The sequence below is a fragment of a genome, unplaced genomic scaffold (assembly GCF_019419815.1).
Source record: "Pyrus x bretschneideri cultivar Hongxiangsu unplaced genomic scaffold, Pyrus_bretschneideri_v1 Contig34, whole genome shotgun sequence".
NCBI classification, from domain to species: Eukaryota; Viridiplantae; Streptophyta; class Magnoliopsida; order Rosales; family Rosaceae; genus Pyrus; species Pyrus x bretschneideri.
The window spans coordinates 4,779,732-4,851,820 of NW_025999657.1; the positions used below are offsets into that span (position 1 = coordinate 4,779,732).

The following is a 72,089-nucleotide window of genomic DNA, read 5'->3' on the forward strand; positions in this document are numbered from 1 at the left end:
CAACGACAGCCTCACCGTTCAATTCGCCGACGCCCAAGACAGAGACAGGGACCAACTCGAAGTCCTCTTCGACCGCCCGTGGCACATCGCGACGGCGTGGAGGAGCCCGTCGTACGATCTGATGGGCAAGCTCGAGCAGGTCGAGCGCGGGCTGAGGCTGATGGTGCCGGCGCTGGTGGCGCGCGCGAGGGACGCTCAGGCCGGGTTCTTGGAGCACGTGGGGAGGAATTGGGATTATGGTAGCGGTCTGCAGAAGGCCGCGGTGGCGGAAGCTATGGCGGAGCAGAATGAGGAGATGGTGGGGGTTTTTGTGGATGCGAATCGGCTGAGAAGGAGCGTTCTTGTGGAGATCCTTGGCGCCACCAGCGTGTTTCAGGCGGCTCTGTTTCTTGAAGGGTTGGCCCAATTTCTTGTTGGGTTCAGAGACCCTGAGTTACTTGCTCAGTTTGATCTCTGCAAAACGCCTCTCGGGAAGCAGAATCGCTTGGCGATTTGATATGGGTTCATCTTTTTCAAGGTTATGATCATCTTAAATTTGTTAATTTGGAAATGAAGTTCACATCAGATTCATTTCATGCTTACTGTGTGCTGGTATGAACTTAATTTGCAACTTTTCAAGGGGGAGTAGAGAAATTGCAGGTAAATATCATCCAGTGAGTGAGTTTGTAAAGTTTGCTCTTTTGCATTTGTTAAGGTACAATTTTTCATGTAATCTGATTTCGCATCGAAGATGTTAAGATAGAAGCTTGGTGAATCAATGTTGTTGTTGTCTTTTGATATCTTTGCAACACCAGCCAGAGATTATTGATCAGAAAACTTTGTGCTAAAAAATGGATGTTGGTTGTGAACTGATTTGTCCATTTATGCGGAATAGGGTTTAGGGTTTAACGTGGAAAATTTGGAAAAATAGCCAAACTTTGATCCATGAACAGAATTTTAGCCAATCATTATAATGTACCCTAATTGGGTAAATTACACAAAACTACCTTAACTATAGGTCGCACCACAATCTCATACCTCATCTTTTAAACATTACAATGTCATACATCGTCTTATGAATTCATTGGAAAGACTCATGTTAACTTTTATGTTATTTTTTTATCAAATGCTAAGTGGCAGACAAGAAGCCCACTCCTTGCCTAATTGAATTAAATAAAAATAAACTAATAATTTTTTATCTAAACAAAATTTAAATGAAGAGTGGGGAGGGAAGAGAAGAGTGGGGGGATTGTTGTTCGATTCATAGTTGTGGTAGTGCTGTGAATTACCTTAATTTATTTGTAATTCTAACCAAAACTTGACATAAAAATATTTAAAATGTCCTTGTTGACTGAAAATTGCCAACATAAAATTTCAACCCAATTTCTGCAAAACTCTTAAGAACTGATATTCAGACTCAATTGAACTCATTGCAATCAATTTCGAATCAAAATTCGAAGCCGCAAGATTTCATATAATTTTCTGACAAATTTTCTTGGGAAACAAACAAAAGGATGAATGAATGAGAAAGAGTTCCAAAACGCAGCGGTGCTAAGAAGCGGCCAAGAATCTCAAGGGGAGAAGAAGAAGAAGGTGACGCTTTACCTCGTCTTCTTCCACCGTACCATCCTTTTCTGTTCTTCGCTTTCAGTGCTTGCGATTAACTCCTCGCCGTCGCTACAAATTTAGGAAGTGTGAATTCAGGGAAGCTAAGAAGAAATGGCTGCAGTGGCAATCAATTGCAGACAAGGTTGAGAAATCGAATTTGAATTCTTTGATTCTCCTGACAAGATAGTCAGGTATTACGATTTTCAGTTTAGAACGGTTGTGTAGAGAAATTAGGACTCAATCGGGCGATGGAGGATTTAATATTTAGTTGGTCCAATTTGGAGGTGCTTGGACCCAATTTTACACTATCGACTGGTGCAATTAAGGCCGTTGATGAACATAGCTCTCAACCGTTGGATGGCAAACTAGTTAAGATAATTATTATCGAAGGATATATTGGGGTTTTAACCATGATATTATCTTTTAATAATATATCAATTGATCTAGACTAAATATGATTAATATCCTGGCGTTTGTTTGGAAATGGGTTTCTCTGCATGGGATAATATTAAAGAAGAATGGTTATATTATAACCAATGGTCAGGAAAAGAATTGCAATTCATTTGGAATTCTCTAGTCGACACATGCATAGACGTGGAGGGCTGGAATATGTGATCGAGTCGGTTTTTTGAAAATGCATGATTGCACCTGGACAAATTTGGTGGAAAGATTAAGAGTTAAATTTGCATTCAAATTACTAGAGGCAATGCCCCCTTTATTGCCGAGTCCTGCAAGAATGCATGGCTAGGGGATAAACTTGCATGCTGATTATTTGCATGCCTTAGTTCTAGTATTGTGGAGGTCATCAGATAGGCTGTTGCATGCTAATTATTTGCATGAAATAAGGAGATAATGATGGCATCTAAAAGATAGGCTATTGCTTACCTTGAGAAGTCTTTAACTGGGACCCTAGCTGACGAGTTTGAATTGAAATCAAATCCTACACTAGTGTGAAGCCGCACCACATAACATTTGCTTCTATAAATCCAGTGTCGCAGACAACATTCAGGACCCCCTCCCATTCAACACACAAACTGTCCTGCGCAAACTCTCGCTCTACTCGAAACCTCTCAACAACCTTGAAAATTTTTTTCCACCAACACATCTTCAATTTGGATAAATAGCACTGTGAAGGCAATCGGGGAACATCTTCAGTTTGGATAAACAACACAATTATCGTAGAATCAGCCGATCGTGGAGCACCTTCAATTTGGATAAACAGCATTGCATCAAGGCCGACTGGTTATCTATCCAAGTCTCGGTCGAGAAGGATTTTCGAATCCTTATTGGCAGAGGTCATCTCATTAGCCTTCTCGGCAAAGTGAGGTGTTACAGGTTACTATATTTGGCACATTGAAAGTCGAATTTGATTTTGAACTTCGCAAAATTATCAGCCTTGTCTTCAGGCTCTAGACTTGAAGGCCGAGACGTGTTCCTTCCTCGGCCGCAGTTACAAGATCAAGAAATCAGCAGCGTGCCCAACATGACATCAACACATTTTACTCCTCGGCCGACGAGTTGGCACGCCCCGCACACAACCGAATGACATAGTTAACTTATTAATTGCTTGGCCTGCGCACCACGTAGGTTTGGTAGTTTTTAGGGTCAACAGAAGGTTTTGGAGCTTCGAAGCTTCACTAACCTCGATGATCGTTGGAAGATCTGTAGCAAAAGCATTAAAAAGCTAGCCATATGATCGTGGAATCAATCGGACGTTTTGGTTTGATGCCGGTTAGGACGAAAGAATAGACGTTGCAGAACATAGTTTTAGCAATTTCCAAGGCTTATTGTTAAAATGGTCCCTTGTTTTAAACTTGGCCAATTTGATTCTTGTGTTTATCTCCCTTAGCTAATTAAGAACATTTCTATCCAATTTTTGTAAAAGAGTTCTATAAATTATTATAAACTTATTTATAAAATTATAATTTATTTGATTTAAAATGAAATAAAATTAAAAATTAAAAGAAAAATTATTCTCCTCTAGTCCCAACCCTCCAACCTCCTTCCTAGCATTACCCCTCCCTTTTTTATGTCACAACCTTAATCATTTGTAGATTGGAAGTTTTATTTCTTATATGTCTTATTTCTCATTGATCTGCATTCTTCTGTAAAGAGAAAGGGTAATTATTTCTCATATGATTTTTCTTATGAATTTTTTAAAAGAGATTGAATGAAATATCTATAATTGGCCAACAGATCAAACACGATGACTAAATTAGCCAAATCGAAAACATGAGGACTAAATTGACCATATGATTATAACACATGGACCATTTTGACATTTAAGCCAATTTTGAAACAACAAGGGTGTTTTAAGTATTTTCACATCAAATTTTGGTTAGAATTATAAAAAATATAATGGTTGACTAATATTCTATTCAGGACAATTTGACTATTTTTCCAAATTTCTCATTTAACAAGGCTGTGTCTTGAATGATTGTGTCATCCAGATTGAATTGCTACTCTGTCAGTTTTAGGCTCACTTGGAGAAAATACAAGGCCCAAACCCATCTCAATTCCCAACATAATTCCATCTCCTTCCACTCACCCCAATTCAAATACCATTAGTTTTAAGTTTTTTACTTATTATTGGAGATTAGGGGTTTGGCTTCAATGGTACGAGTGTTTTTACAATATATTTGATTTAAAAATATTAATTGAAGCAAAATCCTTTGACATATTCTGTAACATCCCGTCCCGGAATTATTGGAACGTACGTGTGAAATTACCATTTTACCCCTAGTTCGTTTTTATCACATTAGTGTTGTGTTGTGTGGTGTTGTAGGACCACACACACTCATACCCTCTCTTTTTCTCCCGGGATTCCCTCTCCCATTGTCTCTTCTCTGTCTCTCTCTCTCTCTCTCTCTTTCCCCGAGTTCTTCTTCTTCCTTCTTCAACATACGGACACACACACAAACATACTCAAACCTTCACGAATCAAGAAACCAAGACCACCCTCGTGCTCGTGAGGTTGAGAGGAGTTCAGAGGTGCCATTTTCAGGTAAGAACTTCGATGTTTTCACGTCAATATCGCCATGGCCGATTTGAGCACTATTCATGCAAACCTAATCTAGCAGGTTTTTGGACTTTTTAAGTTTATAGTTGTGTTTGTGAGGTTCCCAGGAGCTTGGGAGTAGTTCGTTGGACGAGTTTGGACGTCGGGAAAGCTGGGTTCAAAGTTGGCCGAGTTTTGAGCTTGAAGACAGGTATGATCGTGTGATTTTTAGCCCTTAAAACTAGCCTATCGTGATTCTACTAGTCCTAAGCTTCATTTTGGTATAAAGATCGTGAAAAATGGTTGAAAAACGAAGGAGAAAACTAAGTTTGAAATTTTCCCAGTTTTCCGGCACCGTCGCCGGCGCCGGAGTCTCGCCGGAGAAGAAAGGAGAATATTCCGTTAAGTTTAACAGAATATTCCTAACGGCAATGACGGCATCAGTTAAGTTTAACGGAATATTCCGTCAGTTTAACGGAATATTCCTGACGGCGTCAGTTGACGCCGTCAGTGTGCATGGCACGTGGCCGCGCGTGGGGGCGCGTAGGTCCGTGCCTTGGACGGCGCGTAGGGGCGCGTGCGGGGTCCAAAAATTATTTTAAAAGTATGGGTGTGATCCTGAGGTTGTGTAGAGCACGTTGGTATATTCAATTGTCCAATTTGAGCAATGTATGAGAAGTTATTACGAGAAGTTGGTTATGTGCTTTTAAATTAACGTTTTCATAGCTTTTTCGCATATAGGTGATTCGTATTCCGAGGACGAGCGTACACACTCGAGGCAGGGGGGCTACGACCCTTCCACTTATCAGTGAGTGGGCTTTTGGTTTTCCGTATATACCTATATACATTTATATTCCCAGAAATTAAATAGAAAAGGTTATTTGTTTTATGCCATGCATCATATGAATGTCGTTTACGCATCATCACATGTATTAGTAGTGGCATACATATATATATATATATATGTATGTATTTGGTGCTGTGGACGCACAGGTAAGTGCCAGGTAAGCGGTATTCATGTTGTTATGCAGTAGTAGTTTGAAATGCTTAGAGAGCTCATAATCTGCACCCCCGGTGTTAGTGCTCCCGCCCGTGGCCAGGGTACAGTCCTTCACGTGATGTTCACCCGCACCACACGCTCAGCTTGGATCCAAGTTAGGTGCATAGGCTTGTCGTACAAACCACATTAGGTGGTTCCGACTCGTAGGTGACCCGCGATTATTCGCACAGTCTTCACGTGATCGTAGCACTAGAGCGTATATATGATACACCCAGTCTTGTCGTACAGACCACGTTAGGTGGTTCCGACTCGTGTGCAGATTCAGTTATTGAGTTGAGATTGGAGCTCTATATGCAACCGTACAGGTCACATTAGGTGACTCCCGGCTGCCAGATTACATGTTATTGATGTGAATTACGCTTGAGCATTTACATTTGATTATGAGATTCCGTTGTGGCATATTCTCGAGCATGAATGGCATATTTTGGAGCATGATTGACATATCTATACATACGTATATATGTTCATTTTCTGGGAAGTATACAGGTTTTACGGCGAGGGGTTATAATGTATTTTGCTAAAGAGTTTTCAAAGAGCTTTGTTTTTGCCCACTCACGCTTTTGTTTTTGCGCCCCTCCAGGTTCTAGTGGTTTAGCAAGTTCGGTGGTTTTTCCCAGAGGGCGTCCCGGCATTTCTGACAGACACTCACCATTGTAGGGTCACCTTCGGGTGTATTTATGTCGCATCTTTCCTTTTTGACTGCTGTAGACTTGCTCTGAAATTGTGTCTCACATACGCTAGCACTTGTTTTAGTACTTTGTATGCTAGTTAGTTTTTAATTATTCATACTTTTATATTACTATCTTCATAGCTTCCGCACGCGCACATGGCTACGTCACCTTCGTGTGACGGCCAGCACGCCCTGATCTCGGTCGGGGTGTGTCAGTTTGGTATCAGAGCCTAGGTTTGGCAGTCCTGTGTCTTTGTGAGTATTCTAATAGTTGGTGTCTTCTGTCAGAATCATGCCGCCTCGTTGGGAACCACGTCGTTCTTCTGAGTCTAGCTTCCCCGATGTTGCTCAGTTGGGAGAAGTTATTGCTACCGCCCTTCAGTCAGTGATGCGCCCTCCCCAGAGGACTCCTCTGGAGACTATGTATAATCTAAAGTTGGATAAGTTTAAAGGTAGTGAGGGTCACGAAGGCGCAGAGCGTTGGTTAGAAAACATAGAGAAGACTTTCCGTGTGTTGCATAACCAGGGGAACCTTCCTATGGAGAGGTGGGTCGAGACAACCTCATGGTTTCTGGAGATGGAGTCTGCAGCCTGGTGGGAACAGGAGCTTCGTAGGTTGACTCCAGCTCAGAGGACTGATTGGAATGTTTTCAAGGATGTGTTTCAGAGGAGGTTTATACCCCCTGAGTATATTGATCGTAAGAAACAGGAATTTACCGAGTTGAAACAGCGAAAGATGACGGCTAACGAGTATTATCGTAAGTTCACTGATCTGTCTCGTTACTATCCTGACGTCGCTGGTAATCCGGCGGAGATGCTTCGTCGTTTCCGCTTAGGCACTAGGAAGAGATGGCGCTCTATGGCGACTACTACTCACTGTGAGTCCTACCAGGATTTTTACGAGATACTATTGAGGATAGAGGACTCTGAGAATATGTCGAGTGACAGTGATGAAAAGAAAGATGACAAAGGGAAAGGTCAAATGTCGCTTGGGCCTCGCTAGACTCAGAACTTCAAGAGGGGTGGTATTAGTTCAAGTTCGTCTAGTGGTGGTTTCAGTACCTCTGGACAGGGACGAGGAGGTAGGTTTTATGGAGGCGCTCGAGGCCAGAGACAAGGTGATGGTGGTCGAAACCGAGTTCCATTTTGCCGTAGATGTAATAACCGACATTTCGGCGAGTGCAGGCGTGGCAGCGGTGGTTGTTTCACGTGTGGACAGGTGGGACATAGAGCGGTGAATTGTCCCCAGGCTCAGCAGCAGAAGCCGCAGCAGACCTTTATGCCGCCACCTGCACCGATTCTGCAAATCCAGGGTCCGAGTAATTATGGTCAAGCAGGTAGAGGTGGTGCTTACCACTATCAGGGTGATGCTGTTCCCTATGCTCTGGGACAATATCAGTACCCCCAGGACCCGTATTCACAAGGTGGTTATCCCCCGTATCCCAGCAACTACATGCCATATCCTCCAGCTCCAACGGGTGGTTCTCAATGGTACCAAGGAGGACAGTATCAGCAGGGTGAGATTGCCACTAGTAGTGCAGGGTCTTCGAGACAGTTGGGTCAGTCCAGTCAGGGGTGTAGAGCTCAAGGTCGCGGTGTTCAAGCGAGCAGAGGTCGTGGCGGACGACAGCAGGGCCAGGGGCGTATTCACAATATTTCCCTGCAGGATGCTCAGAACAACCCGGACTTGATTATGGGTACGTTAAACATTCTTGGTTATTTTGCTAGAGTCTTAATTGATTGTGGAGCTACACATTCCGTTATTTCTCATACATTTGCTCAAGTAACGCAACCTCGCCCCACACCTCTAGGGTACGATTTAGAATTCGCTATGCCTAGAGGAGAAAGATGTGTTGTAGATTGTATGTACCCAGGATGTCCAGTGATAGTAGAGGGTGTTGTTATGCCCGCTGATCTTATCCCGTTAGATATTGTCGATTTTGATGTGATTTTGGGCACAGATTGGTTGCACTTCTATCGTGCCAACATTGATTGTTACGGGAAAGTAGTTACGTTTCACCGTCCTGGATTACCTGAGGTTACTTTTGTGGGTGAGCAGAGTGGGGTAAGACACGGCGTTATTTCGGCTTTGCGAGCGAAGAAGTTGTTGTTTAAAGGTTGTCAGGGGTATCTAGCTCATGTGGTGCTAGAGGAGACCGTTCCTAGCAGAATTGAGGATGTGAGAGTGGTCAGACACTTCCCTGATGTTTTTCCTGAGGATTTACCTGGTTTACCCCCAGTTCGAGATGTGGAGTTCACTGTTGAGTTGCTTCCAGGTACTAATCCTATTTCATTAACTCCTTATCGTATGGCTCCCGCTGAGTTAAGGGAATTGAAAGTGCAGTTAAAGGAATTAGTGGATAAGGGATTTATTCAGCCTAGTACTTCGCCTTGGGGCGCTCCAGTGTTGTTTGTGAAAAAGAAAGATGGGACTTTGAGGCTGTGTATCGACTACAGGCAATTGAATCGGGTGACGATTAAAAACCGTTATCCATTGCCTCGTATCGACGATTTGTTTGATCAGCTGAGAGGTGCTTGTGTATTTTCTAAGATAGACTTGAGGTCTGGGTACTATCAGCTGAAGATTAGTAGGGATGATGTTCCTAAGACGGCGTTCAGGACTCGTTATGGTCATTACGAATTTCGGGTTATGCCGTTTGGGTTGACGAATGCACCAGCTGCTTTTATGGATTTAATGAACCGGGTATTCCAGCCTTACTTGGATAGATTTGTTATTGTCTTCATTGACGATATTCTGGTGTATTCTAAGTCCAAAGCGAAGCATGTTCGACATCTTACTTTATTGTTGAAGAGGTTAAGGGAACACCAATTGTATGCTAAGTTTAACAAGTGCCAGTTCTGGTTAGATCAAGTCGCATTTTTGGGGCACATCATTTCTGCTCAAGGTATTCTGGTTGATCCTCAGAAGGTTGCAGCTGTGGAAAGTTGGGAGCAACCGCGAACCGTCACTGAGGTGAGAAGTTTCATTGGTTTGGCGGGATATTATCAGAGATTCGTTAAGGATTTTTCGGTAATTGCCTTACCACTGACGAGGTTAACAAGGAAAGACGTTAAGTTTGAGTGGAATGATAAGTGTGAGCAGAGTTTCCAGCAGTTGAAGCACTGTCTTACTAATGCACCTGTTTTGACACTCCCGGACGATAGTGGTGATTTCGAGGTTTATAGCGATGCTTCCTTGAATGGTCTGGGATGTGTATTGATGCAGCATGGTAGGGTGATTGCTTATGCTTCGCGGCAGTTGAAACCCCATGAGATGAATTACCCTACACATGATTTGGAGTTGGCTGCTATTATCTTTGCGTTAAAGTTGTGGAGACATTATCTTTACGGAGAGAAGTGTAGGATCTTTACAGATCACAAGAGTCTTCAGTATCTCTTCACCCAGAAGGAACTTAATCTTCGTCAACGAAGGTGGTTGGAGTTGCTCAGCGATTACGATTGCACGATTGATTATTACCCTGGTCGTGCGAACGTAGTGGCCGATGCACTTAGCAGGAAGTCACAGGGCCGTATTAATGCGTTGTACGCTAGTTGTATTCCTCTTTTGGTGGACTTGCGTGCTACGGGAGTAAGGTTAGAAGCAGAAGATCAAGAAGTGGCGTTACTTGCTAATTTTCAAGTTAGGCCAATCTTGGTTGATCGGGTGCTTGAAGCTCAAGTAGCTGATGAACAGATTCAAGAACTAATTCGAGCTCGAGATCAAGGAAGGAGGCGAGATCTCAGAGTTCGTGATTCTGATGGCATGTTGATGTTAGAGGGTAGAATGTTCGTGCCTAGTAATGCGGATTTGAAGAAGGAAATTCTCGATGAAGCACATATCTCGGCTTATGCCATGCACCCAGGGGCAACCAAAATGTATCATACCATTCGACCATTTTATTATTGGCCGGGTATAAAAAGGGAGATAGCCGAGTATGTGAGCAGTTGTGCTGTTTGTCAGCAGGTTAAAGCAGAAAGAAAGAAGCCGTTTGGATTGTTGCAGCCGCTTCCCGTTCCAGAGTGGAAATGGGAAAATATCACTATGGATTTTGTGTACAAGTTGCCGCGTACACATAATGGCTTTGATGGCATTTGGGTGATCGTTGATCGGCTCACTAAGTCGGCACATTTCATTCCAGTGAGAGAGAAGTATTCTTTGAGCCGGTTAGCAGAATTGTTTATCTCAAAGGTTGTGAAGTACCATGGTGTCCCTGTAAGTATTGTCTCGGATCGTGACCCACGATTCACATCGAAGTTTTGGGTAGCTTTTCAAGAAGCTTTGGGTATGAGACTACTTTACAGTACGGCGTATCATCCACAGACGGACGGACAGTCCGAGAGAACTATTCAGACCTTGGAAGATATGCTGCGAGCATCAGTGTTACAGTTCAGTGATGCTTGGCACCAGCGGTTAGATTTGATGGAATTTGCTTACAACAACAGTTTCCATTCGAGCATTGGCATGGCGCCATTTGAAGCCTTGTATGGTAGATCTTGTCGCACTCCGTTGTGTTGGTCAGAGGTTGGCGAATGAGTCTTAGTGGGTCCGGAGATTGTCGAGGAGACTACTCAAAATGTTCAGGTAATTAGGTCTAACCTGAAAGCAGCTCAGGACAGGCAGAAAAGTTTAGCAGATCGGCATGCTACGGACAGAGTGTATAAGGTCGGAGATTGGGTGTTTCTGAAGCTGTCACCGTGGAGAGGTGTTGTGCGGTTTGGAAAGAAGGGGAAGTTGAGTCCCAGGTACATCGGACCATACATGGTCACAGAACGAGTTGGTGAGGTAGCTTACAGGTTGGAGTTGCCTCCGGAGTTGGCTAAAGTGCATAACGTTTTTCACGTGTCTATGCTCCGACATTATGTTGCTGATTCGTCGCATGTGATACCTCCTCAACCGTTAGAGATAAATCCAGATTTGACGTATGACGAGGAACCGTTAACGATCTTAGATTGGAAAGAGAAGGTTCTGAGGAACAAAACGGTGAATTTAGTGAAAGTTCTGTGGAGGAATCATTCAGTCGAGGAAGCGACATGGGAGACAGAAAATAGGATGAGGGATTTGTATCCTAGATTGTTCTTCGATCACTAGGGGTTATATGTGATTGTTTTGAATTTCGGGACGAAATTCTATTAAGGTGGGTAGGTTGTAACATCCCGTCCCGGAATTATTGGAACGTACGTGTGAAATTACCATTTTACCCCTAGTTCGTTTTTATCACATTAGTGTTGTGTTGTGTGGTGTTGTAGGACCACACACACTCATACCCTCTCTTTTTCTCCCAGGATTCCCTCTCCCATTGTCTCTTCTCTGTCTCTGTCTCTCTCTCTCTCTCCCCGAGTTCTTCTTCTTCCTTCTTCAACATACGGACACACACACAAACATACTCAAACCTTCACGAATCAAGAAACCAAGACCACCCTCGTGCTCGTGAGGCTGAGAGGAGTTCAGAAGTGCCATTTTCAGGTAAGAACTTCGATGTTTTCACGTCAATATCGCCATGGCCGATTTGAGCACTATTCATGCAAACCTAATCTAGCAGGTTTTTGGACTTTTTAAGTTTATAGTTGTGTTTTTGAGGTTCCCAGGAGCTTGGGAGTAGTTCGTTGGACGAGTTTGGACGTCGGGAAAGCTGGGTTCAAAGTTGGCCGAGTTTTGAGCTTGAAGACATGTATGATCGTGTGATTTTTAGGCCTTAAAACTAGCCTATCGTGATTCTACTAGTCCTAAGCTTCATTTTGGTATAAAGATCGTGAAAAATGGTTGAAAAACGAAGGAGAAAACTAAGTTTGAAATTTTCCCAGTTTTCCGGCGCCGTCGCCGACGCCGGAGTCTCGCCGGAGAAGAAAGGAGAATATTCCGTTAAGTTTAACGGAATATTCCTAACGGCAGTGACGGCGTTAGTTAAGTTTAACGGAATATTCCGTCAGTTTAATGGAATATTCCTGACGGCGTCAGTTGATGTCGTCAGTGTGCATGGCACGTGGCCGCGCGTGGGGGCGCGTAGGTCCGTGCCTTGGACGGCGCGTGGGGGAGCGTGCGGGGTCCAAAAATTATTTTAAAAGTATGGGTGTGATCCTGAGGTTGTGTAGAGCACGTTGGTATATTCAATTGTCCAATTTGAGCAATGTATGAGAAGTTATTACGAGAAGTTGGTTATGTGCTTTTAAATTAACGTTTTCGTAGCTTTTTCGCGTATAGGTGATTCGTATTCCGAGGACGAGCGTACACACTCGAGGCAGGGGGGCTACGACCCTTCCACTTATCAGTGAGTGGGCTTTTGGTTTTCCGTATATACCTATATACATTTATATTCCCAGAAATTAAATAGAAAAGGTTATTTGTTTTATGCCATGCATCATATGAATGTCGTTTACGCATCATCGCATGTATTAGTAGTGGCATACATATATATATATATATATGTGTATTTGGTGCTGTGGACGCACAGGTAAGTGCCAGGTAAGCGGTATTCATGTTGTTATGCAGTAGTAGTTTGAAATGCTTAGAGAGCTCATAATCTGCACCCCCGGTGTTAGTGCTCCCGCCCGTGGCCAGGGTACAGTCCTTCACGTGATGTTCACCCGCACCACACGCTCAGCTTGGATCCAAGTTAGGTGCATAGGCTTGTCGTACAGACCACATTAGGTGGTTCCGACTCGTAGGTGACCCGCGATTATTCGCACAGTCTTCACGTGATCGTAGCACTAGAGCGTATATATGATACACCCAGTCTTGTCGTACAGACCACGTTAGGTGGTTCCGACTTGTGTGCAGATTCAGTTATTGAGTTGAGATTGGAGCTCTATATGCAGCCGTACAGGTCACGTTAGGTGACTCCCGGCTGCCAGATTACATGTTATTGATGTGAATTACGCTTGAGCATTTACATTTGATTATGAGATTCCGTTGTGGCATATTCTCGAGCATGAATGGCATATTTTGGAGCATGATTGACATATCTATACATACGTATATATGTTTATTTTCTGGGAAGTATACAGGTTTTACGGTGAGGGGTTATAATGTATTTTGCTAAAGAGTTTTCAAAGAGCTTTGTTTTTGCCCACTCACGCTTTTGTTTTTGCGCCCCTCCAGGTTCTAGTGGTCTAGCAAGTTCGGTGGTTTTTCCCAGAGGGCGTCCCGGCATTTCTGACAGACACTCACCATTGTAGGGTCACCTTCGGGTGTATTTATGTCGCATCTTTCCTTTTTGACTGCTGTAGACTTGCTCTGAAATTGTGTCTCACATACGCTAGCACTTGTTTTAGTACTTTGTATGCTAGTTAGTTTTTAATTATTCATACTTTTATATTACTATCTTCATAGCTTCCGCACGCGCACATGGCTACGTCACCTTCGTGTGACGGCCAGCACGCCCTGATCTCGGTCGGGGTGTGTCATATTCAGCTAGTTAGTCTTCAAAATTTCTTAGTGTAGAGAAAAATAACATTTATCGGAAATGATTTCTATACGCTCATTTTCTCTCTATGCATGCCCTTATTTATTTATGGTTTTTGGATTAAATAAATTAAAGAGAATCAAAACATAAAATTAAACAAGAATGTGCATAAAGAAAGGAGTTTGTGGAAATATTTACGTCCCCAAATTGGCTCATATGCAACTGCTAGCTGTGTCCTTTCTCAACTCTCCTCCAAAAGGAATTTGTAAAAATAACAAAATCTGGGTTTAGTCTGATTCCATTATTTCAGTGTCTTTCTCCATGCCCCGCTTGATTATACAACTAAGCAATAAGCATGGAAAGAATTATAACTAGACGTTAACCAAAATCTAGAGGTGTTTTTGCACACCACTCTAATGATCACCAAAACATGATTGCCGTTAGATAAGTGTTGTTTAATATATCTACTATATAAATTTCAAAATTTAAACTTCTCTAACTGCAGTGATAACCGCAATCACTGCAGTTAGAGAGTAGAATATATCCATTTGACCAAAGGAAGGGAGGTGTAACGTGCAAAACTGCAATCCAGATGGCATGTTCACTTATTTTACTTACAAAAATATGGAGAAAATTTGACGAAATGTGGATTCTCTTGCAACAGCAACAGAGTCAAGTGCATGATTTTCTTCCTTCAATTATCAGAAAAATATCATTTAAAAATAAATCGCCTGGTTCATAACACAAAACTAAAGAGTAAAAACCATATTTTATTATATAGTTATGTATGAGATTCCTACTAGATTAGCTGGGGAAGGTCTTTCTTTACCAACTCAATATTTTCCGTTCCACTTTAAGAAGGCTCGTCTCCTTAGGGATGGACATAGTTTGGTTCAATGCAGTTTTGGGTGAAACCAAAACTAAAATCAAATTTTTTGTGGTTTAGTTCGATTTTACACGGTTTGGTTTCTGCTTCAAACTATATGCAAACTAAATGCTTTATTACAACCAAATTGAAAAAAAAAAAAAAAATTCATGATCACCATACTCAAATTCAAGATCAAAATGTCTTATGACATTACTTTAGCACAACCCAATTGAAAAAGTTAAGTTTGCCATACTGAAACTAAGGTTCAAACAAGCTTCAACATTAAAATGCCTTATAGCAATAGTAGTACAACCTGAAAAAATAAATTGTTCATGCAATTCAACAAAGGAGTTTTGGTGCTTTCAACTTTCAAGTCACTACTTTGCATTGTTAAACTCTTTTTCTTTCACTTTCCTTTTGGACACTTACTCTTCGAAGGTTGAAAAGGAATTTCAGCTTGTGAACGGGCCTGAAAAGGCAATACTCGGGAATACCTTGGACCTTGTGAAAGTGAAATCGATGGATGAAAGCTACTAAACCTTGTGAACTAGAAACTTGAGATAGCATCGGAGCTTTTTGTTGTGGTTCTGGATTAAGGTTGAAGAGTAAGATAGGCGACACTTGAATTCAAATTGGCCACTCTACATAATACAAATATATAAACAATATAAATTACGTTAGTTGTTATAAACTTTAGAAAGCTTACAAGGCTTACAAAAGTAACAAACTACATTAAAAATATAAAACAAAGAAAGCATACAATATAAACGACATAATATTAATATTGAATTAAATATTATTTATTTTTTGCCGTGTGGTTCGATTTCGATGTGGTTTTAGATGTTCAGGAAAAAAAAAAAAAAAAAACCATTTTTCCATGCTCCAGCTTCAAACCGAAACCATTTTAAAACAGAAAAAACCAAACCGTTTGGTGCAGTTCCATTTAATTCATGTTTTGGTTCCAAGTGCCCACTCTTACATCTGCTTGTCGGGAGGATTTTTAGCCAATTCTATTTGGTTGGAGGTTCCTACTAGATTAGTTTGTCACATAATAATTGAAGCGTTGATTCTTGAACTTTAGTTTAATTGGGGTTTTAGTCTCTAAATTAAAAAGTCATGAGTATTAGTAACTTGTCACAATGTGGTGTAATGATCTTTTTTACTGACATCATTAAAAATTTGATCCATAAGGGATTTATAAGAAAATAAGTTGAAGGACCAATAACCACAAATTTTTATTTCGTAGATCATCGCTTCAATTAATTTTAATTCTTAATTTTAAAAGGGTTCTTTTAGATCATTACTATGGTTTAATAGTATTCATCATCACTGGTTAGTGAGAGGTTAAGTTCGATTCTCACCAAAGACAAATTTGAATCATATTATTGCTAGTCCATTGTAAAGCTTAACTTACACGCCACTTTCTTAATGTAGATAATATCGTTTGTTCATAAAATAAAAAATAAAATAAAACAAATGGTTTTCTGAGGGACATGAAAACGAAGACTCCTTCAGTTCTGCATACAACAGCTGGATCATAAAACTAGAAAAATTTGATTGCACCTTGTCATTGAATTCCAACTCATTAGGACAAAGAAATATATGCAGACATGCAAATTGTCTCAACGTTGATCTGCTGCAGAATCAGTAAGTCATGCTCTACGGAATTTGACAACCAAGCGAAACCTATATATATGCAACTTGGCCATTTTTTTTGCTTTATCTCTTTAATATTGTTTCATTTTTATACCTTATCCTCATCTCAGATTGTTCATATTTATCATCCCCCTCTCTCTCATTGCAATCTGTTTGTTCTTGTTCAAGGAAATTACTTGTCCTTTTCCTTTCTAAATGTTATCCTTAGCCAAATTCTTCATCTTATCTAGTTTACATCCTCATCTTAGATTGTTCATATTTATCATCCCCCTCTCTCTGATTGCAATCTGTTTGTTCTTGTTCAAGGAAATTACTTGTCCTTTTCCTTTCTAAATGTTATCCTTAGCCAAATTCTTCATCTTATCTAGTTTACATCTCTCTCTCTCTCTCTCTCTCTCTCTCTCTCTCTCTCTCTCTCTCTCTCTCTCTCTCTCTCTCTCATTTTATATTTGTTTTGCTCTGCTGCGTTATTTATAAAATCGTACAATAATAAAGTTCTCTATATACCAAATAAGTAAATCACATTCACGTTTTATGAAAATTTCAGCAACTTCACTGGATGAATGGTAGGCGCGGCACACTTGTGTTAAAAGATTGCAACACTTTAAATATGAATGGGGACTAGCTGAAGAAAATGTGTTTGAATTGTTTTAGGACTATAAGAAAACAGTTGGAAAAGTGTTGGGATGTGATTGGGACTCATTCTTGCAAGTGGAGATAAGATAAGATAAGATATGATAAGATAATGTTTCACTCCAACTAGGACTCCTCTTACTTGTGCAATATCTTGTCTTCCAAGCATCAATTTTAATTCCTCCAAATCTTAACACATGTTTAACATATTTTAAACTCCAAAATCGAGTCCCTATGTTATCCAATCCAAGTCCAAAATTGCTTCTAGTTGTTTCATTTGATCTCTAATTGTTAACTTTACCAATTAGATCTACAAGCAAACGAAAATAATTAAAATTATAGTAACAAATGGAAATTAACTAAGTAAATGCAACGAAATAAAATATAAATATGCTCCTATCATTGGGCTTTTGTGCCCAATGAAATGTGGTCGTCCAATATCATCGTGCGGCTGAGAAGTGTCACAGGATGACCTGCTACAGACTACACATTGGGAAATCACAAAGTTGGATGATTTTGATGCAAAGTTGGATGTTTTATGTACAAAAATTGTAAGATATATTCTGAAATCAAAACAACAAGACATTAGGATCACAAATAAATCAAATCAATATGAAATAGAAATCGACTAATTATAGTGAACTTATCTGTAGAATTCGGAAGACATGATTATGAAGATGAAGCCATTGATAAAGTCTAGGTTGTCTTCTCCTTCCAATACTCCAAAATATCCCTCTACTATATGAATATGTTTTAGTATTATGAGGAATTCAACGTATGGAAGCAGGGACTTAACCTAGTATTTAGATACCATTAGGGTTCCTTATTAGCTGGCCTATTAACAACTAAGAAGGTTAACCCTATCACCTTGATTGAGTCCTAGCATGATGTAATATCTTTGTATTTGAACCTCTAGATGATTCTCCTAGATTAGCTGCAATGATTTAAGACTCCACAATTATTACCTAACTAGGACTCTTAATTTACTCGAATTGCACATCATTGAATAATCAAGTGATTTGTTCCTCAAGTAAACCAATTGTCACACATTGCCATTCACAGAACTTTACATTCTCCCACTTGAATGTCAATGTGATGTCTTGATAAGAACTCGTGGTGATCATTGAGTCTTCATGAGTTTGCAACCAATCTTTCCTAGCAACTTGTCACTTTTGAATCAAGTGCAGAACCACAGAAAGCAAGGCACACATTGCACAGTTCCTTGCACTCTATGATTCCTATGTTATCCAATCCAAGTCCAAAATCGCTTCTAGTTGTTTCATTTGATCTCTAATTGTTAAGTTTACCAATTAGATCTACAAGAAAACGAAAATAATTAAAATTATAGTAACAAATGGAAATTAACTAAGTAAATGCAACGAAATAAAATATAAATATGCTCCTATCATTGGGCTTTTGTGCCCAATGAAATGTGGCCGTCAAATATCATCGTGCGGCTGAGAAGTGTCACAGGATGACCTGCTACAGACTATACATTGGGAAATCACAAAGTTGGATGATTTTGATGCAAAGTTGGATGTTTTATGTACAAAAATTGTAAGATATATTCTGAAATCAAAACAACAAGACATTAGGATCACAAATAAATCAAATCAATATGAAATAGAAATCGACTAATTATATTGAACTTATCTGTAGAATTCGGAAGACATGATTATGAAGATGAAGCCATTGATAAAGTCTAGGTTGTCTTCTCCTTCCAATACTCCAAAATATCCCTCTACTATATGAATAGGTTTTAGTATTATGATGAATTCAACGTATGGAAGCAGGGACTTAACCTAGTATTTAGATACCATTAGGGTTCCTTATTAGCTGGCCTATTAACAACTAAGAAGGTTAACCCTATCACCTTGATTGAGTCCTAGCATGATTTAATAATATCTTTGTATTTGAACCTCTAGATGATTCTTCTAGATTAGCTGTAATGATTTACGACTCCATAATTATTACCTAACTAGGACTCTTAATTTACTCGAATTGCACATCATTGAATAATCAAGTGATTTGTTCCTCAAGTAAACCAATTGTCACACATTGCCATTCACAGAACTTTACATTCTCCCACTTGAATGTCAATGTGATGTCTTGATAAGAACTCGTGGTGATCATTGAGTCTTCATGAGTTTGCAACCAATCTTTCCTAGCAACTTGTCACTTTTGAATCAAGTGCAGAACCACAGAAAGCAAGGCACACATTGCACAGTTCCTTGCACTCTATGATTCCTATGTTATCCAATCCATGTCCAAAATCGCTTCTAGTTGTTTCATTTGATCTCTAATTGTTAAGTTTACCAATTAGATCTACAAGAAAACGAAAATAATTAAAATTATAGTAACAAATGGAAATTAACTAAGTAAATGCAACGAAATAAAATATAAATATGCTCCTATCATTGGGCTTTTGTGCCCAATGAAATGTGGCCGTCAAATATCATCGTGCGGCTGAGAAGTGTCACAGGATGACCTGCTACAGACTATACATTGGGAAATCACAAAGTTGGATGATTTTGATGCAAAGTTGGATGTTTTATGTACAAAAATTGTAAGATATATTCTGAAATCAAAACAACAAGACATTAGGATCACAAATAAATCAAATCAATATGAAATAGAAATCGACTAATTATATTGAACTTATCTGTAGAATTCGGAAGACATGATTATGAAGATGAAGCCATTGATAAAGTCTAGGTTGTCTTCTCCTTCCAATACTCCAAAATATCCCTCTACTATATGAATAGGTTTTAGTATTATGAGGAATTCAACGTATGGAAGCAGGGACTTAACCTAGTATTTAGATACCATTAGGGTTCCTTATTAGCTGGCCTATTAACAACTAAGAAGGTTAACCCTATCACCTTGATTGAGTCCTAGCATGATTTAATAATATCTTTGTATTTGAACCTCTAGATGATTCTTCTAGATTGGCTGTAATGATTTACGACTCCATAATTATTACCTAACTAGGACTCTTAATTTACTCGAATTGCACATCATTGAATAATCAAGTGATTTGTTCCTCAAGTAAACCAATTGTCACACATTGCCATTCACAGAACTTTACATTCTCCCACTTGAATGTCAATGTGATGTCTTGATAAGAACTCGTGGTGATCATTGAGTCTTCATGAGTTTGCAACCAATCTTTCCTAGCAACTTGTCACTTTTGAATCAAGTGCAGAACCACAGAAAGCAAGGCACACATTGCACAGCTCCTTCCACTCTATGATTACATGCACACTTAACTCAAAGCACTATGTTACTAACAAAGTCATGATATCAAGAGCTAATAGTCAAAACATTAGCTCACAATAGTCTAACTGAAAATATGAAAATATATTTCAGTACAAAAGTAGTTCACAAAAGAACTCAACAACGTTGGTAACAAAACCCAACTTTTCTGTCAATTTATAATATAATAGAACACGTAAAATACGACATACTATTTACAAAATCAGAACCTCTTATTCAAACTTATGAACAAAATTTACTCCTAAAGTATCAGTCACTAACACTTCAAATTTTTTAACACAAAAGGTAATCTCTTACTCCCACTGATTAATAGAGACAAAATTATATATAGATAAATTATTATTACTCCCACTGATTAAGAGAGTAAAACAAAGCTTTGTAAATGTCTACAAAATGAAATAGATACCTCTCAAATACTCCCATTAGCAAAACATTAGTCATGGAATCTAAAACATAAAATTTGTGAGCTCAACATCTTTATTATAGATATTTGTACATAAGTGACTTTTGTGACTGAAAAACTATACAAAATCATTTGGTCAGTTTTGTTCATCTAACATTTGACAAAAATAGAAAACTTTAACTAAATGTTTTCTAATGCATCAAAAGCATATAATTCTAGAATCATCTTTGGACAGAAACTAATTATATTAGGTTTGCATAGCTAAAACATAAAATACAAGGACAAACGTATATAGCTTCAACACTTTTGAGCAGATGAAGTATATACCATCTTGTCAATTTCATGCTTCACTATACATTGATTTATAGTTGTACTGAATAAGAAAACACTTTTGAGTAGATTAATTATCCATCAATAACATATAAATCACAAGTCCAATTTCTTGAACAACATATAAGAATTAATAAGCAAAACACTTTTGAGCAGAATATACTCATTAACCCTTCTTGAATTTCCTACAAGATTAGTTGCATATATAACAAATAAAATATAAACGAGTATGACAATGTACGTTTTATCTACCAAAACTATGACTATTAAAAGCATGCAAAATTGATGAGTGTGAAGCCATAATACATTATTTCTCCCACTTGGGCAAACACTCAAAATTGCATGATTAAACACTAGAGAAAGTGGTTTTCATATAACAAAATATAGGCTAGTTGAATCAATAAAGATAGTGTAAGCTCTACCAAAATTTCAAAATTAATCATAATTTAATAAAACCAATTTACAATCTTTAATATGCTCAAAACATGAAAATTTCTTAAATAAATTTGTTGAGTCACAAAATAGTTGGTTTGGACATAATAAACCAATCTATATGTATCACAATTAGGCTTATATAAGGAACAATATCTCAACATTACTAATTTTTCTACAATAATTTTAATCCAATTTAAAACTCACATAAAATTAAGGCAAAAGAGTGGCAAATTTACATACTCATTCTCAATTCTGCAAGATTCATCATGGAAGTAGTTGAGTTGTGGAAGATCGAACCAACTCCAAATTGCATGATTGTTACACCTTTGGGTAGAAACTAATCATGCAAAGAAAATATCTGCATAGCTAGCCAAAACATAAAATACACAAAATACATATAGCTTCAACAAATTTGGCCAGATGAATATATGTTAGAAGTACTTTATGATTTGCTATAATACTAATTTATAATTGGTGAGTGATTTCCTGAAATTCCCATTGCGACAAAAGTATTCACCATATAAATTAGAATTATGATTTTTCAAAATAATCCTTTAGAATAGTATTAAATAACTGTTTTGTTGGATATTCAATGATTCTCAAAAGATTCAATCAGACACAAAAATATGTCGTTATTGACATTGAACAATAGAGTTCTCGAAAGAGGAAACATGGTTATTCAGTTATTCAATAGGGACCAAAATGATCAATTAGTAAACTAATGCCACTTTCCAATTTTCTCTCAAAAGACAATTATCATCATAATCTGAATTGATGACCAAACAAAACATTGGTTTAAGCAAAACAAACCAATATATCTTTAAATCAAAATTTAATCAGTTTTGTCTATAAAATTCATTAGTATTGAGAATTTGCATAAAATAAGGACATATTGGAACCATAAACTTTTATAATAATTGGTACCAATAGATGTGCACAAAACAGTGAAACAATATCACATAACAAAACTAGTTTTGAAGTACCAAAATTCAGCAGTACTACTTTAGTTTGCAAATTCACTAAAAGCTCAATTCTCTTTAGATTATCATGAAAATTTTTAGGTATGCACTAGACATATATTGCTACTATTTCGCAAAATTTCATGATTTTTAAAATTTTTAAGCAAGCCAAAAATGAATTCGAAAAGAGAGGTGCTTTAGAAACTGCAGAAAATGTTCAATACAGACCTGAGATTACAAATTCACCAAATATTTCATTGTTCATCCGATATGCATGAAAATTTTCAGACATAAAGTAAACATACAATTCTGTTAATTCGCAAAATTTCATAATTTTTGAGACTTTACAAGTGTACTAAAAGAAAATTAGAAATGGGATGTGCTGCAGAAACGGCAAAAATTCTGTAGTACATACGGGAGACTAAACAATTCATCAAAAGTTCATTCTTCCTCCAATGTGCATGAAAATTTCCAGAAATGAAGTAAACATATAAATTTACTGTCACTCAAAATTCCATAATTTTTTCAATTTTACAAGTGGGCTCAAAATAAAATCTAAATGGAATGTGCTGCAGAAACCGCATAAATTTTGCAGTACAGTCTCGAGATTAAAAATTCATCAATAATTCATTTTCAAACCAATGCTCGTGAAAATTTTCATATTTAAAAAAAAACATCTCAATGTATATCATACTAAAATTTCATGAATTTATGAGTTACATTGATATATCAAAATAATATCACAAACAGACTATTCTGCAGACTTCTGCAGAATTCCAGCAACATGGTATCACACTTAAAAATTTACCATAAATCCATTTCTTGTCCCAAAAACGTGGAAAAATACCAGCATCTACAATCCATTAAATATTACGACATGATCGAATTTCATAATATTTGGAGTTATGGAAGTCTATCAAGCCCAGGTTATTGACATGAATGGATTTCCTTTTAATGAGACTTTAATGGAGTCATACCCCAATAATATCATAGTTTGAAAAGACTATAATTTAGCATGATTAATTTTGACAAAAGTTTAGGCAAGAAATAATTCACACCACAATTGAATCAATTTATTAAAAATTTGAAAACGCCAATACGAACCGACTGAAAGCAATTCATAATAATGTAATTAACCACACATCAAAATTATGACAGCAAGCAATCCTTCATAATACAATAATTTGTTTATATATACGTAAGTTGCCAAATAGTTTCACCATTATCAGTTCGTCATAAAACAAACAAATTGGGAATGCCTTTTAGAACATATTAATTAACAATGCTAAATCCAAATTTTAAATCATGAAAGCATGAAATCCAATACAATATTCATCCAGAAAACTCACATCTGCAAGGATTAATTTAATAATTTGACAGAATCGTAACAGAGAACAGTCCAAAATATAAGCAAACTAAAAAAAATATTTTTTTTTTTTTAAAGGCTAGATTTTGCAACACAATAAGCGGAAGTGTAAATTCTCAACTCAATCAATTTTGAGATGGAGAAATAAAGGTTGATTGCCCAGAATCAACACCATCTTTATCTAATTCTCAATTTAGATGAAACCAAAAGCTTAATTTTAACTCAACCAAATTAGGTAGATTAAATTGACCGATTTCATACCTTTCTGAAGAGAATTCTTACCGAATAACACCGAATAGATCGAAAAAGCCGCCATTGAGGAGTTTTGCAAGAGAGCCAAAGACTTCACATGTGACAGCCCGTCTTGGATTATTCGTCTTGTAGGGGTAAAATGACGGTTTTGCCCCTAGTGGATAATTGTTGTTTGCGTGGTTGTTTTGGGTGCTTGGTTGGTTGTATCTCAGCCACACATCCATCTTCATTTCCACCACCCTCTCCCGTTGACTCTCTCTATCCCGTGTCCCTGTCTCTCTCTCTTCTTCTTCTGCTTGTGTACGGACAAGACCAAGACACTCGAGAACGTTGTAGATCGAGGAAGGAAATCATACCTTTGTGTTCGTGAAGTCCATACGAGTTTAACCATACCCATTTCAGGTAAGGAAACCTTCGTTTTCACGTCGAACCTGAGATGTTCAATTCGGGGTACTGTTCATGCACACGTAAAATCATGCGTTTTTGGGAATTTCAGGGTTGTAGGAAGTTTGGTGAGGTCCTTAGGAAGCTCGGGATGGTTCGTTTGAAGGTTTTGGATGTCGGGATCGTGAGTTGCAGGTTTGGGCGGATTTGGTGAGGATTTTCCAGCAAGATTCCGTTGGTTTTAGTGCTTGAAAGTGGTAAGGTTTTGTTCTTCTAGTTGTAAGCTTCATTTTGGTACCAATTTCATGAAATTTGGGTGAAAAACGAGTGAGAAATGAAGTTTATAAGTTTTTCCAGTTTTCTGGTGACGGCGACGGCGTCGGAGGTTGGGCGGAGAAGATGATGGAATATTCCTAACGGCGTTAGGTTGACTGTAACGGAATTCGTTAGTTTTAACGGAAAATATTCCTGACGTCGTCAGTATGCCAGACATGTGCCTGCGTGTGGGCGGCGCGTGTGGCCGTGCCTTAGGGGCCCGACGTGGATGGGAATATACATTTAAGGATCACTTCCCTGGGTGATGTGGGATGTTACAATCCACCCCCCTTAGGGGCCCGACGTCCTCGTCGGCACACTTTCCACATTTAAGGATCATTTCCCTGGGCGATGTAAGATGTTACAATCCACCCTCCTTAGGGGCCCGACGTCCTCGTCGGCACACACGTGACCAGGGTTAGGCTCTGATACCAATTGTCACATCTCGGCCCGGGGTGGATCACTTCCCGGGCCCGTTCCACCACCGTAGCACAATATTGTCCGTTTTGGGCTTACCATTCCCTCACGATTTTGTTTTTGGGAACTCACGAGCAACTTCCCAATGAGTCACCCATCATGGGATTGCTCTAGCCCCTTTTTCGCTTAACTTCGGAGTTCCGATGGAACTCGAAGCCAGTGAGCTCCCAAAAGGCCTCGTGCTAGGTAGGGATGGGAATATACATTTAAGGATCACTTCCCTGGGCGATGTGGGATGTTACAATCCACCCTCCTTAGGGGCCCGACGTCCTCGTCGACACACATGCGACCAGGGTTAGGCTCTGATACCAATTGTCACATCCCGGCCCGGGGTGGATCACTTCCCGGGCCCGCTCCACCACCGTAGCACGATATTGTCCGCTTTGGGCTTACCATTCCCTCACGGTTTTGTTTTTGGGAACTCACGAGCAACTTCTTAGTGGGTCACCCATCATGGGATTGCTCTAGCCCCCTTCTCACTTAACTTCGGAGATCCGATGGAACTCGAAGCCAGTGAGCTCCCATAAAACCTCGTGCTAGGTAGGGATGAGAATATACATTTAAGGATCACTTCCCTGGGTGATGTGGGATGTTACAATCCACCCCCCTTAGGGGCTCGACGTCCTCGTCGGCACACACGCGACCAGGGTTAGGCTCTGATACCAAATGTCACATCCCGGCCCGGGGTGGACCACTTCCCCGGCCCGCTCCACCACCGTAGCACTATATTGTTCTCTTTAGGCCCCGACTACGCCCTCACAGTTTTGTTTCTGGGAACTCACACGAGAACTTCCCAGTGGGTCACCCATCATGGAATTGTTCTAGCCCCCTTCTCGCTTAACTTATGAGTTCCAATGGAACTCGAAGCCAGTGAGCTCCCAAAAGGCCTCGTGCTAGGTAGGGATGAGAATATACATTTAAGGATCACTTCCCTGGGTGATGTGGGATGTTACACAATATATTACGTATATATTATATGAGGGTACGTTTGAATTTACAAAAATCATTAATTGGTATATTTATTTGCAATTTTGGTACGTTTGATTTGATACATATTGTAAATAGATACATTATTTTTATTTTGTACACATTGTGTATTGGTATGTTTATATTATTCTCAATCATATTTTTACTTAACGTACTAAAAGAAAAACTTATTTCGGTACGTTTGATTTTGGGGGATTTAAAAATATTTTAAACTATTTTGAAAAGAAAATATTTTAATTGTAGATAATTATTGCTAAATTGTAGCATTATTGTGAAAATAAATTGAATCTAACCAACTCTTTTTTTTTTTTTTTTTTTTTTTTTATATATATATTTTTTATATTTTTACAATTATCTCTAAATAGCAGTTCTATCATGGGAACCCTCCCCCAGGCAATACACTATACTATCCACCCAATGAACAATAATCGCCCTTAATGAACAGTAACCGCTTTTTACATCTCCACCGTTGCACTTCAATAGCCCTGACAATAGACAATAAAATAATAATATTTTTTTTTCTGGGAGTAAATTCTCTTTGCGTTGAAACTGTACCAAAGGACACCCAAATTTCGCATACATGTTTTGGAATGAAATCAAGTCATAAAAGTAAAATCCTATGACATTTTCGAGGCCCTACCCTGCTCGGAAAAATGAAGTTTTGCCGAAGCTCTCTCGGCTTGGCAATTTGTGCACCACAGAGATGAGGGTTGTAGAGAGAGTGCATATCAGAGAGTTTCAGAAAGCCATAACCTCCAAATTCTTCCTTTCCATCCATCTATATCTCTAAAAAAACAAAAAACAAAGAGAGAAGACAACAAAGATCCATCTCTCGATTGTTCAAAATTTGAATGAAAAAATGGCACAGAGTGCAGAGAAGGAAGAGATGCATCGGTAGAAGTGCTTCAACGCCGCATCGGCCGCCACCACCGCCACTTCATCGTCGTTGTCAACGGCGATTGTTTGAGATAAAATAGAGGAGGATGGAGAAGCAAATGGAGACAAAGAAAGAGGAGTTGGAGGGATGCCAATGTTGGTGAGAAGATCGAAAATGGTGGCTTCAAGGCCAGTGGGTGCCTTAATAACGTGGCTGACGTTGCCCTGACATCAGCCCATGTCAGACAGCCTTCAGGTGCTTGGGCCGGCACGAATCCACGACCTTGGAGCTCGGGCTTGCTCGCCAGCCAATGCTGGACTTCCTCCCTCGGGCAATCAAGCCCTTTTCCACAGCCTGTCCCTCAAGCAGTTGCTCTAACAAGAGTGTAATTAAAAGGCTAGATTGTAAGAAATTTGTTACAATATAATATACATATAACATTAAAATTATGATAAAAAAAAGTTTAATCAAATCACTAAAAAAACATAAATATTTAATCTAAAAAAATTCAAAAATGAGACACATGTATAAAAGATCTTAAATTAATATTTGGGCAGCGGAGATTACAATACAAGAACACGTCTCTTTCTGCTGCTCAGCGTCTAGCGTCTATTATCCTTCCTCGTTATTCTCACCTACATCAAATTTTCTGTCCATATAAGAGGAAGAACCGTTGATCCTCCGCTCAAATAAATTCCAACTCCAACCGATTTCTGCGAAACCAAAACCAAAAAAAAATGACAATCTCTTTGCAATCTCCGCCTTCCTCAACCGTCTCCTCCTCGTTCCAGGTAAACTCCACCAACTCCACACCTTCTCTCTCTGCTCTCTCTGGATTCTCAGATTTTCTTACTGCTAGCTGACTAACTACTGTACGAACTGTAAAATTAAATCACGGCAGGGGACGAGGCTGAGGTTCTCCAATGGATCCCCACCTTCCAATTTACGCTTCACCTTGCAGCGATCCTTTCCTCTCATTCGCGCTTCCACTCTCGACACCGGTTAGTCTCGCTCACTGCTCTCACTCCTCAGCTTTCCATTTTCTTTTGTTGTTGAATTAATTGGATTTTCAGGTTCAACCACGGAATTGGAAGCCGTTTCTAGCTACAGCGAGATCGTTCCTGACACCGTGATTTTCGATGACTTCGAGAGGTCTGTAATAATTGTTATTTTATTTTAAAAAAACGAGCGATATTATCTATATTAAAGGGGGTGGGAGAGTGTGAATATGGTTCAAATTCGCCTTTGGCGAGAATTGAACCTAATAATCTAGTTTCGTCTTTGGCGAGAATCGAACCTAAGACCTCAAGTGAAGAGGAATTTCACTAGACCGCATACTAAGTGACTTCGAGAGGTCTATAATTAATTTTAGGTTTTCTTATAAGCTTTCCTTAAATGAAAAAGAAGTGGACTTTGAAAATTCGACGATCATGCTGTATAAATTATGAATTGGATATTTTGTTGAATTGATGATAATGTCGTTTCGAATTGATCATACATAACCATTATCTTTCGCAAGATAAATTACATGAATGATTTTCTTCTTTTGATTTTTATGTTTTTGAATATTTTGGCTTTTTATCAATAGGTTTCCTCCAACTGCTGCAACTGTGAGCTCTTCTCTACTCTTGGGTATATGTAGCCTCCCCGATACAATCTTTAGAGTAAGCATTTAATTGGAAAATTAGAAAACTTCAAGTTACTCTTTAATGCTAATATGGGAAGACGTGTCGTATATTCTGATTTATTTTTCTTTGGTGTAGAATGCCGTGGATATGGCGCTGGCAGATTCGGAGTGTAATCTGCATGAAAACTCCAACGTGAGATTGTCATGTTTCGTCAACAAGGTTGGTTTTCTCCATCTTATTCATTAGTATGCATATGCCTTGTTAGATTGATCATAGGGTTTTAAATTTAGTTCTGGGTGTGTAGGCTTTAGTGAATGTTGGTGGTGATTTGGCAAAACTAGTTCCTGGCCGAGTGTCTACTGAGGTGGATGCTCGTCTTGCTTATGACACGCATGGAATTATCAGAAAGGTAATCCTTTCTTCCTGGTGGTTCAATCTATTATTTTCGACTAGCACATTATTGGGAAATTAATCATATTGCTTAATTAATTGCGGATGTTCAATTATAATTTTTTGGTTTCTATCTTAACTGTGTATGCATTCAGCTCATTCTTAGTTGTTTTTAGAGCAGCTATATGACTTGTTAATGATAATGGTTGGTGCAATGTTTTGCATTGAAGTTTCAGAACTTCTATAAAATGTATAGATTTGATAGTTTGTAACGAGATGACTTTTACATTCCAAACCACTGTTTTCCTGAAAACAAACTTTTCTAGTAATTAGAGGATAAAATGTGTGAGAAGAATGCGATACTGAAATTTTCAGTATCGCATTCTTCTTACAGTTGTGCACTTTGTTACTTTAAGTGCCAATGTTTTTTTTGCTTATTATCTGAAGGCATATCCTTTCTACTATGACATCATTATGCTATTTTCTATCTTTTCGTTGCAGTCTGTTACAATTGGTATGTATATATTTCAGGTGCATGACTTGCTGAAGTTGTACAATCAAGTTAATGTTCCTCCTGAGCGTTTGCTGTTCAAAATTCCTTCAACTTGGCAAGTGAGTGTCAGATAAAATTATAAGTGTAGTGAATGTTCTGTGTTGACTTGATACAATAAGGCCATTATTGTTTTGCATCATTTTGTTTCATTGGTTGTTGGGTTTATGTACAGGGAATAGAGGCTTCAAGATTACTGGAATCTGAGGGCATACAGACACATTTGACATTTGTGTACAGGTAAGCTTCTTACAATTAATTGGTGTAAGCTTGATAAACCTATTTGAAACAATTGATTGTATTATGCAAAGGAATACATGATCTTACTATGCTTCATATATGCTTGAAAAACTGGTTTGAAATATGATGTTTGATGTTGCCCCAAGTTCTATAAGGGCCTGAGTTTTACGTTTTAGTGGAGATAATTATTCATGCTACCCCTCCTTCCCTTTCTCCCTCTCCCTCTTCCTCTTTGGTTGGGAGACAAGATAGCCTGCTTATGTGTTGAAAATGGTTCCAGAACCATGATCTGGGTGATATCTAGAGGAGCCATTATTGGTATTATGTGGATGACATGTTTTCTTGTTTTGGCAATAAAAAATGCATGAATGTCAATCTATAATCCTGTAGCAGAAGCTATTAGGTTTTGATGGTGGAAAAAAAAAAAAAAATCAGAATGCTGCTTTGTGATTTTTATCATGTGTGGTTTATTAAAATACGTAAGCCGACTTTGCCATTACCCTTGCTCGTAGAAGACACCACACCATGGCCTTTTAAGATGAATTCAATTTTAATTCTTGTGTTTGTTGATGGTTTGGTCATTTTTCTTCAGCTTTGCTCAAGCTGCAGCTGCAGCCCAAGCTGGCGCTTCTGTTATCCAGATTTTTGTTGGTCGTCTTAGGGTAATGTTCTGCCACATTGTATAATGGAATGTTTTTTTTTAAATTCAACTTCAGTTTATCTGAGTTTCTAAAGGTCAAATTTATCATTCAGGATTGGTCTCGCAACCATTCTGGTGACCCTGAGATAGAAGCTGCTCTCAAAAGAGGGGAGGATCCTGGGTTAGCCTTGGTAAGTTGGAAAGTTCTCATCTTGTGGTTTTTTTATATTTTATTTTATTTTATTTTAAAAAAACTATTGTATGAATTTTGATTTTTGACCTCTATATGATTACCAAATATAAACTGGTAGTTTTTGTTTTTCAATTTAAAGTTTCATATACCAAAATCTGACAACCAGTTAGTAGCTTAAAGAATTTGTTCAAAGACCAACCAGACAGAACACTGTTGGATGCATTCCTTCGCTAGCAGGTCTTCAGCCCATCACTGATTGAAACAGGTTGATGGTAGCTCAATCACAAGACATTGAGTAACTGAAGCTTAGTTCCCAGACTCGCTTTCCCCATCACTGATTGAAGTCTTCTAGATGCTTTAATTTCTGGCTATGCCGTGAATTACTCATGTGACAGTGGAGCTTTGATATAGGAAGATATTGAGTATAAACTGTTCCTATATAATAATAAGATGTTTTCTGGTTTTGCAGGTCACAAAGGCATATAACTACATTCACAAAAATGGACATAAATCAAAGTTGATGGCAGCAGCAGTTCGTAATAAGCAGGATCTATTCAGTCTCTTGGGGTAATTTATATCAGTCACCTTTTAATTTTGTAATTTTTATATAGTTACGAATTCTTACAAAAATTAAGGTATGAACTTCCTGCTCATGATGTCTGTTATGTGTTCAGGGTTGACTACATCATTGCACCGCTGAAGGTATTGCAATCACTCAAAGAATCCGTCACTGCCCCTGAAGATAAGTACTCTTTCATCAGGAGGCTATCTCCACAAACTGCTGCCACCTACAAGTTCAATGAAGAAGAGGTAACTTTCTTCCTGTGCTCGGTTTATTTATTCAGCATCAGGAGTTTCTCATTCTAAATTGTTGGTTGGGGGGTAGTACACGAAGAAACGAAATGAATTTTACAAGGTTCCTCTATAATATATGTGAAGCAAAGGTGCATCAGGTTAATAGGTTCTCCTGCGTGTTGTGTGTAGTGCTGCTGCCTGTTGGTATTTCAATATCAGTCTCTTATTTCATGTGACAAGGGCAAAAGGATGCCATTAAACAAGTAGTGGTAAACTTATGAGCGACTCTATTTCCTTGAGAAGTGGATGCTGTGTGCAAAACTACTAAATATTTTGTTTGAACCTCTTTTCTTCTTGAGCGGTTAGTTTTAATAAACCTTGCCAATTGGTGATGAGAATGCATAGTTACCCATGACAGTATCTTAATGTTTTAAAGTCTTGCATTTTGGAAACAAAGCTCTACAGCGCAGACGTTATTATAACTACTAGAAATACAATGAACTCGGACATGGAATTCCTCTGATCCTCTAGAATCACCAATGTATGGCTGCACACCCACCATCATCATCTTTCCCATATATAGGAATATCACTATTGTGGACACAATTTTCCTACTTCAATTTGAGGCTTGATTTTGAACCCGTCGGGACCATGAGAAGTGTAAAGTGGAGTAATCTTTGGCTTTGGTGAGAGGAATCCGTGTGTTGTCCTTGGTGATTCTGTGTGAGCTTGATAAAGAACACAATACAAGGGGTTTCTTTTTGGGTGTTTTGTGTTTGGTTTGGGTAGAGGGCTTTTCTGGCTTTAAGTTTTCCTTCTTTCCCTCATGAAGTTCTTCTCTCTCTTATTTCCCCCCTTCTTTCTCTCTTTGGCTTCTACTTCTTGGTACCCTTCCTCTTGGTTTTCTTGCAAAAGAATAACCAGAAAGGTTGGATTTCACAAATTATTTTTGATCACGCGTTGTTGTTTTGATTTGAAGGACAATTGTGTCCACAACTCTATTGATTTGATAGTCAGTGCTTCTTTGGTAGGCTCCATTTTATGTCCGAAAACCTTGTCTTTTCAAAAGTTGGTGATACAATATTTCTTCCCGCCATGGATGGCAATGCTCAACTACATGTCATGAGCACGAGTGGCTAGCTCTTCAAAGGTCTGGGGCTTATTACCTTCGAGGATGTAGAGTAATCCCCAATGCATACCTTGCATGCACATCTCAACTGCTGACACTTAAGAAAACACGTGTTTGCAACTAATGTGTAACGAATACCATCGTTTGATGTAATCCATGATCAGTTCATCCTCCCACTGTTTCATATTCGCAAGCTCCATCATGGTACAGCGAGTGCTATAGAAGCAGGATCTAGATTTGGGCTCCAACCAGTTGAATGCATTCCTTTCCAAGGAACAGGTAAATTGTTTTACAAGAAGGTCACCTTCTGTCCTAGCATTGTTACTAGTTTTGATGAAATCAGCAATATGTTGTTTTGGTTTGCCATTTCCGTCGAATTGCATGAACTTTGGAGGCTGGTGTCCTATCGGAAACCACAAGCTATCCATCCTCCTCGTGTAATGCATGGTATACATCAGAGTATCCTGAGAGGGAGCCCCGTACTGAGCCCTAATGGTGTTTGTATTCATGTCTTGAAAATTGCATGAACTTTGGAGGCTGGTGTCCTATCGGAAACCACAAGCTATCTATCCTCCTCGTGTAATCCATGGTATACAACAGTGTATCCTGAGAGGGAGCCCCGTACAGAGCCCTAATGGTGTTTGTATTCATGTCTTGAAGTTGTTGGACATATAAGGAACCCGTTGAGGCACGCTCGAACTTTAACTTTAATTTCTTGCTAGGTTTAGTTTCTTGATGTGATCTGTATGTCTTTTTCAGAGTCATGTAGCACTGGATTCAGAGTCATGATACACTTCTCTGGTTCTTGACTATATTCTCCAGTTTTTTGCAATTCTAGCTTTTTCCTAAGTGAGGTGATCTGTATGTCTTTTTCCTTGAGCATATTTGCTAATTTGGCAATCACCTACTTCTTCTTGGCCAGTTCTTCTTCAACAGAAATGACTCCTGTCAACATAAACTGCATAGCCATAGAATCTGAACCTGCCATTGATACCGAGGGTATCACAGGAAACTCACTAATTTGGTCATCAGTAAGTGATCCATGGTAAGACCCTGTGCTTAATTCATTGTCTGGAAGTGGTGGGAGTGATCACTCCCTTGAGTTCTTTAAACCCTTCTTATTTTCATGGGAACTCATCCAAATCTTTCCAAGGGCATGCTTATCTGCCCCCAGGAAAGCTAGATTGATTACTAGTCCATTCTTTTGGTGTATGCTTTGTGACTTAAGGTGGAAGTGGTGGGGAGTTGACATGTTGAGTTGAGGATAACACCGGTAGAGTCTAGGCTTGTGGTGGAACCACTCATGTTCCTGTCCTTGGTTGCGGGAATGGCTCGACTTTTTTTGGAAGCCATTGATTTTAGCGGATTGTTTAGTGCTTTTAAATGGAGGAAAAGATGCGAGATAAAGATGTCCTACCAGGCGTGCCGAAACGATTTTCTTGCTTCAAATCAAACGGGACCATGTTCCTAAAAATAATTTTTGAGCTACAACCTCTGCGGTTTATTCTTTAAGAAGAATACTCCCTTAATTGATTCAAGGGTGGCAAGACTTGACCTTGAACATGTCAGGACCCCAAAGAAGTGCCAAGTGGTTGAGTAATCTTCTGCTCGGGTGTTGAAGGAATTATCACGTGTGTGTTATATTTGGTGATTCTTTTCACGTTTTTGGCTTCTACTTCTTGGTTCCCTTCCTCTTGGTATGTGTGCCGCATGATTTCTGCTTTCATGTAGGAGGTTATTCTCTTCGATTGGATTCCTTAGGCTTAAACCAGGTCACATGAACGTGTTTTTGGTTATAGCGTGAATAAGAAGTTTCTCATACTTTTATGAATAATTCCTCAAGGCTCAACCAAATAGTGATTCTGTTTTTAGAATTTAAGTTCTGGAAAGGGTTTAGACTAATCTATATCAGTTAGATGTCTGTCTAATTGTTACTGGTTCAACCTGATAGACCTCTCCGGTGGAAAAAATAGTTTGAACAGACTATCGAAGTGCATTTCATTTTACGTTTAATAACTAATCTTTTCCTTGTGTCCAGCTTATCAAGTGGGATCAATTAAGCTTTGCATCAGCTGTGGGACCTGCAGCCGTGGAACTTCTTGCCAGCGGACTGGATGGTTATGCTAATCAAGCAAATCGAGTCGAGGAGTTATTTGAGAAGATTTGGCCACCTCCAAATGTATGAAGACTAGTGCTTTCTTCTGTTGGTAAGGGGATCTTGCCTTTCGTGGAACAAGAAGGAAATACCGTTTTGGCTTTCGTTTCTCCTTTCCCTTTCTCTTTTCCTCTCTTGTACCGTTTTACTTTTATCCCGAAAAAACTTGATCTCACCAAAAAAGACTTCTATTTGATCATAAAAATGCGAAGTAAAATCGTAAACACATGAGATAATAATGCCAATGAAGTTACACCCCCATTCCCTTTTCATAAATGCCGGTAAATATTGTTATACACGTGAATGAACCTAGCCTCCGCGACGCCAGGGGAGGGGATGGATGGATTTAGTGCATTTTGCAGGTCGTTTAGTTGTCGACCTTCAATGTTTCGATACATTTTGCCAACATTGCAATATTTTGCTCCGTAGGATCAATGGTGTCGATAAAAATGAAAACAAATAGTTGCTCAAGTGGTCACCTATACTCTCTTTTTGGTTACATTAAACAGTAGTTTCTACTATTTAATTTGCTACCAATGGGAGGAGCAAAAGATTCGTGTTTGATGTTACCATACCTTTTTTTTTTCTTATACGTACTCTTGTTTAATCTTATTCATTGTTTCTGTTGGATTTATTTAATTTAATGACAAAAGGTAAATAAGATTGTGTCAGAGGTTAAAAATGGAGGGTGAATTTAACTCCCTTTTTAGAATTAACTCATACATTTTCTTTCATCTTACACTCTTGTTTAAGCTTGTTAGTTGTTTCTGTTTGATTTATTTTAAACGAAACAAGATACCCCAAAACTTATAAATTAGTATAAATACATAAATGTACATAATCCCTTGGTTATAGAATTAATAGGGTTGAAATATCCCATATCGACACTATATCTGAGAAAAGAAGAGTTTAAATATCATAATTCCACTCCAACTAATATCGAGGCCTTTGGTGACAAAACCTCATCACCTGACGCATTATGCAGGTGATAATTATCGGACAATATTAGTGTTGTTGGTAGTGGGTATTTGGTTCATCTCTTTGATAATTTTACATGGTATTAGAGCAAAGTTCAATCTTCGGTAGCTTCGTGCACCCACAGGCCATGAATCTGAGAAGAAAATAAATGTTTGCTGCCATGAAGAAGAAAAAAGGGAAGAAAAAGTATGGTTTCGTTGCCTTGGAGAAGAGATTAGAAAAATAAATAAATTTTTTGATTGAATAATCATGTGTGTCTTTTTGTGTTTTATTTTATTTTTTTAGTAAGTTTAGTTGGTTTTGAGTTTGAAGAAGAGAAAAAAGGTGGATGAAAAAAAAAATGAGAAAAAAGATATAAAAAAAGAAGAAGAGAGATTTGTTGGTTGGGACTTCTGAAAAGTGGTGTTAGTTTCTATTGGGTTTTCGAAAAGATTAGTGTTTATTCCAACTGAACTTTTTAAAAGAGCCGTTGGTTCCAACATATCAGGATATTTATTTATCAGGCTTTCGAAAAAAGATGTTAGTTCCAATTAGGCTTTCGAAAATATTAGCGTTACTTCCAGTTGGGCTTTCGAAAATAGGTATTAGTTTCAAGGATTATTATTTGTTAGTTTGGCTTTCGAAAAGAGACGTTTGTTCTAGTTGGGCTTTTGAAATGATTGACGTTAGGCATTCGAAAAAAGGCTTTGGTTCTGAAGGATTGTGATTTGTTGAGCTTTCAAAAAGATTAGCTGTTAGTCTCCGCATACCAATGAAGACTTCCTTCTTGGCAAACTCATGATTTCACATCATGGGTTTGAGGAGGAGGGGGGGCTGGGGAAGGTATTTTAGGGATATGATTTATTTTTTAGTATTGTTCTTTTGTAATCTTATAAATACCTTCTTATGTAGAAGAATAAAGTATTGAAGTTGTATTTGAGAATTGAGAATTCTAAATTTATACTACACTCTTTATTTTCAACTTTTGGTACTAGAGCCAGGGAGCGGGCAAGTACTGCTACGTGATGGGTGGGTCCCAATGGTCGACACGATGATGGTTGGTCCCTTGGCTCCGCGTGTAGGGTGAGTCTCATTGGCTCCATGTAACTCAATATGTGGATCTTCCACGTGTGACCCACTAATTAGGTCCCATGTGAGGGGCCGTGTTGAAATATCCCACATAGACCATATCCTTGATAAAAGAAAAGTTCAAATATTCTAACTTCACTCCAACTAATACCAAGCTCTTTTATGATAAACCCCACACTTGTCGAATTGTGCAAGTGGTTATTACCAAGTTCGGGATAATATCAGTAGTGTTGGTAGTGGGTTTTCGACCCGTCTCTCTGATAATTCTACAAATAGTTGAACAAATGCCATAAGTGCAGGATTTGAACTAATTAGTCTGAGACCTTAATAAATTTAATTCTACCATAGAAAATGTGTTGGTTATTTATTTTATTTATTAAAGATTCAAAACTTTATTTATTATTATTGAAAAAGAATAAATACGAAGAGTCATATCTATTAGAGAAGTTATGCCTTTTATTAAGGGGTGTGTAGAGTTTTATAAATAGAGAACTTGTGACATCCCGTCCCGGAAATATCGAAAACGTACACGTGAAATGACTATTTTACCCCTAGTTTGTTTTCGTTATGTTGTTTAGTCATTTTGTGTGGTGTTGGCATGTGTTGGGCCACACACACACACCCTATCATCTCCCTCACCCTCTGTCTTTTCCCTGTCTCTCTCTCCCGAGCTCCCTTCTTTCTTCTTCTTCCTTCGAACGTACGGACACACACATAACTACACCAAACCATTACAGATCGAAGAAACTAAGGGCACAGTCGAGATCGTGAAGCTCGTGGGAGCACGATCGTACCATTTTCAGGTAAGAAATCCGTCGTTTTCACGTCGATTCGACAATGGCAGTTTTGAGTACTATTCATGCAAACTTATTTCATCACGTTTTTGGGAATTTGAAGTTCATAGATAGCTTGGTGGTGTCCCAAGGAGCCTCGGAGTGCTTCGTTGGAGGAGTTTGGACGTCGGGATTGCCCTGTTCGAACTTGACCGATTTTGGAGGTTGGTGACAGGTGAGTTTTCGTAGGTTTTAGCCCTTCAAATTTGTATGGACATGTTCTACTAGTCTAGGGCTTCATTTTGGTTCAAGAATCGTGGAAAATGGTTGAGAAACGAGTGAGAAAACACGAATTGCAGGTTTTTCCAGTTTCCGGCGCCGGCGACGTCGCCGGAGGCTCGCTGGAGAAGGTGACGGAATCCGTTAAAACTAACGGAATATTCCTCACGGCGTCAGTTGACGCCGTCAGCGTGCCAGGCACGTGCCTGCGCGTGGTCGGCGCGTGGGGGCGCGTGCGGCGGAGGAAAATTTTTCTAAAAATATGGGTGTGATCCTGAGGTTGTGTAGAGCACGTTGGTATATTCATTTGTCCAATTTGAGCAATGTATGTGAAGTTATTACGAGAAGTTGGTTATGTGCTTTAAAATTGACGTTTTTATAGTTGTTTCGCATATAGGTGATACGTACCCCGAGGACGAGCGTGGTCACTCGAGGCAGGGGGGCTACGACCCTTCCATTTACCAGTGAGTGGGCTTTTGGTTTTCCGTATATACCTATATACTATATTTTCCCAGAAATTGAATTAATGTTTATCAGTTTATGCCATGCATTACATTATCGTTATTCGTGCATCGTTGGTTATGTTAGTAGTTGCATATATATATACATATGCATATTGGGTGCTGTGGACGCACAGGTAAGTGCCAGGTAAGTGTTATTCATATTTACATTCAGTAGCAGTTTGAGATGTTTAGAGAGCTCATAACCTGCACCCCCGGTGTTAGTGCTCCCGCCCAGAGTAGGGCACAGTCCTTCACGTGATGTTCACCTCCCGTACCACACGCTCAGCTTGGATCCAAGTTAGGTGCACAGTCTTGTCGTACAGACCACACTAGGTGGTTCCGACTCGTAGGTGACCCGCGATTATTCGCACAGCCTTCACGTGATCGTAGCACTAGAGCGTATATATATGTTACACCCAGGCCTGTCGTACAGACCACTTTAGGTGGTTCCGACTCGTGGGCAGGTTTAGTATTGAGATTGAGATTTGAGCTCTATATGCAGCCGTACAGGTCACGTTAGGTGACTCCGGCTGCCAGATTATTTGTTATTTGATATGAGTTATACCTGAGCACTTGCATTTCATTATGAGGCTTTGGCATGGCATACTCTTGAGCATGATTGGCATACCTATATACGTATATATGTTTATTTTCTGGGAAGTATACAGGTTTTACGGCGAGGGGTTAGAATGTATTTTACTAAATGGTTTTCAAAGAGTTTTTGCCCACTCACGCTTTTGTTTTGCGCCCCTCCAGGTTCTAGTTGATTAGCAGTTTCGGTGGTTTCCCAGAGGGCTTTTCCGGCATTTTTGACAGACACTCACCAGCGTAGGGTCACCTTCGGGTGTACTAATGTCGCATCTTTTCTTTGGACTGCTGTAGACTTGCTCTGAACTTGTGTCTCTCATACGCTAGCACTTGTTTTTATTACTTTGTATGCTAGTTTTTAATTATTCGTACTTTTCTTATTACTACTCTATTAGCTTCCGCACGTGCACATTCGGGGTGTGTCAGAACTCCTCAAACATAACAAATCCGTTAAAGAGATTTCCTTTCTCTTCCTATTATGTATATTTCGTATTATCCTCCTATTTATCTTCATAAATCATCATCAATGGGCAATTGATGACTACTTAGCATCCCATCTGCCATAATTGTGTTTATAGATTAGACATTGTGAGATTCAAGGGTTGTATCTTGAAGTTGTGGATAACTGTTATAACCGGTACGTAGGGAGGCGTTTACGGCTTTAGGACAGTGACAACACGCCTCTCTTAATATCACATGTTAGATTAATCCTTTTTCTATATACTGTTTTTTTTATTGATTTATGTATTTGAAGCATATGCGTTTATCTAATTAAGTGAATTTATTTGTGTTCTATGGTCATCATTATTAATATTATCCTACAGTATGATCTCTCTGTCTACTTCCTCTATAGCTCCCTTGCTTGAACACCATTTGCTCGTTCGTCTTGCTCGCTTCGCGGTACATTCTACCGTATGCGCCTTACTGGCTGGGGAAAGCCCATCTTTCTTGTAATTGCTCCCCCGTTCCCTGGTCAAAGACTCGGTTGGATAATAGTTGCTTTATGCTGTTCGGAAATATATCTACTTTTATTAACGAAAAATAGTTTTGTGTTGTTTTCCCAAAAAAAAAAGAAAAGGTTTTGTGTTAATCTTTCTCGTTTGATTTTCACTTTGTGTTATCTTTTTCCTTGAACACTATTGCTTGCTAGTTTGAAATCTCCTGTGGGCCGGGTTTGTTGGGTTCAAACTTCATGTTGGCGTAGTGAAATTCTTTGGTATTATCTATCTGTATTATATACCTTTTTTCAATTATTCTATTCTATATTGTTCTGTATTTTACATGTATTACAGATTAATTGTATTTTATCATAACCATATCATATGACTTTTTATGATAATCTATCCCAAATTAATTGTTGTCTACGTGTATCATTGATTTTTTTAATTAATCTACCCCTACCATAGGTTTTGTTTCATAGTCTACCTATAATACATGTTAATTGTACATGTATTTTTTTTTTCCTTTACCACAAATTAATTATATTATGTGCCTACATCACAAGTTTGCACAATTTGTTAAGCTTATCATATTTGTTGTATACGGTTGGAACCAAATTCGTGCACCTTCATGAGCAGTGGCTGAGCGCAAATCCGAGTAAATCTGAGCAATCTGCAAAACAGTGAAACAACTATGAGCAAGCTTACAACTATGCAAGGGAGAAGGGGGGGGGGGGAGCAAGCTTAATGTAAACAACTATATTTACATTAAGGATGAGGAAATAAACTGGTTTCGAATTGTCATTCATGAGATTCGACCTAAATAAGACTAATCACTTAAGAGTGAAGAGGAATATCACTAAACAGTAGTACCAAGTGACATTATGAAAGTGAGATTTGTCAAACTTGAACAGGTTCAGAATTTAGGAGTTGTTTGTTATTATTTTTTTGGATCAAATTTTTTGTTTTTAAAACTAATAAGTATTAGGTAATTTAGCTACATGCATCATTTTTTTAACAAGAAATTGAATTGAAAAAAGATACCAAACATGCCATTAATATTTTGGTTTAAATAGTTTGTACCATGTGCGGGATGCAGCATAATAAGAAATAATGATAACTGAGTACAAAGATTCCTTGTGAAAGAACAATTAAAGCGAGCCAAAGTAATTATAGTTTGATTCAATTTAGTTCAGGAGCACATTTTTTCATTATAAAACTAAGGGCCGGTTTGAAATTATTTTTTTTTTAAAACGGTTAAAAGTGTTTTTAGTTAAAATGTTTGAAATCAATTCTTAATAAAATAACAAGTGAATAATGAAAAAACACTTTATTGCGTCATGCCAGAAACACATAATTGATGCTTATGGCAAGAAGAAACAAAAGAGGAACAAAAGAGTGGGAGGTTCTAGCTCGAGTTCGTCAAAACTGGCCCTATATAAATGCTCCAATTATCCAAAGGGATCTACCCTACAGAGTGATTTTGTCGACTGCATTATTGAATGTTAAAGGTTGGTGTTTTAGAATTAACTGTATAGCTCGTTAGGTATTCTTGAATGAACAAATATACGTCAAGTTTTTAATTGTACAAGTTGAAAGTAGAAAATCGAGTAGTCGTGAAGAAATTTATTTTTCGCACAAGAGACAGAGTTTATTCATAATTAATCATTTTTTAACTTTCAATTTGAACAACATGTGAGAGTGACATTAATTTCTTTCTCTTAATATGCATTGAATATAATAAATGATTCAATCACTTTAGTCCTATACACCAAACAAGACCTAAAACTCCTCCAAACTATTATTCCTGCTTCTCAATTTTCTTGGAGTCAAGTGCATGTGGACGCTGCAAGATCTATCAGATCGGCAATTCAGCATATGGGTTTGGCATGTGGCAACATGGAGAACCAACAGAATTATCATCTTGCTTGAAAGGGTTTTGTTTTATGCACAATAATGATCATTATTTGTGGGAAACAAAACATTTTAATGGCTCAAGGACCCGAAGCTGAGTCATCATGTTGTCCAATAATTTAATGGATATGGTAGCTGTCATGTCACCGTCTAAAGCTGAATCAGCCGGACTAACACATCAACACCTATCCGTGTTAACGGGAACTGCTCAAGGAGGTCTTTCGGAGCTTACAAACCAATGGTAAATTAGATGTGTCTCAATCGTTAATTTTAATTCACCTTCTTAAACCAGTAAATAATATGCTCATTCTCATAATTCAACTGTTATTTACACTTTAAAATAAGTGCGTGACAACTTTTTTTTAAGATAGAACTACATCACACTTTGTTGTTTGGGATGTTGAACTTCTACTTTCTCTAATTTGGCTTTAGATTCATAGCTTAAACAAAATACGCAAAATGTAAAAGGAATTTACCAAGAACTTACCAATTTCTCGTTGCTGTTATAGGTAATGCAAAAGACATATATATTCAGTTTAAACTTCCACTTTGATTTAGGTGATATATATGTACTTGCATGAGGAATTGAGTTTTAAAATTCTCATGACATGCATTAATGAGTAATGAAAATTCTCTCCTCTAAACATGCTTTGACGAGAAATAAAAACTCTCTCCTAAAAACAAGCTTTCACGAGAATTGAGTCTTTACCACGTGGTTTACTGCTACATGACGTTTATTATAGCCCTACTTGGTTAAACGACCAAAACGCCTTTTGCATTGTGAAACAAAATAACAAAACTCAAACATTATTTGTCACTTAGTATTACAGTCTGGTGATATTCCTCTTCATTTGTAAGTAAAAAAAATCTTAGGTTCTATTCTCGTTAAAGACGAATTTGAACCACATTATTGTTAGTTCATTATGAGGTTTAGCCCCTTCCCGACCCCTTAGACCATCTCCAACCATTGGGGCTAAAAGCTAAATTTTGTAGTCTAGAAAATTTAGATTTTAGCCCAGAAACAACTTTTCTACTTCAATCCTTCTGGCCTAAAATTTTAACCCAAGATTATTAAAGAATGAACTTAGGATAATTTTTTTCTTAAATTAACTTTTTTTAAAAAAAAATTTATGTAGACTATCGTAAATTAATTTTATGAACATTTTAATCTAAAAATATTTAAATTCCAATAACTATTGAAAAATCATTAAATCAATACATGAAACTCATGAAATAGTATGGAAGCATATGAAAATCATGATAGAGATGTATATAAACACAAAATACATAAAACACATAAGACACACACAACACATGTGAAGCATATACAAAACAAATGACAGAGACGAAGCACACACAGAACACATGACACACACGAAACACATACCTAATTACATACAAAACACATGAAACGCATGAAGCACAAACCTACACACATGAAATTGAAACCTTCCATCATCCTCTATATAAACACAGGTTGAATATCAAACCATCACACAACATATTCACCAATCTTTCAACTTTCAAAGTGTTTTTGTTTCCTAAAAATCCTTAATATCTCATCAATGGGGATGCAGAAATGATCAACGCGGATGCAGAAATGATCAATGCGGATGCAGAAATGATCAACGCAGAAGCCAAATTTGCAAACTCGCTTATGCAACATAAGCACCATGCCGAATTTAGCTATTGTGGTTCTATCACGGGGCGTTCATTTGTGCAGCGTGACAGAAAAGAGTGTCTTAACCGAATGATGAAAGATTATTTCATCAAGTGTCCGAGATATCCTGCTCAAGATTTTCGAAGCCGGTTTCGGATGAGAAGAGAGCTTTTTGAAAGCATCTTGAATGCAGTTGTCAATCATGACCACTACTTTGCAAGGAAGATAGATGTCGTAGGCCGACAAAGTCTATCACCTCATCAGAAGCTCACATCTACATTTCGGATGCTAGCTAATGGGTGCTCTACAAACTCAATTGATGAGTATTACCGACTTGCGGAGACTATTGCTATTGAGATCTTGAAGCGCTTCTATAAGGCAATTGAAGCCATATATAGAGCCACATACCTCCACAAGCCAAATTGTGAAGATTTGAAGAAGCTTCTACGCAAGGCAAATAAAAGAGGCTTCCCTAGCATGATAAGAAGTCTTGATTGTATGCATTGGGAGTGGAAGAATTGTCCTATTGCTTAGGCTGGCCAATTCAAGGGCTGTCATAACAAGCCAACCATCGTGCTCGAGGCTATGGCGTCTTACGACACATGGATTTGGCATGCATTCTTCAGCGCTCCTGGATCAAACATCAATATCAACGTTCTTTGGTCTTCTCCTCTGTTCAATGATGTTGTCAATGGATGGGCACCAGAATATCGATACAAGGTAAATGGTAATAGGTATGAGCTAGGTTACTACCTAACAGATGGTATTTATCTTAGTTGGTCTACCTTTGTTAAAAGTAATTATTTTCGCAGAGGCAAGAGTCTTACAGGAAAGATGTGGAGAGAGCGTTCGGGATCCTACAAGCTCGATGGACCATTGTAAGAGGGGTTGCACGATTGTGGCATACCGAAGACCCCTATTCAATCATGATGATGTGCATAATTTTGCACAACATAATTGTGGAAGATGAGTACATCGAAATTGAAGAAGATTCAAACGAAGATGTGGATGATGACCAACTAATACATGAGAGAGCTATGGCAAGAGATGTCGAGCATCTCGCTGCAACCACATATGAGACCCGACATGATAGGGTCGCATTAAGTGAGTATATGAGACGTTTAAATAGAATTCAAGCTCCTCAAGGTCATGACACACTCCGCAAGGATTTGGTTAAGCATATATGGCGCCTAGAAGGTGAATGTTGATGATGTTGGAGTATTAATGTGTTCTTGTGTTAATTTTAATTGTGGTATGTTATTTTTTTATGTAAAAATTTTAAGTGTACCATGTTGGTATTTTCTAGTAATAAATTGAAGTGTTTTCTTGTGCAAAGTCTTTTGTCTGGTACGTTGTCAAAATTATTGAATGCCGTTTGAATTATTGAAGGCATCTATTGTACATCAAAGTGTGCATTAATAAGTACAATAATTATTGAAGGTATCTAGATTAATAGAAACAATAATTAATAAGCTATACATTTAATACACACAACAATTAATAAAGTGCATAAACTTAATACAAACGACAATTCATAAACCACTCAAACCACATAAACTTAATACAATCGATAATTCATAAACTACATAAACTTAATAATGATATCCACCATCTTGACTTGGTGGTGGACTTGGGATATAGCCTTGAGGTGATTCATCATCTTGAAATATGCTCCTTGTGGCATACTTTCGCCCTTTTACTTACCACGTAGGAATTTCTTCTTCTCTGGAGTGTATTTATTGAGATCATTCATCATGAAATTAATTTCGAAGCTCTCTTGCTTCCTATCCCCTTCTTCCTTCATGGCCAAACGCATGGGCCGCTTCTTCTTGCCGAGAGCTATGGCTTTTGGATAATTTTGCAAATCCGGTAGCAATGTGTCCACTCATCGGCTCTTGGGACTTCCCTTTTTCTCTTTGCTTCCTTTTGCTTATCTCTTCCCGGGGGCCTTGCAATAGAAGAAGTTGGGGTCATTTCATTGACACCTTCATCTCCATCATTTGTTGATGTAGCTTCATGTTGAAATAATCTTCCCCATTGTTGCTCCGCATTGGTTGCCTACCTCGGACAATCCTTGAGGACGTCCCAAGCATGATGCAACTTAAAAGGTTGATTTTTTGGTGTTACTCTTGTCTTGTAAAATGCCATTGCTTTGTCACCCTATGCAAAAAATACATAAAAACAATTAGTTGCAAAATAATATTATGTACATGACAAATAAAATATCAACAAAAAAACTCACAATTTATGCGGCGCTTCTTCCACTAGCCATGTCAGTCACAACTCTCTCCAAACTTCCCTTCCATAAAGTGCATGCTTTGTTGATAGTCTTCCACCGATCGTAAACACCACCACCTTCCCCTCCTGCCACCGTTGCAGTTTTCATGGAACTTTTCAACGATTTTATTCCACAAAACCTTTTTATTTGGATTCGTGCCAATTGCACCATCTTCGCTAATAGAAACCTATGCCAAGCATAACACAACATCTTCCTCACAGATCCAATTACGACCTCTAATATGCTGTCTTGCCATCTTGAAAAATTTGGAAATGGGAAGAAATGGTAGAAAGAAAAATTGGAAGAATTATAGGAGAAAAGTGAGTTTTGTGTGAATGCTTGAAAAGTGAGTTTTGTGTAAATAATTTTTTTTTTAATTATTTAAGTCGTTGGATTTAAATTTGGACCGTTAGATTTGATTATATTCGATCTCAGCTGTTGGATTCAACAAATATATATATATATATATATATATATATATATAAAAGAAGTTTGAATCTAGGCCGTTGGATCAACCAACGGCCTGTTGATTCCATCTGTCAGATCAATAGAGTCGTTGGAGCGCCTGGGGAACGTGGCCGACAAGCCCACGTGAGTGGAGCCCAGTCAGGCTGATAGCTCGTGCGTCGCTCGCGTCTAGCGAGTTGGTGGGGGGTGTGTGGCGCACAAATGCTCGGTTTCAGGCGCACCGATAAGGCCCGTCGATTCATGGGCTAATTTTTGGACGGAATTTGGCTTGCGTTTGGCTTTTAGCCCAAACATTTAGGTTGGGTTGGGTTGAGTTTAGGGGGAGGAGAATAAATGAAAAATTTTGGCTTTTAGCTTGAGTTTGGTCTTAGCGTAGATAATATCATTTACTAGAAAGAAAAAAAAAACTCAAATATTATTAAATTTAAAACAGTAGAATTAGAACAAACACCCACGAGACTCGCTTCAAACTCTGTTGTCCTCTTCTTTAGCAGAAAAGAGAAAACTCTCTTTGTCCACTTGTTTTCATGCATGTATGCATATATATATATAATCAAACACACCACATCAACGTGCACTTTGTCAGAAAAACTCATCAGCTCTCTGATGAACCAAGTTAACGAATTTGAATGAACTAAACCCATTTCATTTTCTAGAAAAATATATCAAAAATTCAAGTTTAGATCGCAATCCGTGCATGGCAGACCCTAGACCTTTTCTTCCATCGGATCCCGATGCCCTGCCGTACACCTACACTCCTCTCCCGAATCCGGACGAAGCTTCCGAAATCCGAAAGAGGCAGTTTAAGGAGCTCCTAGCAGTCTTTTCTGGGTTGCTGATGCTTTCTTTGTTGGTGGTCATTATTAGTAGTGACAACAATTCTGATTCCCATGCAAATAAAAATGAGCCAGTGTTTTTGGCTAAAGAGCCTTATACAACAAGGCCCGCCAAACTGCGCCCGGTTTCTCGGGGCATAGCAGCCGGAGTGTCTGAGAAGTCGAATCGGTTGGCCGATGCTGTGGACGGGCCGGCATTTCCATGGAACAATAGCATGCTGTCATGGCAGAGAACTGCTTTCCATTTCCAGCCTGAGAAGAACTGGATGAATGGTACATATATTTTTTTTCTTTCTAATTCTCTCTTTTTTTTCGTTTTTTTTTTAATTTTTTTAATTATTTTTTTCTTTCTTTTGGTTGCAAATTGGATGATTTTGAGTGGACAAAATGATTGGCTGATTTTTTTCTTTCTTTTACTTTTAACTTTTGGTCCATAAATGAGAATTATGAGATGGATTAATCAAAACACGTTGTTTTCATAAAGATGAACATTCACATTTGTCAATTGTTTCTCTATTCATTTGTGTTGCAAAAAGTGAAGTTTACTTTTATTTTTGGCGCCTTTATTTATTATATTTTGGAGTAAGGACTTAGATTAACTGAGTATTCAGTTGCGATAGCGTTTGAGTACAATAACACAATGCCATGTAGAGATAAATTATCATGTCATATTGTTTTATTAGAATGTGACACCACTGTAATAATGTACTTGATATGTTTAATTTAACATAATTTTTTTTGCAGTGCACACTTCCTTTACATAGTTTAGGTTAATTTAATATAATTATTACATTGTTTGTAAAAATAAAACATGATTTTTGCAGTTGAAATAAGAATATTTTACATTAACATAGTCATAATTTTATCCTTTGGAACAATTCACATATTATTGATTAGTAATTTTTTTTCTTATACGACAATATTGACCGTGGGTCATAGGATAAGTGATACAATGATCTACTAATAATTTGAAATCAAACTTGTTATTCATGAAAGTCAAATTTAGGACCTCTATTTAAAATTTATAAAGAAAACTTGATAGAAGTTTTCCCTTGCAAATGATTTTTGCTAGGATAGTTGTTGCGTGGGACTTAGTGTTTTTCTTCACCTTATTTTCAAATTAAATTATATTTAGTATTTTATTGACTTCTACCTTCTTTTCATGGTTGGCCCTGACTGGTGATTTCTCTTCCGGCTGCTTCAGATCCAAATGGTAAGCAACCTTTAATTTTCTGTTTATTAAATCATTACCTGTTCATCTTGTATTCTTCTGCACGCTATCTGGAATAGAATAATACGTAGTTGACTAGTTTAATCCACTTTGGATCTCATCAGGGCAGTTGATTAGAAAAGTAAGCATTGTTTTTCATCGAAATACGAAAATACAACCCAACTTTGTATGAAATATTTGACATGATCTTGCGGCTCCCTCTCCAACTTTTACAGTCAAACTTTGCCAACCCTACGCCACCTTTTAACTTTCCATGAATTTCACATGGAAAAAAAGGAAAAATTTCAATCATTGACCATTTCAATCATAAAAGTTCTGGAGATCAAGATTAATGGGATAATTGAAGCAAATTATTCTTCTACAGTAGATTATAGTTGGAAAATTTTGTACGTCAGCCTACAGTTTGTTTATCTGAAGTCTTTAACCCATTTTTCCATTCTTTAGACCATCTCCAACCCTAATCTAAAATCTAAAATTTTTAGCCCAGAAAATTTAGATTTTAGCCCAGAAACAGCTTTTATGCTCCAACTCTTCTAGCCTAAAATTTTAGTCCTAGATTATTAAAGAATGAATTTAGGCTAATTTTTTTTTTCTTAAATTAACTTCTTCCTTTTTATTTTTTTTATTTTTATAAATATGTAGACTATCGTAAATTAATTTTATGAATATTTTAATTTAAAAATGTTTAAATTCCGATAAATATTGAAAAACCACTAAATCGACACATGAAACTCATGAAACATTATGGAAGAATATGAAGATCATGATAGAGAGGTATAAACACAAAATACATGAAACACACAAGACACACATAATACATATGAAGCACATCCAAAACACATGTGAATGACATACAAAACACATGATAGAGATAAAGCACACACAGAACACATGTGAAACACATACCAAATACATACAAAACACATGACACACATGAAACACATACCAAACACATGTGAAACACATGACACACATGAAACACATACCGTTGGATTTAAATTTGAGCCGTTAGATATTTTTTTTTTACTGTTAGATTTGATTATATTCGATCTAAACTGTTTGATTCAATTAAATCTGGCCGTTGGATCACAAAAGTAGCCGTTATGCTACCGATCGGCCTAACAAGCGGGGGAACACGTCCACGTGGGTGGGGTCCCGTTAGGATTCAACCTGGCGCGTGCGGCACGTTAGGCAAGTGAGCGCTTGGCATGTGGCCTTCACATCCTACTTTTCACTCTCATTAGTGGGCTCCACATCGATTTTTGGCTAAAAAGGGGCCAATATTTGGCCCCCTTTTGAGTTTTAGGTTTTAATTTGGGTTGGATTTTTTGGGGGAAGGGGGGGGTGTTTTTGGAGAAGGTCTTAGTTTTAACCACTCGAAGATGCTTGGTTCAAAGCATAGCTCGATTTCTTTCTAAGTGGTTATATTCCTAATTAATAACGAATAAAATTGAGGCTAAAAGTTCTAAATGTGTCAATAAAAACATGCCGATTTGACGAATTTCCCGTTATAGATTTTTGCAGCATCTAATTTTGTGACATGTAAATTAAACAGGTCCATTATTCTACAAAGGTTGGTACCACTTTTTCTACCAGTGGAATCCCAACGGTGCAGTATGGGGAGACATTGTATGGGGCCATGCAGTGTCCAAGGACTTGATCCATTGGCTTCACCTCCCTCTAGCCATGGTGGCTGACCAGTGGTACGACATCAATGGAGTCTGGACCGGCTCAGCCACCATTCTCCCTGATGGAAAAATTGTCATGCTTTACACTGGCTCAACCAATGAGTCGGTCCAAGTCCAAAACCTTGCATATCCTGCTGACCACAATGACCCTCTCCTCACCAAATGGGTCAAGTACTCCGGCAACCCGATTCTAGTCCCACCCCCGGGCATCGGATACAAGGACTTCCGTGACCCGACAACTGCTTGGTACACGTCCCAAGGCAAATGGCGCATTACTATTGGGTCCAAGCTTAACAAAACAGGCATATCCTTGGTTTATGATACCAAGGACTTCAAAACCTATGAGCAATTGAATGGGGTGCTTCATGCTGTCCCTGGGACTGGAATGTGGGAGTGTGTGGATTTTTATCCGGTGTCGAAAACCAGTGACAAAGGACTGGATACTTCGGTGAATGGGCCTGATGTGAAGCATGTGGTGAAGGCTAGTCTTGATGATGATAGGAATGATTACTATTCATTGGGGTCCTATGAGGAAAAGACTGGCAAATGGGTTCCTGATAACCAAAAGATTGATGTTGGTATTGGAATTAGGTATGATTATGGCATTTTCTATGCCTCCAAGACTTTCTATGACCAAAACAAGGAGAGGAGAGTTTTGTGGGGTTGGATTGGAGAGTCTGATAGTGAAAATGCTGATATGCAGAAGGGATGGGCCTCCGTTCAGGTAAATTGGTTTCTTTTCTCTCCTCGATATTTACAGGAATTCACAGTATCTGGTACATTATTTAAATTATGTCGGTAATATGGATATCGATCAAGTATTAAAGTGTGTCAACAGAATAATGTACTACAGTATTTTAGTACATGGTACCAAACATTCCTTTCTTTTGGCGCATGTATCTTTAGCTGGAGCTATAACGTTTGTGCGATAATTTAATGTAGGGAATTCCAAGGACAGTGGTGTTTGATAAGAAGACTGGAAGCAATCTACTTCAATGGCCAGTGGAGGAGGTCGAGAAATTGAGATTGAGCATTACGGACTTCGACAAGGTTGAGGTCAAGGCAGGCTCAGTGCTGCCACTTCAAGTTGTCACAGCCACACAGGTTTGTGTTCCGTTCTTAATTAGATTTATGTTGATTAATATGGTAAAATTCCGAGAACGTTTGTTTAGTTTTAAAAGAAATGATTGGCAATGTAACAGTTGGACATTGTTGCTGAGTTCGAGTTGGACAAGAAGGTTTTGGAGAGCGTAGCTGAATCTAATGAGGTGTTCAGTTGCAACACCAGCGCTGGAGGTTCCCATCGTGGTGCTTTAGGACCCTTTGGTCTTCTTGTTCTTGCAGATGAGACCCTCTCAGAGCAGACTCCTGTCTACTTTTATGTAGCCAAAGGGCCGGGTGGCAATTTTGATACTTTCTTCTGCGCCGATCAAACAAGGTAGATTTTTCATCACAAATGTTCTCTTCGTAGATTGTGAGTCTGGACAATTGATCAGGTTAATTATATGTTAAATGGACTGTCGAGATTCACAACCTGTCAACATAAGCTTCTGTCTAACAACATATATAAGTTTTTCGTTAACTTGTTATATACTACTTAGAACTAAAGATAACTTTTTCTGTTATATAGGTCTTCTGTGGCTAATGATGTTAAGAAAAAAGTTACTGGCAGCTATGTTCCAGTTCTAAAAGATGAAAAATTATCAGTGAGGATTCTGGTTGACCATTCGATCGTCGAAAGCTTTGCTCAAGGTGGAAGAACAACCATCACAACTAGGGTTTACCCAACCAAGGCAATTTATGGGGCTGCTAGGCTATTTTTGTTCAACAATGCTACCGAGACCAGTGTTACTGCCTCCCTCAAAGTATGGCAGATGAACTCTGCATTTATCCGTCCGTACCATCCGGACGAAACGAGCAACGCAAGCTTAAACCTTGTTACCTACATCAAATTCATTGTCACATTCTTTATTTTTTTTACTTTATCTTTTCTTAGATAGGGAAGGTAATTGATTTATTGGAAATAATATATCTGAGACATGCATTTTTATTTAGTGGCGAATTTTAATATCAGTTTCTACAATTGAACATTGACACAAGTCTACTTCTAGTCTAGCTTAGAGTAATAATATTGCTTGTAATAATAAAAAAAATACATACGAAATTCTTAACTAAAAAGAATGTACGTACCGTACAAGAATAACTAAATTGTAGAACAATCAAATGATCTTGAGCAAGTAAATGACTCTCTAACTTGTTCTCATGAAGAGAAGGTCCAAAAGCTATTTTTTTGTTTTTTTTTTTAAACAAACGATATTATCTACACTAATAGGAGAGGGGATTGGCTAACCCTCAAAATGGGTTAGCAATAATACGGTTTAAATTCACTTTTGACGAGAATCGAATCTAAGACCTCTCACTTACAAGTAAAGAGGAATACTACTAAACTGTAGTACTAAGTGGCAGATATAAAAACTATTGAACAAGTAATAACAATTTAAATAGAATATAAAAGAGGAACCCCTTGATTAATATAGCATGTTCAACACCAATCAAGAAGGATGCATGTAGAACCACCATCGAGGAAGGAATTGGAGTGGAGCACAAGGAGCACGCCACTACCCTAAAAACACCCAATATGGCCGTGCCTAAGGATAAAATTGGCGAGATGGTGGCTGCCCTAGTGGCATTGCCACAACATCCTAGTAAGTCTCGAATCCCAATTCTAATTTCCATTTCAACTAATAGGTTGTTACCTTCTTTGGTGCAGGTTCCAAATTGATTTCAAGGTGGTGGGAGCATTTACATGGACTATAGTAACCAAAACACCACAATCAGGGAGGATCACTAACCCCTCCCATTCATTGAGCCATACTATGAGAACTTTGAAGAGCATGTGGTGGATGGTGCAAGCTTCCATTCCATGGGCCCAAATGAAGCTTAAGAGGAAAGATCGTCCAGCTGGAAGCGCTTCTTGGGAGACAACCCATGCATGCAAATAAATAAGACCTAGAAATCTCCAACACTTCATAACCAGATTTGCGTTCCTAAACCCTACTCTTTATTGCTTTTACTTTGCCATGTTTGCTAGTTGTGTTATTTGGTTGTTTGTTTGTGAGTCTATGCTTAGAACATTGAGGACAATGTTTGCTTTAAGTGTGTGTGTGTGTGTGGGGGGGGGGGGGGGGTAAACAAAGTGCTTTTCATGAAAATTCGTGGGATTTTATCACCTATCACTTCTAAAGTTGTTTTTCACTGTTTTTAAGTGTTTTTGATGTGTTTTGAAGTGTTTTTATGTATCTTAAACAGAAAATCCGAAAATTTGAAAAAAAAATCGAAAAAGAGTGTTTAAAAAAAAAAAACCCAAAAAGAGTTGTTTTTAGAGTCATTTTTGTTTTAATGTTTGTGTCTTAGGATACCTTCCAACACAATGATGAGGATTTGGTTTTTAATTGCATGACTATTAAAGAAAGTTACAAACATGGATGGAAGTTTGATATGCTCTTTGGTTTATGCTTAGTTGTAGTTGTCATTTACGAATTCACATGTAATCACAAAGAAAAAAAATCAGTTTTTGTAACATGCTTGAAGGAAGGAACTCAAACTAACACTACAACCCTGAGAGACTTGAGCCTAAACTTCAATTGGAGAGTTATTAATCTTGATGTTTTTGTTTTTTAAAGTCGTTGCATGATCTCATTATTCTTTGCTTGGTTGCTACTTAGAATGCGTTTCATCACTATAGTTCCAAATACTAGGACTCATGCCCATTTCATTCAAAGCATAAAATTGAGTGCATAACATAAAACAAGATGAAGTTGTTTAGTTAAAACCAAAGCCAAAAAGCCTTACCCTTTGCATATGTATTGTATGTTAACCCCTTTGAGCCTTTGTTAGCCTATTGTCTTTGTTAGCCCACATTTTCCTTACCTAGCCTAGAATAGGACTATCCATACCCTTGTTCTTAAAGTATAGTAAAGCATGACTTAGAGGGAATTCCTTTTGTTCTACAATTTGCAGAAAAACAAGTGTGGGGGAAGGATTTTCGTGGGAATCTAGGGGAACGTATGATTTGTGTGCCAAAGGAAGACTAGGGAACGAGAGAAAGAAAAGAAAAAAGAAAAAAAGAAAAAAAGAAAAAAAAACGTGAACAAGAAGAAGAAAAGAAAGAAAAGGAGTTGAAAATAAGTGAGAATGAACTCACAAGTGTTGATTGTTGAAGAAAGGGTCCAAAAGTTTGAATTTGACCCTAAGTTTTGTGTGAAGTTTCCCTTGGTGTTCAAAGTTGATTTCTGCATTCAAAAGTGAATTCTAAGTGTTTATTTCATTACTTTGCTTATTATTGCTTTAAGAACTTTTGTTTATCCTTACCTTTCTTTGTTAACCAATACCTTAGTCCTGTTACAACCCTTTGACTTCGATCTTGATTGTTATGTGTTTCAATATGTGGAGTTTAAAATTGGTTTGAGCATATGGTATCCCTCGTTCTCGTGTCTAAGTAGTAACATTCCATTCATGAGATCATATACATGTTAATAATTCCAGAAATTGCCTTCTTTGATTATAACTTATGTGAGTGCTAGTCTACATGTTTACATCAATCTTCTCACATATACTTAGTGTAGGGAGTGTAGTCAGAAAATCTGTGAGAAAATAGAGAGTATATCCGGTGAGGAATTGAGGAATTCTCTAAGGCATGTTACTAAATTCAAAATGTTGTTTTAATTGATTAAATGCGAGCTAGTGAGTGGTGACTATGATTAAGTATATGCTAAAGGGTAGGGATAGCTAAAATCTATGGGAGTAGTAATCTTTAATATGTCATGTTGCATTGGAAATCCTTGAGGCAATTGTTGGAAGGTTTAGATTGTGTCTTGTTTGTTTTGTTTATTTCGTTTTGCTCGAGGACTAGCAAAAGCTAAGTGTGGGGGAATTTGATAGGAGCATATTTATGCTACTTAGGTATGTTGTTTCCTTGCATTTAGTTAGTTAACTACTACTTATTATAGTCTTTTAAGCTATTTTCGTATGTTTTTAGGTCCTAATGGAAAAAGGAGCAAGAAAGTGCATTTTGGAGCTATTTGGAGCAGTTTTGGGCATGGATTGGATAGCTTAACTATGGAGCAAAGTGGATGGACGAAATTGAAGTCAAGAGAGGCTAGGAAATGCTACAAATCTGGAGAAAGAAGTTCAAATACAAAGAGGATAAGGAAAGAGCAAGAAATAAGGAACATTATCCAACCTTATCCTATCCAACCTTATCCTATCCAACCTTATCATATCCAATCTTATCTTATCCAACCTTATCTTATCTTATCCTATCCTAATCTTTTGCTACCTTAATTCCAGCTGCAAAGAGGACTTAATTTCACATTAGAACACCTAAATATATGGTTCTAGAAGACCCTATCTCCTCCTAAATAGGTGTCGCACCCTTTATCCTTTCTAGAAGTCCAATTTCTGCCACAAAACACATTGTTTCTAGAAACCCTACACGAGTGGCACCTCCCCCTCTTCTAGAAGCTCTAGAATTTGCAATCCTTTTCCCTTTCTTCCTTGGTTTTTGCCATGGAATCCTAATCCTTTTCCCCTAGGATTGTGCAAACCTTTTCCCCCCTAATTTCTACCACACCCTAATCTGATTTCCCTAGGGTTTAAGCCCTATAAATACAACCCTATGCCACACCATTCAAATCATCCATTCACTCATTCATTCATTCATACTTTTAGCCATTAAACACCACAATTCACCCTACACCACCCTAGTGCTGCAAAGAAGGAAGGATAAGAAGACTTGTGCAATCTGCCATCCAAGGAGGGTTCGAAATTTTCCATTGAAGTGTGGATTGTTTCTAGGTGTATTCTATCCTTAGTTTTAGTTCAATGTTTATGTTAATTTGGTTTTCAATTATGATGAACATGTGGAACTAATTTCTTTTTAGTTAGAGGTGAATTCGAAACCATGATTATATGTTTTATATGAATTGATTACGTCCAGTTATTGTTTCTTAAGGCATGAATGTGATTTGCTTATCTAAGTTATTAAAACTTGTTTATGTATGTGGGTTGGGGGTCGACACTTAATTTGCATGCATGAATTTGATACTAGAGTATAAGGGGGTTTCACGTAATAGTTATTCACTTATATTCACAAGTAGTGGAGGTTGCTAGTCACAATCGCGTTAAGTAAATCCTTGGTATGAGTCTCATGCGTTTCATGGTGATGAATGCTTTGTCAATGCTTATGATTACTTTTGACATGTATCTCTAGCATGCGTTTCATATAAGGAACTTGAGAAAGATAATTTGGTTTGGATGCGTATTCCATCTAATTCAATGAAATAAGGAAAATCTGATGGTTAGTTGTGCGATGCAACTAACTTAGGGCATTGTCATTCATAGTTTAAAGGAATAATAACTAGGAAATTGGTTCATATGCATATATCATGTGTGGAAAAGGACCCTCTAACTAGCCTTTCACCCATGTAATTCACTTAAATTTGTTTTTCCAAAGTGTTTTCTACAAAGTTTTTGTTTTAAGTTTTAAATTCGTCAAAAACAATCCCCCTTTCATTTAGTTTTGTTATTTGAGTCAAAATCTGTTTTCATTTAGTCTTTTGAGTCAAGTCCTATTTTCGTCCAAATCACTTGTTAGGTCTAGAATTGAGTCTTGTTGATTGTTGGTTGCTGTTTTAAGTGTCTTAAGTTAATTTTGAGTCTATACAGTCTAGTTTAGTGTTTTTGAGTCTTATTTGTATTGATTAGCATCCCTAGTTAATTTCCGATCTAGAACGATCCCTACTTACATATCTACTATAATTGTCACAAATAGGGTTTAATTTGTGTGCCAAGTTAATTTTCACATCACATCACACTCCTCTCGACTTCACAAACTTAACCTTACCCTTAGTTTATTGAACAAATGTTGGAATTGTGAGGAACCAGAGTTCCGGTGAGGAGTTGATTTCCTCTGACGCGATCGTGGGTGTTTCACAGGGTTTTAAGGTTTAAGGAAGCCTTTAATCAACTCCATAGAGACCCTAGAGTACGTTTAGGGGGGAGCTGACGTCGGGATAAAAGGATTCACAGAGTTGTAGACTTAACCAAAGGTTTTGAATGTTTTTCCGACCATTTTCCATTGGTTTTTGGACCTCTAATAGGTATGGTTTTGTTCTACTCTTCAGGAGCTTCAAATCTGTATAAATTTCATGGATTTTGGTTGAGAAATGAAGAAGATATTGAACTTTGAAAAATTTCTAGAAACCGGCGAAGCAGAAGGCGGTTGGCGGTGGACTTCGGCGAGTCACCTGAGAAGAAGGCGCATATTCCGTTAACTTTAACGGAATATTCTAATGGCGTCAGGTAATTTTAATGGCATATTCTACTAATTTAATGGAATATTCCCTAACGCCGTTAGGGGTTCCATCAGCGTGCCAGGCACGTGCCTGCCCGTGGTCGGTGCGTGTGGCCATTACTTGGAAGGCGCGTGAGGGTGCGTGTGACGTCCAAAAATTATTCTAAAAATATGGGGGTGTTCGTGGTGTTGAGTAGATCACGTTGGTATATTCAAACACCCCATTTGAGCAACATATGAGGAATTCAACCTAAGTTTTGTTTATGTGCTCTTGAATTAACGTTAAATTAGTTATTTCGCATATAGGTGAGACATATCCCGAAGACGAACGTGGAAAAGTGAGGCTAAGGGGCTACGATCCTGCTTCTTATTAGTGAGTGGGCATTTACTTTCTATATATATATATATATGTTACAATTTTCAGATCGTTTTTCTTAAATGATTTATACCTTGAATGCCATGTCGTAAATGAGTTGCATTTTGAGTATTGCACTGTTATACTTGTAAATTCTATTGTGTGATGTTGCGGAGACTCAGGTAAGATTGATGAGCTATAGATCCAGTCGTACAGGTCATGTTAGGTGACTTCGATTGGCATACTATTTTATATTGGTTTCACACTTGGCTTACATTTATTATTGCTGAGATATTATGACATGGCATACTTCAGTTTTTTGCTAATCTTGCGTATTGGTTTCTATACCTATGTAGTATTATTTTCTGGAAACTATATGGGTTTTACAGAGAGGGGTTATTATTTTCAGAAAAGATAAATACATTTTCAAATGCTTTGTTTTTGCCCACTCACCCTTCTGTTTTGCGCCCCTTCAGGTTCTAGGTAGCTGATCATCCTTGGTGGCTCACGAGGACTTCACGGCGGTTCTGATGTCTCCAAAAATAAGTGGGGATCTTCTTCCTGTTTGTATAATTAGTACTTAGTTGGTTCGACTGCATTTTCGTTTACGTATGCTTTGATATGTGTGTATCTTATACTTGATCACTTTCACACACTTATATTTTCTCTAGCTTAAGGAGGTTTAGTTTTGGTTTTTATTTAGACGCATTTTTCTATTATTATCACTTTTGTTGCGCACGTGGCTACGTCACCTTCACGTGACGGCCAGCATGCCTTGACTCCGGTCGATGTGTGTCAGTTTGGTATCAGAGCCTAAGTTTGGGTAGTCCTGTATTTTTGCTTAAGTCCTAATCATTTTAATCTCTTATGTCAGAACCATGCCGCCTTGTAGAGAGCCACGTACTTCTTCTAAGTCTAATTTTCCATATATTGGACAACTTGGTGAAGCTATTGCTAATGCGATTCAGGCCTCACTTCGTCCTCCCCAGAGGACCCCCTTGGAGACTTTATATAATTTGAAGCTAAATGATTTCTTTGGCAATGAGGGGCCAGAGGGAGCTGAGCGTTGGCTCGAACATGTTGAGAAAACCTTTCCAGTGATGCAGTAACAGGGAAATATTTTAGAGGATAGATGGGTTGAGACAACCACATGGTTCTTACGCGTGAAGGCTGCATCATGGTGGAGATAGGAATCTTTTCAGTTGTCAGTGGAAGATGCCACAAATTGGGAGATTTTTAAGCATCTATTTCAGAAGAGATTTATACCTCCAGAGTATTTGGATCATAAGAGGGAAGAATTCTCCCATTTGAAGCAAGGGAAAATGTCAGCTACTGAGTATCATTGAAAGTTCACTTATTTGTCCTGATATTGTTCGGAGATTGTTGCGAATCCTCTTGAGATGCTCCGACGTTTTAAGTGAAGTACTCGAAAAAAGTGGCGTTCTATGGCGACTACGACTCCTTATTCTAGATATCAAGAATTTTTTGAGGTTTTACTTCGGGTCAAGGACTCCAAGAATGCTCTAGATGGTGATGAGAAGGAGGAAGAAAAAGGTAATGCTCAGAAAAATTATAATAAGCATAAAGGGCAGTCATCCTACGGTTCTCGCAAAACACATAATTTTAAGCGGGGTGGTACTGGTTCTGGTTCATCCAGTGGTGGTTCAAATTCTAATGCGCTATGTAAAGGCAGCAGATCCACAGGTGGTTCTCCCTTTCAACAGCGGAGGAATCCTAGCGGTTCTGGTGCTCCATTGTGTCGTAGGTGTAATAATCGTCATTTTGGGGAGTGTAGACAAGGTGGTAGTGGTAGATGTTTTACTTGTGGTTAGACAGGGCATAAGGCTAATTAGCATCCGCAGAATCAGTAGAAACCTCAGCCCTCTGCATTACCACCAACTGTACCCCTTCAGCAGATTCAGGGGCTTAGTGCTTATACTCCGACACGTTATGGGGGTGTTTACCACTACTAGGGGATGTAGCTCAGTATCTCGGAGGAGCATATTTGCATCCACCTGATCCTTATTATCAGGGATGTTACCTGCTGTACCAGGGAGGCTATATGCCGTATGCACCGTATCAGGGGCGGCGGATCGTAGTCGTATGCTGGGGGATAGTCCCAGAATTTTGACATCGCCTCATGCAGTGGTGGTTCGATTAGGCAGCCTAATTAGCCTAGCCAGGGACGAGGTATTCAGGGACACGACAATCAAGGAAACATAGGTCGTGGAGGTCGGCAGCAAGCGAAGGGCTGTGTTCACCATATTAATCTGCAAGATGCTCAGAGCAACCCTGATTTGATTATGGTTACATTGAATATTCTTGGTTATTTTGCTAGAGTATTAATTGACTCAGGTGCCACGCACTTTGTTATTTCTCATATGTTTGCTCAAAAGACTCAACCACACCCTACTCCATTCGGTTATAAGTTGGAGTTTTCCATGCCTAGAAGGGAGATTTGTTATTTTAGCTGGGAGTATGAGGGATATCCTGTTCTTGTTGAGGATGTTGTCATGCCAGCTAACCTTGTTCCTCTGGATATTTTTAATTTAAATGTTATTCTGGGCATGGATTGGTTACATTACAATCGAGCTAAGTTGGATTGTTATGAGAAGATAGTTACTTTCCATCGGCCAAGCTTGCCTGTGGTTACTTTTGTGGGCGAGCGTAGTGGGTTGAGACATGGCGTTATTTTTGCTATGAGGGCAAATCGATTGTTGAGGAAAGGATGTTAGGGCTATCTAGCTTATGTGTTGCTGAATGAGCATACTTATACTTGTGTGGAGGATGTTTAGGTAGTTAGGCATTTTCCTGATGATTTACTTAGACTACCACTAGATCGTGAGGTGGAATTCGCTATAGAATTAATTCCAGGTACTGATCCTATTTCTTTAACCCTTTACCGAATGGCTCCTGTTGAGTTAAAAGAATTGAAAACCCAATTAGAAGAACTTGTTGATAAGGGTTTCATCCAATCGAGTACTTCACCATGGGGAGCTCTAGTTTTGTTCGTGCGAAAGAAAGAAAGAACTCTGAGGCTATGTATTGACTATTGACAGTTGAACCAGGTGACGATTAAGAACCGTTATTCGTTGCCTCGTATTGATGATCTTTTTTACCAGCTTTGGGGTGTTTTGTGTGTTCTCAAAGATTTATTTAAGATCAGGGTACTATCAGTTGCAGATCAAGTGTGAGGATGTTCCGAAGACAGTGTTTTAAACTCGTTATGGTCATTTCAAGTTCCTTGTGATGTCGTTCGGGTTAATGAATGCTCCAACAGCCTTTATAGACCTGGTGAATCGAGTGTTTCGCCTGTATCTCGATAGGTTCGTTATTGTGTTCATTGATGGTATTTTGGTGTATTATAAGTCTAAGGCGAAGCATACTCGACATCTCACTCTAGTATTGAAGAAATTGAGGGAACATTGATTGTATGCTAAGTTTAGTAAATGTCAATTTTGGCTGGATCAAGTGTCGTTCTTGGGACATGTGATATCATCCCAGGGTATTCTTGTGGACCCTCAGAAGGTAGCTGTAGTGGAGAATTAGGAGCAGCCACTGACCGTCACAGAAGTACGGAGTTTCCTTGGTTTAGCAGGTTATTATCAGCATTTTGTTAAAGATTTTTCAGTTATAGCTCTGCCATTGACAAGGCTAACCAGGAAGGGAGTTAAGTTCGAGTGGAGTGATGATTGTGAGCAGAGTTTTCAGCAACTGAAGTATTGTCTCACTTATGCATCTGTATTGGCACTTCCAGATGACAGTGGGAACTTTGAGATTTATAGTGATGCTTCTTTGAATGGCTTGGGCTGTGTACTCATTTAGCATGGTCGAGTGATCGCATATGCCTCGCGACAAATAAAGCCCCACGAAATGAATTATCCCACTCATGATCTCGAGTTAGTTATTATTATCTTTGCATTGAAAATCTGGAGGCATTAATTGTACGGGGAAACATGTCGGATCTTTACTGACCATAAAAGTCTCAAATATATTTTTACTTAAAAAGATCTTAATCTTAGGCAGCGGAGATGGGTTGAGTTGCTCAGTGATTATGATTGCACGATTGAGTGTCATCCTAGTCGTGCAAACTCCGTAGCTGATGCTTTAAGTAGGAAATCCCAGGGTCGACTTAACACAGTTTATGCACGTAGTGTTCCACTCTTGATGGAATTGCGATTTACTGGGGTCACATTAGGTGAAGATTACCAAGGAGTTCTACTTGCTAATTTTCAAGTTAGGCCAAATTTATTGGATCGTGTACTTGAAGCTTAGGTGAATGATTTGGAATCTCAAGAGTTAATACAAGCAGTGTCTAGAGGGAAAAAGAAAGATTTCAGGATTCCAAAGCCTGATGGTATCTTATGCAGGGTGATCAGATGTTTGTGCCTGACATAGCGTAATTAAAGAAAGATATACTCGATGAAGCACATATTTCGGCCTATGTGATGCATCCTGGGAGTACCAAAGATGTATTACACCATTCGACCTTTCTATTATTGGCCTAGTATGAAAAGAGAGATTGCTGAGTATGTGAGTCCCTGTGTAGCTTGTTAGCAAGTTAAGGCAGAAAGGAAGAAACCTTTTGGGTTATTACAGTCACTTCCCATACCTCAGTGGAAATGGGAAGATATTAGCATGGATTTCGTGTACAAGTTACCTTGTATGCGGAATGGTTATGATGGTATTTGGGTGATAGTGGATCGACTCACTAAGTTAGCACATTTCATACATGTTCGAGAAAATTACTTGTTGAATCAGTTGGTGGAACGGTTTATTTCGGAAATTGTTAAATATCATGGTGTTCCAGTGAGTATCATTTCTGATTGGGATCCCAGGTTCACTTCTAAGTTTTGGGTAACTTTCCAGGAAGCTCTCGGTTCGAGATTGCTTTACAACACAACTTATCACCTTCAGACGGATGAACAATCTGAGAGAACTATTCAAACATTGGAAGATATGTTGAGGTCCTCAATGTTGTAGTTTGGAGATGTTTGGCATAAACGTTTAGCTTTTATCGAGTTTGCTTATAATAACATCTATCATTCTAGCATTGGCATGTCACCTTTTGAGGCACTCTATGGTAAACCCTGTCGTACTCCTCTATGTTGATCGTTGATAAACATGCTACTGATAGAGTATATAAAGTTGGAGATTGGGTATTCCTAAAGTTATCCGTGGAAAGGCATGGTACAGTTTGGTAAGAAAGGTAAGTTAAGTCCTCGGTATATTATACCGTATCAAATCACCAAGTGAGTTGGTGAAGTTGCCTACAGGCTTGAGCTACCTCCAGAGTTATCAAAGGTACATGATGTTTTCCATGTGTCTATGCTTGATCACTATGTTTCTGATCCATCGCATATGGTCCCTCCTCAACCACTAGAGATTAACCTAGATTTGACTTATGATGAAGAGTCAGTGATGATTTTAGATTGGAAAGATAAAGTTCTCCGGAATAAGACTGTGCGCACGTGAAAGTTTTGTGGAGGAACCATTTGGTCGGGAAAGCCACCTGGGAAACTGAGGAGTGTATGTGAGATCTATATCCATGTTTGTTTTATCGTTATTAATGTGTTGTTAATGAGTAGGAATTTCGAGGACGAAATTTTCTTAAGCAGGGTAGACTGTGACGACCCGTTCCAAATTAATACATACATTTTCTTCCTGAGTGTGTAAAGTGACGAATATGCCTTCGTTGGCTTAGTGACGTGGAAGTACATATGTAGTTTTAAATTATTTTCTCGCAATCGTAATGAAATCGTACTCAGCGTCACAAGCGCGTTGAATCGGCTTTCTAACGAAAAAGTTATGACGATTAAAGAGCGAGAATGGGTAGAATTATATTTTAGGGTGGATTATATCTATTCTTATCCACCAATCACCTTAATTCCTACTTTATTGGGCCCAATTAGATTTTGGGTTTGATTTCACTTTTCTTGGGCCACTTAACATAACTCTTTCTCCTTCTCTCACAGCAGCCCAATCAAGGCCATGATATTTTTCTTTCTAGCTAATCCCGTTCGCGCGTGCACACACACATATACGCATACCCATACCCTCTCATCTTTTCTCTGTCCTTCTCCCTCATCCGTACACCTGAGAGCACACCTACACTTAAACTATACCAAAACTTCACAGATCGACTCTACTGACGCTACGATCACACTTCTCTCGACTTCACAAACTTAACCCTACCCTTTGTTTATAGAATGGACGTCGGAATCGTGAGGAACCAGAGCTCCAGCAATGAGCTGATTTCCTTCGATGCGATCGTGGGCGTTTCACAGGGTTTTAAGGTTTAAGAAAGCCTCTAATCAACTCCATAGAGACCTTAGAGTAGGTTTCGACATGATTATGGGCATTTCACAGAGTTGCAGACTTAGTTGGAGGTTTCGAAGGTTTTTTCGACCATTTTCCATTGGTTTTTGGACCTCTAATAAGTATGGTTGTGTTTTACTCTTCAAGAACTTCAAATCCGTATAAATTTCATGAATTTTGGTTGAGAAATGAAAAAGATATTGAACTTTGAAAAATTTCTAGAAACTGGTGAACCAGACGGCGACCGGTGGCAGACTCCGGCGAGTCACCGGAGAAGAAGAAGCATATTCCGTTAACTTTAATGGAATATTCTAACGGTGTCAGGTAATTTTAACGGAATATTCTACTAACTTGACGAAATATTCCTTAACGTCGTTAAGGGTTCCGTCAGCGTATCAAGCATGTGCCTGCGCGTGGCCGGTGCATGTGGCCATGCCTTGGACGGCGCGTGAAGGTATGCGTGTCGTCCAAAAATTATTCTAAAAATATAGGGGTGTTCGTGGTGTTTTGTAGATCACGTTGGTATATTGAAACACTCCATTTGAGCAACGTATGAGGAATTCAACCTAGGTTTTGTTTATGTGCTATTGAATTAACGTTAAATTAGTTATTTTGCATATAGTGGAGACATATCCCGAGGACGAACGTGGACAAGCGAGGCTAGGGGGCTACGATCCTGCTACTTATCCGTGAGTGGGCATTTGCTTTATATATATATATATATATGTTACGGTTTTCAAAATGTTTTTCTTAAATGATTTATACCTTGAATGCCATGTTGTAAATGAGTTGCATTTTGAGTATTGCACTGTTATACCTGTGAATTATATTGTGTGATGCTGCGGAGACTCAGGTAAGCTTCAGGTGAGTATGATGTGATTGAATGGATTATATTGCATTGGTATGCATATATTTATTTAGAGCTCATCATGGCTGCACCTCGGTATTAGTGTTCCCGCCTAGGGCTAGGGCTAGCCTTCACATGATCGTTCACCTCCCGCACTGCACGCTCACCTTGGATCCAAGTTTGGTGCTAGCCTGTCATACAGACCATAATAGGTGGTTTCGACTTGTAGGTGACCCGTGATTTATCGCACAGCCTTCACGTGATCGTAGCACTTGAGCGTACATATTTATACCCAACCTGTCGTACAAGTCACATTCGGTGACTCCGACTCCTGTGCTAGCCTAGATTGATGAGCTATAGATCCAGTCGTATAGGTCATGTTAGGTGACTTCGACTGGCATACTATTTTATATTGGTTTCACACTTGGCTTACATTTATTATTGTTGAGATATTATGACATGGCATACTTCAGTTTTTCGCTAATCTTGCGTATTGGTTTCCATACCTATATAGCATTATTTTCTAGAAACTATATGGGCTTTATGGAGAGGGGTTATTATTTTCAGAAAAGATAAATACGTTTTCAAATGCTTTGTTTTTGCCCACTCACCCTTCTGTTTTGCGCCCTTCCAGGTTCTAGGGAGCTGATCATCCTTGGTGGCTCACGAGGACTTAACGGCGGTTCCGAAGTCTCCATAAATAAGCAGGGATCTTCTCCCTATTTGTATAATTAGTACTTAGTTGGTTCGACTGCACTTTCGTTTACCTATGCTCTGATATGTATGTATCTTATACTTGATCACTTTCATACACTTATATTTTATCTCTAGCTTAAGAAGGTTTAGTTTTGGTTTTTATTTATTTTTCTATTATTATCACTTCTGTTGTGCACGTGGCTACGTCACCCTCACGTGACGGCCACCATGCTTCGACTCTGGTCGGGGTGTGTCAAGTATAAATAATATGCTTGTTCCAAAAAAATAAAAAATAAATAAAGAAACTTTATCGCTACAATTAAATGGGAAAATGCTTTTGGATTGAACTGAAGTTTTGTGTAGATGATCTATGAATTGATATTTACAAAATAGACGGTTCGAAGCGTTGAAGTTTGATGTGGAATGGGTGCCATAATAATCCCTAATTTTCGAAAAAATGGAGATCCCTCCTTTTAGACCATCTCTAACCTTGGGTAAAAGCCAAAATTTAGGTTTTAAACAGATAGGCCTAAAATAAGTTTTGAGTTAAAATCTAAAGTTTTGGGAAATTTAACCTATAATTTGGGCTAGGGATTTAAAAGGCTGGCCCAACAAAATTTAGGTTTTAAACTAACCCAATCATTCTTCAATATTTGAGTCTAAAATAAGTTTTAAGTTAAAACCTAACTGGGCAATTTTAAAGTTTTAAATACATTAAATCTGTCACGCCCCGATCTCGACATATGTCTAGGATCGACACGTGACCACCAAATACCCGTATCTCAAACATACCCCACCTCCAGGATATGGGCAAAGCACAACTCGAGATCCAAATGTGTAATAATTTTTCGTATACTTTATGGCTGCATCTAATCTCCTCATTAGACTGCCTAAGTACCCTAAATAGGGATCAAGCCATTCGTAGTTCGTCATTAACTACACTCAAACAATCATCACATAAATCACCATGTCTCAACATAATACCACACAACAGGTATGCAACATCACGAGGAACATTTGATAAGGCGCAACAAAATCTCTAGTCATATTGATCAACAAGTCTAATCATAATGACAACAATCACAACCAACATGATTCCCCAATCACACCAATCAATAACACATATCATACACCAAAATGCAGGGCTAGAGTGACATAGTTCGACCAAAGCTTACATCTCTGAAGCTTTCTCAAATAAATCAAATCCAAGGAACCAATAAGTCAAATGATGCGATTTCGGACCACTCAACGAATTCCATCAACATTGGGTTCCGAACCACTCAACGGAACCAAGACACCAAAGGGGATTCCAGACCACTCAACGGAATCGCAGAGTAGAAGGGATTCTGGACCTTTCAACAGAATATAAGTGGATATGATTCTGGACCACTTAATGGAATTGCGGAGTACAATGCATATTGAACCACTCAATGAAATCCAAACTGGAAACGATTCTGGAACAGTCAACGAAATCGCAGATCACAAGGGATTCTGGTCCACTCAATGGAATCCAGACGGAGCAGGGAACTAGACCACTTAACAGAACCCCAGTGGAAATCCTGTTCTGGATCACTCAATGGAATCGAGCGGAACTCTAAGGAATATAGCAACAACTCAAAGAAACAATACAAGAACCAAGTACTTAGTTTAGAAGGCTGAACGAAATGAAACAAAACGCAAGTACTAAGTTTAGAACGGGTTAATTAAGCAAGATATGAAACGATATTGAAGCAACGAATCCCCATAATAGTGGGTTAATGGTCCATTACTAGCCACTCACATTTCATCACATCATAGCAATCTGATAGGAGCATATTCATGCGACTTAATTAGCTTGTTCTCGTGCATTTATGTTGTGTTTACTTAGCTATTTTAGTGTTTAAGGCTACTTTTGTGTATTTTCAGATTATAAGGCCAAAGTGTGCAAGAAGATGCAAATTGGAGTATTTTGGAGCGAAAGAGGAATGAATGAGTTGAAGATTTGAAGAAACGACGAATTCTTACTCCAACGATGAATTCTTACCAAAACGAGGAATCCTACTCAAACAAGGTTTCCTACTTGAAGTAGGAAAGTTAACCCTAAGTTTCCCGTTTTGGTAACCTTTCCTAATCTAAACGTCCGTATTTTCTAGCCACTTTGTAGACCTTGTAGGTACTTTAGGACACAAAACAAAGGCCCTAGGTTCCTTATCCATCCTTGCCGTGCCCTTTTATTTTCTTCCTTTCCCTTGCCGTGCAAGGGAGGGCAATTTTGTCCTAGGGTTGCACTTAAAACACATGCTTTTAAACCCTAGCCGCACCTTTATATTTATGTTTTAATTTCCTATTTTCGTAAGCCTTTGATTTAATTTTAAATAAGTTAGGGTTAGTTTTCTGAAATCATACATTTTCCTAACCCTAGCCGCACCCTTCCACAATCTCCCTTGAAGCCGTAGCCTCCATAACCCTTTTTCTCCATTTTCAGCCGTCACCACCATCCCATAATTTCCCACCTAGCCGTGACTACACACATCCACCCTAATTCCCTTTTCAGCCACAAAACCTATTTTTGTTTTTCTAAGCCGTGGCTCCCATTAATCAAGGACCTTAAAAAAACCAAAAAAGGATCTCAGCCGCAACTTTTGATTCCATTCATCATTCACTCAAAATTACAACCAAGCCATTGCAGCCAATTCCCATTATTTTGCCGTGCCTTCCACCATATTATTATTCTCTCCACTCTCCCAAAAGCCAGCCGTGACCCCCCTCTCTCATGCAATTGACATCACAGCCGCAGCCACCATATCCCTTCCAGCCACCTTCCACACCTCCATACACCTCCCTACTACCTTGCCGCACCACCAAACTTCCCTAAATCCATCCCCAACCCAAAATAACATCCAGAAATTCCATTTAACCTCACTGCCGCAGCAAGGAGAAAAGGAGGAAGAGGAACTTAGACGCGCAGAAATTCAAGTGGATTCATTGGGCGTTCTAGGTGTAATCAATCCTTTGTGCTTTATGTTTAATTTCAATTTTGTTTCTCTTTTTGTGAACATGAGAGGCTAAACCCCCTAGTTAGCTAGGGGGTGATTCGAAACCATGATTATATATGCGAAATAAGTTGATTACTTCCAATTATTGTTGCATAAGTTTTGAATACAATTTGCTTAACCGTTTGATTTAAAACTTATTCTTGTATGTTGATTGAGAGTGCACGCTTAATTTGCATGCTTGAATTTGATGCTAGGATATAAGTTTGTTTCACCTAATCATTATGAATTTATATTCACAAGTAGTGAAGGTTGCTAGTCACGATCATGTTAAGTAGATTCCTGGCAAGCGTATCATGCTTTTCATAGTTACAAATGCCTTGTCGATGCTTATGATTTCCAAAGAACGTAATGATTCTAACTTATATCTTTATCATGCTGTTCATATAGAGAATTTGTTAGGAATAATTTGTTTGCGATGCATATTCATCCAATTCAATGATTCTAGGGAAATCTGAAGGTTAATTTAAGCGGACCTAATTAACTTGGAGTGTCGAGGTTCATAACTTATTGGATTGATAATTGGAAATTGATTTACGTTGCATATATTTCATGTGTGGAGAAGAACCCCTTAGCTATTCCATCATCCATTGATTCATCACAATTTTATCTTAAAATCTGTTTTCTTTACAATCTGCCCATTTAGTTTAAATTCGTCCAACCACAATTCCCCCATATTTTGTTGAGTCGTAGTCATTCGTATTTGTTTTATTTTGTGTTTTTAAGCAATTCGAGTCATAACACTTTCAAATTCGTCCCAATTAAGTTCTAGTTTCTGTTTGAGTCAATTCAAATTAGATTAGCACCCCTAGTTAATCCCCGGTTAGAACGATCCCTACTTACTTCAGTACTACAATTGTCACAAATAGGGTTTAATTTGTGTGTCAACATAATTTTTACACCAAATTTTGGCGCCGTTGCCGGGGATTAGCAAAGTTGCTAATCCCTTGTCTTGAGTCTTGTTTAAATTGTTAGTTTCTGTTTTGGTTTAATTTTTTTTTTTGCACCGTGTGTGTGTGTTTTGTTTTTGTGCCGTGTGTGGCACCTTATTTCCTTACTTGTGCCGAGTCTATTAGGTTGATTGCTAACCTTGTTTGCTCTTGTGTGCAGGTACTAGTTTATGACCCGTGGCTCACAACCTGTTCGTGAGCATATCTCCGACTTTGACGGTGATTTCGGAGGACTTTGAGAAGGAAAAAGAAATCGCAAGCGTCTAATCCTCCTAGTCCCGAACCTGAATTAGAAGAGCAAGAAGTTGAAGTTGAGGTTGAAGAGGAAGTACCAACCATGGCAGTGGACAATCGAACCATCAAGGAGCTTTCTGCCTCGGGTTTGGCCAATGCAGCCCCTCTTTGCATCCAATACCCTAGGGCAGCCCCTGAGAAGACCGATGAATTTGAGTTGAAGTCCAGCTTGCTCCACCATATTCCGAAATACCATGGGTTGGCCATGGAGGATCCGAACAAGCATCTAAAGGAATTCGAGGTGGTGTGCTCAAGTATGACACCGGTGAACGTGGACAGCAACATATTGAAGATGAAGGCTTTTCCTTTTTCTTTGGTGGAGAAGGCCAAGGATTGGTTGTATGAGTTGGCTCCCGGAACTGTCACATCATGGGAGAGTATGAAGCGAGCCTTCTTAGAGAAGTTCTTTCCGACATCACGAGTCATTCTTCTTCGCAAGAAGATTAGTGGAATTCAGCAAAGCCAAGGTGAATCTTTTCCTACGTATTACGAACGTTTTAAATCTCTTGTTGCTTCCTGTCCACAGCACCAGATGAAGGAGGAGCTACTTCTTCAATATTTTTACGAAGGCCTTTTACCACTTGAACGGCAAATGTTGGATGCATCCGCGGGAGGAGCTCTAGTGGACAAGACGCCTAGGGATGCCAAAATTCTCATTGCTAATCGAGCACTCAATGCATAACAATATGAAGGTGTTGGGCAGAGAGACACCCCACAGCCACAACATGTAAATGAGGTAAGTTCTATTTCTGAGTTACAATCCCAAATGGCTAACCTTACGTCTATGTTATCGCAGTTTGTTGAAGGCCCTAAGACGCAAGGCACTACAATCTGTGGTGTATGTTCCATTCAAGGACACCAATCTGATCAATGCCCTCAATTAATTGAGAACGGAGGGTGGGAATCTGCCAATGCCGTGGGCTATGGGAATCAGAACCAACCAAGAGGTGATCCTTTCTCCAACACATACAATCAGGGATGGCGTGACCACCCCAATTTCATATGGAGAGATGCACCACAATATGCCCAACAAAGTGGATTCCGACAACCCCCGGGTTTCTTTCCAAGGCCAATGGCACCACAACCACCTCCTCAAGCACAATCATCCCAAACCAACTCAGGTACGTCTATGAATGAAGACAAAACATATCAGTTACTAACCACAATGGCGCAGGGAATGCAGAACCAAGCAAAGAAGGTTAATGAGCTGAAGAAGCAAATGGGCCAAATGGCCGAATTTTTGGGACAAATTCGTGAAAACGGTAAGTTACCAAGCACTACGGTAGTCAATCCCAAGGGTGGTTTCGAATCTGCGAAAGCTATCACACTAAGAAGTGGGAAAGAAGTGGGAAACAAGGAAGATGAGAAGATACGAATCGAAGAAGAGGAGAAAAATCACCCCACGGCAAGGGTGGTACCACCCATGCCACAACCATCTACGACCCCCCATCCATCCACCTCAGGTAAGGTTGTCCCAAATGTTGTGATTTCGAACACTAATCTGCCCGATGTTCCTTTCCCTCGCAGATTTGCGCAATCGAAGAAGGAAGAAAGCGAAAAGGACATTTTGGATACCTTTCGAAAAGTCCAAGTAAACATTCCTTTACTTGATGCTATTAAGCAAGTACCCAGGTATGCAAAATTTTTAAAAGAATTATGCACAACTAGGAAAAGAATTTCAAACAAGGAAGTTGTAAAAGTAAGTGAGAATGTATCAGCGGTTTTGCAACGAAAGTTGCCTCCAAAATGTAAGGACCCAGGAAGCTTTACTATCCCATGCACAATTGGAAACACTAGATTTGAGCAATGCATGTTAGATTTAGGTGCTTCTATTAATGTTATGCCATATTCCATTTATGCATCTATGAACCTGGGTGAGTTAAAACAAGATGGCGTTATAATTCAATTGGCTGATCGTTCTAACGCTTATCCCAAGGGAGTCCTTGAGGATGTTTTAGTGCAGGTCAATCATCTTATCTTTCCTGCAGATTTTTATGTCTTAGAAATGGAGGATTCGAGCCATGCTCCATCATTGCCAATCTTGCTAGGCCGTCCATTCATGAAAACAGCGAGAACAAAGATAGATGTGTATACGGGAACATTAACCATGGAATTTGACGGGGACATTATTCGTTTTAATCTTTCTGAAACTATTAAATATCCAATTGAGGACCATTCTTGTTTTGCTATTGACATTGTTGATTCTTTGGCACAGGTACATTTGAATCGAAGGAACGAAGATGCACTTGAAGTAGCCTTAGTGCACGGCATAGGAGCAAGAAATGAGGGTAGGGGAAGCCTGGCAAGCCACGGCATGGAATCTGACCATATTGCCGTGCCCCCTTGTAGTGAAGTGCTTGAAATGGTCACGGCCCTTGAGTCATTGCC

General features: G+C 38.6%; 3 protein-coding genes across 5 annotated transcripts in view; all 3 read left to right on the forward strand.

Annotated features, from left to right (window-relative positions):
• Positions 1-848, forward strand: part of LOC125480544 (protein INAPERTURATE POLLEN1) — a 1,520-nt gene extending 672 nt beyond the window's left edge. Inside the window, exon 2 of the mRNA XM_048591490.1 lies at positions 1-848. This exon is cut by the window's left edge and continues 367 nt beyond it. Within this exon, the coding sequence (XP_048447447.1) occupies positions 1-496 (496 nt within the window). The 3' untranslated portion in view covers positions 497-848.
• Positions 849-27,506: 26,658 nt separating this feature from the next.
• On the forward strand, positions 27,507-34,912 carry LOC103935816 (transaldolase). Of its 3 annotated transcripts, XR_007260939.1 has the most exons (14): positions 27,507-27,724; positions 27,835-27,934; positions 28,007-28,085; positions 28,522-28,597; positions 28,697-28,780; positions 28,866-28,970; positions 29,483-29,563; positions 29,677-29,741; positions 30,334-30,403; positions 30,495-30,572; positions 31,044-31,141; positions 31,249-31,384; positions 32,663-33,543; positions 33,727-33,752. XR_007260939.1 is itself a non-coding variant. In XM_048591591.1 (13 exons), exons 1-13 carry the CDS (start codon positions 27,671-27,673, stop codon positions 33,023-33,025), a joined length of 1,389 nt encoding a protein of 462 aa, XP_048447548.1. In that variant the 5' UTR covers positions 27,507-27,670; the 3' UTR covers positions 33,026-33,752. The 3 variants fall into 3 exon arrangements, 2 of the variants coding, with proteins under 2 accessions (XP_048447548.1, XP_009343901.2); XM_048591591.1 differs by having other exon boundaries at positions 32,663-33,752; XM_009345626.3 differs by lacking the exons at positions 32,663-33,543; positions 33,727-33,752 and adding an exon at positions 34,537-34,912 and having other exon boundaries at positions 27,557-27,724.
• An 11,752-nt stretch (positions 34,913-46,664) lies between these two features.
• Positions 46,665-51,909, forward strand: LOC103941840 (acid beta-fructofuranosidase 2, vacuolar). The gene is made up of 6 exons (XM_009352036.3): positions 46,665-47,209; positions 48,141-48,149; positions 49,723-50,579; positions 50,798-50,959; positions 51,058-51,293; positions 51,486-51,909. Exons 1-6 carry the CDS (start codon positions 46,798-46,800, stop codon positions 51,853-51,855), a joined length of 2,046 nt encoding a protein of 681 aa, XP_009350311.2. The 5' UTR covers positions 46,665-46,797; the 3' UTR covers positions 51,856-51,909.
• The last annotated feature ends 20,180 nt before the right edge of the window (positions 51,910-72,089 follow it).

What these genes read in the sequence shown, in the direction of transcription:
- LOC103941840 (XM_009352036.3), top strand. Translation starts at nt 46,798, where the DNA reads ATGGCAGACCCTAGACCTTTTCTTCCATCGGATCCCGATGCCCTGCCG. An exon ending in AGGGATGGGCCTCCGTTCAG is followed by an intron (nt 50,580 to 50,797) that starts GTAAATTGGTTT and finishes AATTTAATGTAG; the next exon opens with GGAATTCCAAGGACAGTGGT. An exon ending in TTCTGCGCCGATCAAACAAG is followed by an intron (nt 51,294 to 51,485) that starts GTAGATTTTTCA and finishes TCTGTTATATAG; the next exon opens with GTCTTCTGTGGCTAATGATG.
- LOC103935816 (XM_048591591.1), top strand. Translation starts at nt 27,671, where the DNA reads ATGACAATCTCTTTGCAATCTCCGCCTTCCTCAACCGTCTCCTCCTCG. An exon ending in TGTCATGTTTCGTCAACAAG is followed by an intron (nt 28,781 to 28,865) that starts GTTGGTTTTCTC and finishes CTGGGTGTGTAG; the next exon opens with GCTTTAGTGAATGTTGGTGG. An exon ending in AGGATCCTGGGTTAGCCTTG is followed by an intron (nt 30,573 to 31,043) that starts GTAAGTTGGAAA and finishes CTGGTTTTGCAG; the next exon opens with GTCACAAAGGCATATAACTA.